Source organism: Leptinotarsa decemlineata, unplaced genomic scaffold, assembly GCF_025532065.1.
Source record: "Leptinotarsa decemlineata unplaced genomic scaffold, Ldec_3_MD MMD2_tig00000576_RagTag_RagTag, whole genome shotgun sequence".
Classification (NCBI taxonomy): domain Eukaryota; kingdom Metazoa; phylum Arthropoda; class Insecta; order Coleoptera; family Chrysomelidae; genus Leptinotarsa; species Leptinotarsa decemlineata.
In genome coordinates this window covers 12,019,315-12,091,403 of record NW_027412551.1, presented here as the reverse complement: position 1 = coordinate 12,091,403, position 72,089 = coordinate 12,019,315, and the positions used below count along the sequence as shown (strand labels likewise).

Here is a 72,089-nt window from a genome sequence, read left to right as displayed (position 1 = left end):
GTTCATCAGATTAAATATCATCGGCCATGTTCACGAAGAATTGAAGATTAAATCAGATTGGAGCATGTTTTTGTCTTTTTTTCTTTGTGATGTGCTTTCCTCAGTTATGAATTCTACTTTCATTTGATTTTTCTAACTCTGACTTGTATACTTCATCAACATCTCATAGATATATCGTTTTCTTTATATTTTTTTCACAATCTTCTCTTATAGATATTCCACTATCATTCTGAATGATCTGATAAACTGGTTTGTTGCAACCACTTTGCATTGTTCTGTCAGTTTTCCATTTTTCGATGCAAAATGTTTTTCCAATGGAGCGGGGTTAAATTTCCAAGGTTTATTTGTAGTTGCTGAAAATTAACTGAAACTAAACATTGTAAAAGGCTTTTCACTTCCAAAAACAAATGAATATCCTTTAAGTATTTTCTATCGAAGTTTTCTGATTAGGAAAACAGAACGACTGAAGTTGTGGTGATATTCGGGATTTTTCTAGGAAACGCAGGTATATTGAGAAACTGAAAGGGAACTTTAGAAACGTTTTTGATAATGCGAGTACTTTATTACTCCTTCAAAGATAACAAAATTTCACAATTTCAGATACAAGGTAATTTTGGGGGAATATGATACCAGAAATGAAACAGACTGTATTTACCTACCATTTGGGAAAAAATGTGCTGACCCATCAAAAGTTTATGGAATTGGATCTGTAGTAGAACACAAGGAATTTGATGGAGTTAATGGCACAGATGACATAGCACTGATAGTGTTGGATAGAGAAGTTGAATTCACAGGTATTGAAAAATTTAAATATTATTCACATATTACAAAACGTGAAATCGAATTTTTTAATATATTCAGTATTTCAGTAATATTCTTTTCATTTTTGGGTCTCAATTTTCAAATCGCATACTTTCTAAGGAATCTTCCGTTATATCTTCGGCTAATCATGACTAAACTTTTCTTCGAATTTCTGTAAACATAGAAACCGGCAGTTGTGATACACATTATTGAAAGGTTACAAAATAAGTTAATTAGGATGATTGTGAATGCTCCTTGGTTCGTGCGGAACGGAGCCATCCGCAGAGATTTGCAGCTGCCTTCCATTCGGCAGTCCATCCAGGCGAGGAATCAGAGAGTTTTTGAAAGTACGGAAACTCATAAAAATCCGTTAGTTAGGGAAGCCACAGATTATGCTGTAGGCGACCCCTCCCGATATAGAAGGCCCCGACACTCTGTCGAATGAGGCCCTCATGTCCCCCGTTAATGGATGAACAACTTTCTCATCCATCCCACCCTAGCCAGGTAGGGATATCCCGTGAAGGGCGGCACTGATGTCTAAGGACTTCATGCCGCCATACCATCAGTCATGAAACCATTGGTCCTTCTCGAGACCAAAAATCAGCCGAAAGGGTAGGGGAGCTGGACTCCATCCAGATTGACACGAAGATGACTTTCCACCTGACGTTCCACATTATTGAACTCTCACGCAGAAAAATTGTAAATTACGTACTCATTACTCCATAATTTGCATTGTCATTGACGGTTTTATATAAAATATCTACTTATGAAAAGTAGTAGGTTATCTTATGGATGAAACTTCCAAATATAATTATCATTCAGACACATCTATATTCGAATGAATATACAGTGTCATCCACAAAGTACGCACCATATGGAAAACTTTTTTACTAAGGGTTTTTCGACAAGAAGTTATTCCTGATAAAAGAAGAAGAAGAAGAAGTTATCCCTGAAACTGAACATGCACCAACAAGAGTAAAGTACTCTTATTTTGAAAAATTTTGGGAAATATTATTCAAAAAAGGTGTTGAGCATTGAAAAATACATCCGGATTCGAAGTCATGGCCATCTAAATGGAGTTTTATTTTTTTACCCGTTTTTTTTTTAAATGGGGACTACGAAAAACAAATTTTTGCCAAAGTGATAAATAGACAGCATCCTGTGAACGATAGTTCATTTTGAAAGCCTGTAATATTACAAATTACACAACTATAGTTTTAACCACGGTCAATGTTTTGAAAAGTAAATCAATTTTCAAAGTTTTTGGTGCAAAGTTATTTTTATTTTTTGTTGTCACCGAAAATTACTCAAAATCATACAGTATTGTAACAAAAACTCAATATTCAGTGATATCAAATCACAAAAAGTCAAAATAAAATAGGTATTTCTGAACAGTCATTGATTTCCTGAAGATTTTTTTGTCCAAAGTAAGTATTTTAAGTTGAAGAACGGCGTTTATATGAAATAAACTTCCAATTGCATTTGACACCAGCGATTCAAATCCAATGGGAATCACTACTTTCACACAGGACCGGCTCTAAGAGCGCCTTAAGAATTTTCCTGTAGTGCTTTTGTTACGCCATAAAAAAATCTTTGACTTTTTCAGATTACGTCAAACCAATCTGCTTTCCTTTTGACACTATCACAATGAAGACCAATGAATCTTTAACAGTAGCTGGATGGGGAAGAACAACAAGTACAGGTGAGATGTTTATTACTACACATAATACACATTCTACAGATACTACACTCAAAAGGTGAAAAATATCCACTTTCAGCAATACATTTTTCTCTGTGATAACACATTTCTCACGATCGTATGTAGCGAACCACATTTCACTTGCCACTTTCATGTTTTCCCAAATAAAACGTTACCTACCTTCATCAGGTAGGTGAGGAACATAAATGCGTGGCTTAGGAAGTGAGTCTCCTGTGCCGTATTAAGGTATGTGCTGCAGGTTCCTAGCTACTTCCAAGTCACGCTTTCCTGATACTCTCTGGTAATCCGTAGCCATCTAGGCCTGAATGTGCAGCACTGGATCATTCTTCTTCAATATCTTTCGCAGCAGCCATGATAGCTTACTGAAGTGATTCCAGATGATCAATCGATATTGAGTTTGTCGGATTTTCAAGGTGCAAGATTCCCACCTCAATAACCTGTTCATATAATGTATAAGTTAGCCAAAAATTGGGATATGATTGATTCTACTCAGCAAGGCTTTTTGCCTTGGGTTTTGGTAAAACATTGTTAGAGCTTGAGCGTTTTCTGACTTTTTCAGAGAAAGTTCGTTTCCTTTCCTGCTGCAAGGATTCGGTGGAAGGCAGACTGAAGGAATATCTTGCTCTTGATTCGATGTTGGAGTAATTACATCGACGCTCATATTCTCAGTATTTTCAGAGATGAATCATTCAGTTATTGATTATTCGATGAAAAGTCCACGAGTTGCTAGGATCATGAGACTCTGAAATAGACAATTTTTTGATAATTATAACTTCGAGAAGGCTGTATATCCGAAAGGAACTGTAGCGCCAGATTTTGACTTTTCCGGTGACTGTTACAGTCATTTTATGCGATTCCACCACAGGATGCTTCCTATGCCGGCTCACGTCGCAAACGCCTCCATGAGGCTCATAGACGAGGGGCTGCTAACTTCGCCTCACTCATTCACTGAGTCCATCATTGACTATTCCTACGGTTACCACTATGTAAGCAAATCAGAAGCACCCTCTTGTTTCCCAATTCACCGTATCGAAAACCTTCTTGTCTGACCATCGTGTTTCTCCGATATTGATCAAAGCAAGGTCGTAGTGTACCTTAATACACCCATACCTTAACTTTGGTCCTGCAAACAGTTTCATCAGACCAGAACCTATCGTTGGCATTGCTTTAGGCTTTGCCACACAAAGATTGAACACCTGGATGGCAGGAAGATTCATGGACTTCTGGCAGAATCTTTCAGGTTCGGCCCACTCCAAGGCGTTTATTCACCCTTCGAAGCTTGATACCAAATCAAACAATTGTTGAACTATAGTAGGGATGAACTACGATGTCTAACAGGACTTCTTACAGGTCACTGTCATCAGAATCATCTTGTGCAGAGAGAGTGTGTATTGCCTCTGTTTAGAAAATGATGAAACAGCAGAGCACAAACTCTGTGACTGCCCCGCTGGGCAGTCACAGACTTAGAGTTCGGCAGAGCCGTACTCTTAACATCTGACCTGAAAGACCACTCATCAGACAAACTAATAGGCTTCGTTAAAGAGCTGAGTTCATTTGTCGAGTGTGAATAGGTGTGAGTCACAATAAACCCTTGAGGGTTGCGGTGAGGAGTCGAATGGACCCACTCACTTTGGACCTAACATAATCTTACCTAACTTTAACTTTGACCCGCTGATGTTCTAGCGGTCATTACTCTCTTACCTCTCGACAGCTTTTACAGAGCCTAAACTTCTATTCTCAACTTGTGTAGTGGCTGAAGGATGGTTTATATTTCTATATTTTGCCTGATATTTTGGAGAAATGATCAATACATCTTCTGAATCAAATCCCATATCGTCCTGGATTCAACAAATTCGAAACTTTTCTGCTAATTTGATTTTCACAATTTTTGTTCGAATATATTTCTAGTACATAGTTTCTCTGTTGTGGAGGAACTAAAAAACTAGAAGCAACGAACGACGTTAATAATCATTTGTCTGCCTGGAATCAAAATAATTCAACAATATTTGTTGAGGGTTCGAGTCGATGGAGTATTCCATCATCAGAACAGTATGTGATAAAAATAAAAATAATGATCTGAACTTTAGTTCCATTTTCATTCGTCTTTTCAATATCTTCTCATCTATTAATTTTTGTATAGATTCCTCGAGTCCAATTCTGAAGAAAGCCACACTCCCCAATGTGGATAAAGAAGATTGCAACCAATATGGTAAATTCCTGACACAAGGTCAAATATGTGCAGGTTTTGGCAATGGTGTTGATACCTGCACAGGAGATTCAGGAGGTCCTCTGATGCTGCTGAGGGCACAGAACTTCGAATTTATCACCTATCAAATAGGGATAGTTTCTTACGGATTTGTTGCCGAGGAATGTGGAAGTGCTCCGTCCGTTAATACATTCGTTCCCTACTATATGGATTGGATCAGGAGGAATATTCGTTGAAGAAGAACTACATGAGTGTTTGTTCTGAACTCCCGAAGATGTCGGACTGTTTTTGGTATAAAATTCCAAGATATGTAGCGGATCTTGCTTGTATCATCCATGTGATACAATAAGGAACAATCATGAATGAAATCAAAAGATAAATATTTATATATTTGAAATTGTTAGTTCATATAAAAATAAACAATAATTAAACTTGCTCAAAAAAACAGTTTTGTTGAATTTTTTTTCTATTCTGTCCTTAGTTTTTTTCATTATTATTATTCTCAGTTGGTTAGGTAGCAAGTAATGAAGCTGAACCCCTATTCCGTTTTTTTTATACATATGACTAGATTTGATTGACAGAAGGATGTATGTTATAATGTGTATTATATGATTTTATATTTTTGTGTACACATACAGATATTTTTAACAAATAAAGACTTGTGGTAGTCGAAATCTTTTTTTTTTTTGATATTCCTCTACATGGCTCAACAAACTCAAGATCAAATATCATTCTAATTATTCACATGGGCATCATTATACACAATTTATCTATTCATCCACATCAACATAACGTAGCACCGAAAGTATTATTCACAGACTATTGAATATTCCACTTTCAGAAAGCAATTTCCTAAGAGAACTGATTTTCTTGAAACATATTGCTGCAAAATTGTCATTGTCAATGTATATTGTTTACGCCGGTATCCAGGCCGGGTGGTTTGGATAGTCAAGTAAAGGGGGCCACGTATGTGAACTTAAAAATCCAAAGGTCTTCCGAAAAGGAGTCGACTAGTGAAAAATGATGTGTTTTTATGAAAATATGATTAAAAAAACTCAGGGTAGCAGCATTGCGTTGAGCAAGATCGCTACGCCCCTGACGGAGTTCTTGTCAATTTTTGACAATGACCTAGCCGAATAAGCAAGTGAAACAAACTGTTTTCACTTGAAAATGGTGTAACAACCATTACGACTGGTGTCGGTTTGTTACACCATCTTCAAGTAAAGACATTTTTTTTCTTCAAAAGGGTATAACAAATAAAAAACTACGTATAAATCAGACAAAAGTTATTTTCTTTAACCTATATTTAACAGTAGCACTTGTGCTAACTAAGTTGAACTTCGCCTTTTGTTATGTCAGCAACTAGCTCTCTAATTTATTTAAATATTTGTATGTAACTACAGCTGGGTAACAATAAAGACGATTATTATCATTATTATTATTATTATTATTATTATTATTAATAATAAAACTGTTCAATGACATTTCTAGCTTTCGACGCTGTTAAATTCAGTTTAACAGAAATATCAGTCATATTGTCTTTGGTATGAATGTTATATTAAACACATACTATAACTTTTACTTCTCAGCATATGCAAACCAAATAAATCAAAGAACTTGACAATGGTCATTAGAAATGCCATATAGAAAAATTGGCAGGATAATATTAATAGTGAACGAAAGTGAGTATTTCCTCACGGATCTTTCACAATTCAAACCACCTTCGGCTTACCTTGGGTAAGTTTAAAATTCAATCAAACTAAAGAAAAACTAGAATTCATAGTTGATTTTTTCATATCTCATTTGTCGGAAATCAATTCTTCAAACGCATCATTATCATAAATCGAACCCAACACGAAAATTATTATCGACATTGAATTTTGAAAACTGAAAAAAATTTAAAATAAAAAAAGTATCCTTCGAGCCGGATTTGAACCAGCGACCTATGGATGTCTACATTTTATATTCCACTACAGTCCACCGCTCTACCAACTGAGCTATCGAAGGTTATATGTTGTTATAGAAATTATAATATATATCGTACAATTCAATAATATAACATTCTTTGGTTACGTATTATATTGTCTAATGGCATAGAAAATAGTTTGTTCCAATGAAATATTGAGCTTGAAAGATTTTCATTGGAATAGATGGATACCGAATTATGAAAAAGTATAATAATCAAGGTAGCTTCTCATTTAGTTCAAGCATTTGAAAGTATTTAAAACAAATCATTCCTAATAGGTACCTAATGAAACTGGGTATATTCGTCTCCAACAACATTGTAGGTAAGCCGGTTAAAATTGAAAAATTGTAAGTTATAAAATGAGAATTCGATCAAACCGATTCTTTACAAAATACGCTCAGACTGGTATTAGGTACAACAAAATTGAAAGCAACAATTGTTTTCTTTCATTGTTGAACTGAAAGGATTTTTATTCTTCGCAGATGGTTAACTGATATAGTTTTTTGTCATTTACACAATATTCCCTCTTTGAAGACGCAGATGATTATTCTGGAAAGCTCGCTAGTCACTATAGTGTACCTAGTAGGAAACCTCGAATAATATTACATAAACATGTTTGACGAACGTACAACGAAAAGTAATATTGTCCAAATCTTTTGGTAATAACTAAAGAAATGAAAATACTGTTCTTTCATTGGCCTGAACTGAAATTTGGAATGAATATAAAAAAATCGTCACAACTCCCGCATTACACAAAATGATTCGAACTGAGGTGGGACAAGAAATATGAAGAACACTAGACTATTTTCCATTTTGAATTCATTCATATTGCACTGACCATTTCAAACTGACACTTTTATTTTCTGAAACGAACTTACATCGTGACAAAATCTAAAGAGAAGTAAACCCACAAACTACACAGATTTTATTAACAATAATAACGGTGAAAAATCCATCACACTTTACCAACATGATTTTTCGGCTTATGCCATGGATATATCTCCCTCTTGAGTGAAGTCATCGTCCCCTCCATCCCCTTTCCGTGGATCTCCTCCAGCATATCGGAAATTTCCGGCCCATTACTCACGTTCTTGTTAATAGTCTCGCTAGCTTGTCGAATTTTGTCAAATATCGCATATTTTCTCTCATCGTGTGGCCTCAGAACGTTGTTCTTCTTCATTGAGAAGTAAATGAGCTCCAAAATGCCTTGACTCCTCACCAGGTAGTCCCTCTGAGCCAACCGTTGTAGCCGCTCCTTCTCTTCATACTCCACAATCGATTGAGCTTCGAAGGAGTTGCTGTAGTCACTTCTGACGCTGAGCGGTGTAGAAGAAGCTCGAGAGACTGCCCTACTAGGTGCTGGTTCGGCCAGTATAGGCTTGGCTCTTGCTGAAATCCTCTTGGAAGCCTCCAACTTAGCTTTCAGCTGCATTTCGTCTCTGAGAGCATTCTGGGCTGCTTCTCTAGCTCTGCTGGAGGCGGTATCACAGTACAGCGAGTTTTGTCCCTGTTCGAAGTACTTCATGTAATTGTGTTCTGTGTTGGCACATGGGTACACGATTCTGAACCCTCCCCTATTGGCCATTTCTTGTTTGAAGTACTCGGTGAAGTACTTGGAGTCACTGTTGGACTGATTCTCCCTAGGGTTAGACCCACTCAGCAACCTTTCCCTAACACGCTTTCTGTCCTCACGAATGAGCTTTCTTTTGTCGCAGATCTCTAGGTTCATCATCGCGAACATATCGTAAAGTAGGGCTTCTTTGACTTCGCAATCCAGTTCTGTGTCCGTATGGAAGCTTGGAGAGTGGTTAACTTCAAGAACTTGGGGGTTCATCCTTTTGTCAAGCAAGATGTCGATTCCTAGTAGCTCACAGCAAGCAGGAATCACGTCGTGGTTTGGAAAACAGGCTGCGTAGCTATGCTTCAGTACCGGGTAAGCGCTGATTATAGTTTTGATGATGACGTCATCGATCCTGTACCAAATTGCTTCTACGTCATGCTTCAAACTCTTCAGGTAATTGTTGAACCAAGACAGCTTTCTCTTGCTTCCCCCTTCGGTGTCCTGGTTGTAGGTCCTGCTGTGTTTGTTCACGGCGTAGTTGGTGAGATGCATGAAAACGTTTGTTATGTTGATGCCGTTTGGCTCTTTGTACCTACTAGTGGCGAACCTGACTAGGCCTTCATTGTAGATGAAGATTCTCAAAGGATCACAGGATGTGATCAGAGTGTATACCCTCAGATCGAACTTGTACCCATCGATTAGAAACGGTTTGGTGATGTAAACTTGGCAGATTCCTCTGTCACAAGGTCGGATTTCCTTCAGTGTCTTAGTGATCACGATGCCTCTACCTTGACTACCGGCCTCAGGTTTGAGGATGAAGGTTTTGTTCTTGCGTAATCTACTGTAGGTTAGAGCTTCTCCTAGGTCGGCGGGAAAACACCAAGTTTTAGGGAAGAAGTTGTAGTCTCTTGGGAACATGCGTAGCATTCTGTTCAGGTTTCGAGCTAGTAGGTCTTTCCTGCAGATTTCCAGCATTCCTGTAAATAACGAAAGTAATGGATCATGGAGTCTAGCTGGTGCCTCAATATACGTGATCGTTGGAGTTCAATCACAAGTGGGTGATGAGAGGAACAGAATGGTAGTGGTTTTAGAGCGAGGAAATAATCATTTGAAAAGTTATTTGAAATATATAATTTGATATTTCAACTTATCCTTATGAAACCCTTGCCTAACCTAACATAACCCTAACCTAATCCTCGCCTAACCTAACCCAACCCTAACCTAACCTAAAACAAAATTCGAACAACAGACCGTTGCTTACATCCAGACCATCAAAAGTAGTTAGAAGTGGCTTTATCACGCACATGTGCGAGTACCTTCAATGATAATAATAATAATATGTCTTTATTCATCACAATAAGAATAACAAATTGAGTAAAATTCAAAGAAATGATGAATAGTCGGAGTTCAGCTATGAGAGCTGCTTTTGAACTCAATCTCGATTGGTATGTGTTCTTATTATTTTTTATAATATTCGGATATGTGAGAAATTGTCGAAATATGTTTGTATATGTCGTGCCCAATCACTGTCGTGCGAGAAATATGTCGTTCAACCTTTACTTAAACTTTCTTTGAAGTCTGTGGGGATGGTGTTATACAACTTTGCCGCATTATAGGAGGAACTTCGAGTTAACATTGCTGTGGAATGCCTGGGAATGGGCAAAGATTGCCTATTACGAGAAGTGCTACTGTGTGATAGTGCAACCAGTCTTTCACGTAAGTAAGGAGGATATCCCGAAACAAGAATTCTATGCGTGGAACTAACCAAATGGATTGCTCTTAGATATTTGAGTGAAAGCCAGCCAGAATTTCGAAAGGACGGACTTATGTGATCATACTTTTGGATACCGTAAGAAAATCTGACACAACTATTTTGTATACGCTGGAGTCGCATTATACATCTAATTGTTATGAGGCGGGTCCGTAGATAGAATTGCAGTAAGCTGATTTTGAAAAAATAAGTTTTTCACAAAGACTCAGCTTCAGAGTTTGTCATGAAAGGTCTCTACTTGGATATAGTTGTCTCAATACATTGAATGACGTTTCACACAGATGACTTACATGCTTCGTGAATCTCAAGTATGTATCTAACCACAAGCCCAGATTTTTACATTCATTCACAAAAGGAATTATGTTATAAACAAATAACATGACCTGGGATTTCTTGGGATTGAAAATAAGATTATGTGCACAGAATACATCGTATAGAGTTTTGAGGTTTCTGTTAATATTTTCATTAGTGAATGTAATATCTTTGAAGTTGATTGATGAATAATATAAATGACTAATATAAATTGCAAAAAGGAGCGGTCCCAGCACTGAACCTTGCAGTACACCAAATTTTTTTTGATTTCATGGTTGAATGGTTATCATCAAGGTGAGTTGGTTGGGTCTTTTTGGAGAGATATCTATTCATAAGTGGCATTGCATTATGGGTGAAAGCAAAGCACTTAAGTTTTATGCACAATGAAGAAGAATGCAAGGTATCGAATGCTTTACTATAATCAAACATTAAGAGACATGTGGAATTTCCTTCATCGAGTGATTTGAATATGTCGTCAGTGACGAGACTCAGAGCCGTAGTAGTGCTATATTGAGGGCGAAATCCATGCTGAACGTATGGATTTTGTTTAACATAATCTGTGATCTGTTCTTTTAATGATCATTTCAAAGGCTTTTGAGATAGCAGGAAGAATATTTATATCGTCGAGAATTCCGCCACAATGAGTTGGATCCATTATCAGAGCTAATTAAATATTTCAATAGTCTATTCTAACCAAAGTATATGTGAATTTTGACAATAATAATTCATTTTTTCATTTTCCTCGCCCTAAAACCCTAAAACGCCCAGTGTGAGTGTGTTCCCAATAACTGAAGTCCTGCCATATACCTACATCAACTCCAGTTGATACGTCAAACACAGTACTTCGACCTCGCCACTGAAGATGACTGCCGCAGTTGCGGTTGAAACGTTTGGAGAATATAACCAAAGAAGACCACGGTCAAACCCGGAAACCAACAAAAACTGAATTTCATTTGTTGAACGCTACAATTCACTTTTAAGGAATGTTTTGTTATGGTTTCTTGTCACTTCATACTCGCTCAATCCTGATAACGATTTTAGATGTTGAAACATATTTTCTACTTCTCACTGATGATGAACAAAAAGGTGCTGACGTCATCAATAATAAGATTCGCCAGAATGGAATGATTCAGTTTATGTCAGAGGTCAAATTCAATAATATAAACGAACTTTTCAATTTTCTCTAACCTTAATTCGAATCGGAATTGTGCATACAATTTTTTGAATAAATATAACGAATGAAGATGTATTTTCAAAACCAGTGTAGCAGATTTTTTTTTCTATTCAAAATATGGACCAACAAGTAGCTATTTTTCTTCATCTACTCAACCAATAATATGACGAAACCCAAGAAATTATATGGTAGTATAAATGATAATACTCATGTAGATACTATTGCAATAATTGTAGTTAATACATTCATCAATTATGACTTACACTCCCTGTTTCGAAAGACTCGAGATTCATTGGTTAAGGTGAATCATCGGTGAATCATCAAGATGATTAAACCTCTGAAGAAGCCAGCCACTTGTGCTGGCGAAACGATAGGATGCAGTTCCAACGACGGCCTTCAAACCCGAATGAAGATAGTTACACTGACTCGAGATTCGTAGAAAGAAATCAACGAATTTCCTCTGGAAAATTGCTCCTCATGACTCTCTGGTGGTTTGGAAAAGGGGACGTTTCATGAACTATAACGATTGAAACGAAGCAGAAACTGACAACTGACGTAACGTAATGCCAAACTCCTTTCCAAAACCAACCTCGCGCTAGTTTTGAATCATGAATACCTTTTAGCGTCGGAATGAATATATTTGAATCACGTTTGGAATGCATGGACTCCAGAAAACGCTTCTAGATCCTGCTGAATATTTGACATAACTAACCTGGAAAATGGTTGATTTTCTGAAACCTCCTCATCTCCTTGCACCTATCCACCGTGATGGACAGATCCGTCCAGTACATATTCCAGTTTTCTCCTTCACTAACCTCCCTGTAATTGAATTTCTGAGCAACCCTTCTGATGACATCGTACCTGCAGTGCGTTAAACAGACAGTGACGACCCGTTTCCTCTTTTTTGGGGACTTGATCTTGGTGGCGCTATCGGATTTCTTGGAAATTTTCGCCTGCGGGACCTTTTTGGGGGGCTTCTGTTTCTCATCGCTTGAAGACCAGTCCGATGAATCGCTGATGTCGTTCAGGGGTATACTAGTGTTCGATTCGCTAGCCATTGAATGGGGGGATTTTGTTAAACGTATACCCTTGGGGGCATGCTATAAAAATTTAATGTGACACGTGGTTCACATCAGTTGACGTTACGAAAAATTTTGCAAGTGTCATTTGTGGGGTTGTTTCTGTGGGCGATGGTGTCGACCAATCAGATTTTGGAACATACAGAGGGTTTGAGCGACAAGTCTGGAAAGAACAAATAACAGTTCTGGTTGATATTCGGAATGTTGTCGGCAGAAGATGGAAAAAAAAGTTGTTTTTACTTACGTGAGTGATGGCGCAGGACACAATCCTGAAGTAATTCCAGGACATTCCAGGACATCGGCTGCAGATGCACATCTTCATTGGCAGCAGAAAGTTGCGCATCTTAATGAGGATCTGAAGGTGATTTCCATTTGGGGTGGAAGTACCCAGGTTCAATTCAATGCCACAAAAACCTAAGCATCGGTTTTTTCTGAAAAGATAAAGGTTTGCGAAGCGGATACAATAATGTCAGGACAAACAATTCCGTTTCCTGCTTCGATGAGTTTGTTGGGGGTTGGAATGGACACCAATATGTCTTGGCACGACCATGTCACTGAAATTGCTGAGGCTGCTTCTCAAAAGCTTGGAACATTGTTCCGTACCAGCAATTTTTGATGCTTTATAAAGCTCAGGTCAGACATCCTTTTGAGTATTGTTCTGATGTATGGAGCTCCGCCCCTAAGCATATCCTCAATAGTTTGAAACACCGAAGAAAGGTTGGAGATTTGTTTCTCTTCTATAGATGATTTCACGGAAAGAGTTCAAGTGAATCCACCACGAGCGGTACATATCAGAAATACGCGGTGGACTGCGGCTGCTCATCTTTTTGAGGTTCAACTCAGTACACCTCGAACTTCACTGTTTAAGAACTCTTTCATTTGGAGAACTACGTGTATGTGAAATGTAGTGTGTTATTCAAGTCACAAATAAGAGGTTACAAATTCACTTTGATATGACTGCTCCTTCCGAATATTACGAATTCAAATGAAGCTCAAATTTTGTGAAAGTTATTTTCCGGGTTTTTTGGCTATGGCCTCTAGGTTCTTATGACTGACGTTTCGTCCACTACTGCTGTAGACATTAAAAAAGGCGATATGGTAACGGTTGCAGTGCCCGAGCACGGGCACTGGTAACAGTATTCCTAGCTTTTGAGGAGCGGCTTTTGCAATTGCAGCGCATGTATAGATATTCACTATATATTTTTTTTTTCAATATTCAAACTTTTATTCATAACCTAAGCAAACTTCGACGTTAGTTTCTAATCCAGTCATTTAAGCTCAAATGGTTATATAAATTTTATTTACAAAAATGAGGAGTTGAAAAAAATTACAAAATTGAAGAAACTAAAAGTTAAACTTTCCCTCGGTTATCTTAAAGGCGCGATTTTGTTCCATCCTTTACATAAAAGAGGACATTCTAGCACGCGCTAGTATACGGGTGTCTGCAGTATGCTGTATAATGTCCTCTGTTAGTAGTCCCACTGTGATTTAAAAGTGCATATAGATTATAACAAGTAGCCACATTTTCTCCTGCAAAATTGTCCATATCCAATCCTTCTAGAGGAAATTCGATGACATCATTCAATTTGCCTCTACTTTCCGTTGGAGAGAATCTTTTTAAATGTTTTACTAAAATATGGGGAAACTTGTGGATTGATAGGGACTTTATGCATTTTCTCCTTTCCTTGCATTTCGAACACGTCGGTTTTTCAATTCCATCCAAAGTTTCTTCTCTTGTAAAATAATCTAAGCATTGCCACAAACTCAATTGGTCGGTTCTTTGTGGTATGGAGAGAGACAAATGCCAGAAAAGATCAAATGTTACTGAAGAGTATCCACAGTGTGTGCATTTCATCGTGGATTTCAATTGGCCAACGAAATTATCTACAATCTTAGAGTTATGCATCCTCAAATATGTGAGCCATGACTCTTGTGCGTTTCCGCTGTCGCTCAATTTTTCGTCAATCTCCGTTAAGATTGGTTTAGGTTTCTCATTAATTATATCAACCTCTTCATGTAATCCTTCTAAAAGATAACGGAGAAACTCCTGGGCGTCTTGATGGGAATTACCGATGAATCGAGGAGCAAAACTTTGAATCTGATTTTTTAAGGAGGCTGTATTTACTACTTTATCAAATGAATCTTCTGACCACAACTCCTTGATGACTTCTGCAAACGATTTTATTAAAGCACCCTTCATACTAGAAATACTAGTATTGATATCTTTCATGAATTCATCCTTTTTCAAATATTCCAATAACCATCTCGTATTTGATAAACATTGAATTACGCTGTTCATGAAACAGATGTTACCAATATTTTTTAAACCATTTAACCCAAAGGTTTTGACTGAAGAATTTATCACTGAACAATCCGAAATATCTTTGAAACCCATTTGAGAATTTTGCTGAGATAAAGTATTTTTTTCATTTGCTTTCATTTTAATTTCATTAAGTGGTTTCTTATTACCTCTCTTTTCTTTATAAAATTGGTTTTCAGCAAACAAGTAAATTTCATCAAGTTTTTTGGAATCAGGGAGAGTACCGAAACACGAAGCTGCATTTCCTCTTTGGATGGCAATACTAATTTTCTGAATGAGAAAAGATGTGGCTCTTGATTCGTGAGTTTCATCGGTTACCTTTTTTCCAATTTCATTGATGAAAGATAAGGGCCAAAAACACCAAACGTTTCAATAGCTATTGGGCGAAAGATATAATTATTTCCCAAATTCTGATATTTCCGTAGTTTGGAACTTTCTCCTAAAGAAGCAGCAGCATCGGCTTTCGCAGAAGTAGCAAGAAGATGGCAAGTTGCTAATGTATCTACACAAGTAAAGTCCCAAACAATAGATTTACCATTTTTCCATGGAACAAGTGTCATACCATCCGGCCATTTTCCGTCGTCTCGACTTGTGCCTATGGGTTCTAAAATCGCAGGAATTTTTGCTGAAGTTAAAGCCCTTTTGATTAGATCATTAATTGCATAGTGGCGAGATAATTATGAGATAATTATGCACTATATTCTATTAAATTAGATTCCAATAATCGCTTTGCAAAGAAACCATGCTGTTCTGATATGATGATGGATTTCACGAGCAAATGCATATATTTGTAAACCAATTTTTTGAACAATTTTGGAATTGCAGATAGTTAATGAGAGAGCTATAATTTCGTATTATATTTTTCTTTTCTTTTTTGAAAATTGGTAACACATCTGCGTTTTGTAGCGTTTTTTGATAGAGACATATTTCCAGAATTGCTTCAATACTAGGTAAACATTTTTGCAAAACAAATCTGTCTTATTCAAAGAAGTATCCAACTGTGTGAAAACAATGAAATTATGTTCTGCTCCAAAACCTGAAGACTCAGCTTAAATATCAAATTATAAACCAATAGCTATATTAGGCAAATATGGTGAGTTGTTTTAGATTAGTTTGTACAGTGTCATTCATTTTCAAGGTGAGTAATACTATCAAATTCAACTAAAATGGCTTCATGGTCAAAAAATAAACTGAAACTAATTTAGCATGCAGAACTCAAATAATTTCTGAAAGTCTCAACACTCGTGGACAGTTATATATTGGAAATATTGACATTCAGAAGGCATTGGTCCAATTGATCATTACCTGCCATTAGCTGAACTCAAAGCAATCAGATTATTTGATTCATTGGATTCATTAGTGCGGTTATCAACATGATCATCCGCACATAGGTAATCTAAACTATTTTCAACACTGCTTAATTCATTTTGGAAATGATTTGAAATCAACCTTGAACTGAACCATCAGGAGATTTCAATAGCAAATACCTACATCCTTTCTTATTATAACTAGTAGCCAGGTTTGAACCGTTAATCATTTCATATCAATCATTTCACACAACGAGGTTAACGGGTATTCTTCAGCCAATTTACTATCGTAATCGATGACCTACCTGTATTACAGTAGACCAAGTCGAAGAGCAGTGTGGAGACGAATTTGCACACTTTGTGGTAAACATGTTTTGGACTGTGTTGTTTTTGAGTGATTTACTCATTATTTGCAATGCTTTGATCATGAAAGGTGCGTAAAAACTCTTACACAATAATTTATTTGTTTCTTTGATGGTTGGATATTAACGGCAGTAAAAAAGCCAGTGAATGATAATATTACTGAAACGTAACTTTGATATCAGACTGACTAAAAAAGAATATGTTCATTGCAGAAAGTACTATCGAGTAAAATTATATGAACAAGTATTTTTATGCTGAAAGCCTATATAATTTCAAAATCAGTTCCTGTTTTATACATATTATACAGGGTGTCCCTGGACTTCCTCTTTTCCCCTCGAGAATGTATAGACGGGGTCAAAATATCACCAGTACTTCATATAACTTTTTTTCCTAAAATCCTTCGTTTCCAAGTAACGGGCCCTCGAAGTTACAAAATGAAAAATGTTTTTCTTTGATAATTTTTCAAGTGAATATTCAAAATCATCCAAATTTTGGTAATTGACTAAACAAATGAATTCCTTCGATGAGCTTTCATGCAGGAGTCAGTTGTTTTGCTACAAAGTCAGGAACGGACTACCCCCTATGGTCCACACCCCAAAACTTTGAAATGACAGATATTTTTCAATATTTTTCAACAAATTAAGGTTACTTGGACAATTTTATGAATAAAAGTACTCGTGTGGAAAGTCGATCGGAGCAACGAGTCTTGATAAAAATGTAGTTTCACTCGACGACATCAAACCCGCTCGTCCACCATTATTTGAAATGAATAATTATCAAAGCAGAAATAATAATGATAACGTTAATTCAACAACATTTATCCTGAGATGTCTACCATTATTCGAAAATATTAGTTTTTAAGGAAAATGGAAATGATAGGTAAAATGTTCATAACGAATTTTTATAATGCAAACACGTTTAACTAACGAAACTCAAGAGCCTCAAGAGCAAACAGAAATGAAAAATCCGCTACAGAAACTGCTCGATATGACCACCTTCTCTCTCTATACATTTTCTTAGTCTGCGAAGACACCCTCTCTGTACTTGAAATAGCATTCCAGGGTCGTTTCGTATGGCTTCACAATGTAATGTTATTCTATTCAACAATGCATCTCTTGTGTGAATAGGTGTAGCGTAAACAAGGCTTTTTAGATGCCCTCACAGAAAGAAATCCAATGGATTTAAATCCGGAGACCGCGATGGCCATGAATATGGCCCACCTCTACCAATCCATCTATTGTGGAAAATATGGTTCAAATGGTCACGCACAATCAAACTAAAATGAGGAGGAGCGCCATCATGCATAAACCACATATCTCTTCGGGTTTGCAATGGAACATGTTCCAAAAGTCCATTCAAATCGTTCTGAATGAACTCCAAATAACGTTCTCCATTCAATCGGTCCTGTAGAACGAATGGTCCTATAAGATGGTTTCCTATGATACCAGCCCAAACATTCACGTTGAATTTCCGTTGGTGTTTGGTTTGCAATATCCCATGGGGATTTTCTTCGGCCCATATATGGAGATTATGAGAGTTGATAACTCCATCTCTACTGAAACCTGCTTCATCAGTGAATAAAACTCGATTAATGAAAGTCATATCCTCTCTTTGCCTATCCATGAACCAATTGGCATATTCCAGTCGTGCTGGAAAATCTTGAGGTGTCATGGCATGTACCTTCTGTATGTGAAATGGGTGGAGCAGTTGTTCCCTAATTATTCTATGAATAGTGGACTTGGATGTATGGAACTGTTCTGATAGATTTCTGATGCTCATTGAAGGATCATCAGCGACGGCTTCCAAAATATTTTCCTCCAATACAACGGTACGTACAGTCCTAGGAGCGCCCTCACCACCTCGTTTTGGCAAAACTGTACCTACAATAATATCGAAATAAAACAACGTGCTCAAATTAATTATCAATTATTACATACCTGTCTCCCTCAAGCTGCGATCGACACGCTCGAATGTTTCTCTTGACGGTAACGTTCGATTGGGAAAATGGTCGGAATACAGACGACGAGCTTCTGCAGCATTACAAAATGCTCGTCCATAAAATACATGCATATCTGCATATTCATTGAATGTAAACTGTTCGGCCATATCAAAAAAATTCAAAATATCCTATAGAATATTGACAATACAATGATAGTCATATGATAACGCACCACTCAACAAAACAAAATCGCATTCCAGTTTCTCATTTTTTATCAAAACTTTCTAAAAGGTTTTTTTGTCAACATCTGTGAAAGAAATGAAACATAATTATTCCCTGGATATTTTTCATCTGATCATGTGCAGCCGTTTTTGTAGTTCATTCGTTTGCTTTTTATTAGTATAGTAAATATTTTTTCCGATGTGCGTTTTTTCAGCTAAATTCAGATTCGTGTTAAAGAATTTCTCCCATAAAATTATAATTATCAGTGAAACTCCTCAACAGTTTAGCTGTGAAGAAGAATTTGAAACATTCGAATGTTGAGTTTCATGAGATTCAGATAACTGATCAACACGAAACGAGATTATTCCACACGTATTATGTACATACAAAATATGGAATGAATTCGATATTTCATAGTAGAGTAGCTTGTTAGTTTAAAAACACCACGAATCTACAGAACTTGATATTTCTTTTGAAAAAATATCTGCTATCACAATTGTGACTTAAACTTCCATATAGGTACTGTACTTTTTGTTTACGACTTCATTTTAGCATACTTTGTATTATTCCTGTTATAAATGTTGTTGAATTAACGTTATCATTATTATTTCTGCTTTGATAATTATTCATTTCAAATAATGGTGGACGACCGGGTTTGATGTCGTCGAGTAGAACTACATTTTTATCAAGACTCGTTGCTCCGATCGACTTTCCACACGAGTACTTTTATTTATAAAATTGTCCAAGTAACCTTATTTTGTTGAAAAATATTGAAAAATATCTGTTATTTCAAAGTTTTGGGGTGTGGACCATCGGGGGTAGTCCGTTCCTGACTTTGTAGCAAAACAACTGACTCCTGCATGAAAGCTCATCGACGGAATTCATTTGTTTAGTCAATTACCAAAATCTGGATGATTTTGAATATTCACTTGAAAAGTTATGAAAGAAAAACATTTTTCATTTTGTAACTTCGAGGGCCCGTAACTTGGTTACGAAGACTTTTGGGAAAAAAAGTTATATGAAGTACTGGTGATATTTTGACCCTATCTATACATTCCCGAGAGGAAAAGAGGAAGTTCAGGGACACCCTGTATATCATCACTCTGCAGAATTATATTCCGCTGGAATTATCGTCACCCAAACTATAATTACAAATAGGAAACTGAATTCTCAAAAATGACTGACGTTTTTGCCTTAATATGTCTCTTGCAGTGGCGTACGGAAATTATAGTGAACAGATGAGGAAAAATGATGATAAAATATATAATCAAAACTTTGACAACAATGTTTTCGTTTCGATGCAATGATATTTCTGAGAATTTAGTGTCTACTCTTATGTACATTGAACATGACACGAAATGACATGATGACATGACATGACATAATAAAAAGACGAAATTACATGACATATGACATGTCATGACGACATGACTTGTTATAACATGACATAAGTACATGACAGCATTATTGTATAATATGCATGACATTACATGACAACATAACTTGATATGACATGACAAATAACATGACGACATGATGACATGCCATGGCATGACGACATGACGACATTATATGACATGACGGCATAACTTAATATGACATGACTTATGACATAAAGATAAAGCGAAATATCCGGCATAACGACATGATGATATGACATGTCATGACAACATCTCATGAAATGGCGTCATATCAAATAATATCACATGAAATGACATGACGAATTGACATGTCATGAAGACATGATGACATGACATGCCACAACAACATGACGACATCACATGGCATGATGACATGACACGACGACATGACTCAATATGAAATGAGGACACAATTATCTGAATAGGCATGACGTGATGACATAGCATATGACATGACATAACATGAAATGTCTACATTATGACATGACATGACGACATCACATGTCATAGCGACATAATTTGATATGACAATGTGACTTGATATGACATGACATGACATGACGACACCATGACATGATATAATAACATGATGACATGACAGTATTATATGACGACATATGACATGATATGATATATAATATGATATGATATTAAGCGACATGACATGACATGATGACATGACTTGACATGACATCATGATTGGCGACGGTTCCACCAGTGAGAAAGTTATCGAAGTGCTTGGAAAGATGATAGTCGGTTGGCGAGAGTTCTGGGGAGTATGGTGGATAAGTCAGAACTTCGGCACTCAATTTGTCCATTTGTCGGACAATGATTTGTGGAACGTGCAGACAGGCGTTGTCCTGGAGCAGAGTCTGTTGACCAGTACCGGCTGCCGCTGACACAATTTTTGGTACATTTCATCGATTTCCCCACAATAGGACTCTGTCATGATGGTTTCGTCCAGTCGCAGAAAGTTATAGTGAATCCTACCAGTCGCTGACCACCATACAGTAACCATGTTTTATTTGGTGGGTTTTAGCATTCGGAATGTGCCTACGTGGCTCATCGGTGTCTAAGCACTGTCCTGGACATCTCGTTTTGTCGTGAAGGATCCAATTTTCATCACACTTGACGATCCGATCCAAAAAAAAGATCGTTTTGGTTGCGCAAAAGCAAAAAAGAACAGACTTCGAAACATGCCAATTTCTGTCGGTCGTTCAAATCGTGCAGTATCTACTTTTTGCGCCTTTTTAACTTTCCAATACGTTTAAAACCATCAAAACCCGCATGGGAGCTGACGCCCAGTTCTTCCGCCATCCCAAGCACTGTTTGTGATGGGTCAGTATCCACCAGTGTCCCCAGATCCACGTCCTGTATAACTGTCCTGTAAAACGTGACATTCAAACGGATGAAACGTTTGAAACAACCTGAAAAGTGAAAAGAACAGTGTTTTGGGAGGAGCAGATGGAGCAAAGGAAGGATGGAGCAAATTGTTGACTTTTAGCTTAACCGAGATGAGTTTTCAATCGTTTCATTATCTGAAATGATGGTTTCGATTTACTATTTCCCTCATTTCGAATCAAATAACATTTCTCATGAACAAATGGATGGCGCCACGTTCAGTGTCACTCGGTATGTAATAATGATTATTCAATTGATAAGTACGAAGATGACATTATGAGTTTGTAGTTATATCATCTGGAAATCTGTAATTACTGAATCTGGCACTACACTTTCAATTTAATTCAACCAGTCGTGAAAATGAACCTGATTTCACACATATTTTCATGTAACGCCACTGAATCTCCAAGCTCAACCACCCGTGCTTATTTCAGATTCAAAACCTATCAAATTTCGACATTTGAATCACTCTCTCTCTTTGCAGATATATGTACGAACCCAGACGGAAAGGAAGGCCTTTGTATAAATCTGCAGGATTGCCCTTCGATATACGCGATGTCCACGGACTTTGATAACCCCCTAACAATCGACAGACTGAATTTTCTAATCGAATCGCAGTGCGGATACCTTGGCAACAATCCAAAAGTTTGCTGTCCCGTTGCAGAAGTTTCACAATAGATTGGGAGTAAGTTTTCGTTTCAAAAGCGGAGGACAAGTTTTTTCATTGAAGAGTTGATGTTCACAGTTAGATGAGCCGGAATTATTTCTTTCTCAAGGTGAATCAAGATTCCTAGAACGATTATTGCAAGATCCTTCGCTTATTGAATGGTAGCATTAGTGTTTAGTCTGTAGTTTGTCTTTATCAGTATGTTTGTAGATATCCAGTATAAAAAAGCACTGATTTTCATTCTTCATGAAAGTATATATGTAATTAAAGAATTGAAGTGAAAATTTCATATTATTCAAATCGAACTGTTGCCAAAAAACCCTCCCCAAACCATAACTTCATTCACACATATTTATTAGTGATACCTCTTTAAATGTATGATAAAATTGACCGATACTTGATGAAAAAAACACTCCAATGTCATATTTTCACTCGACAATTTACAAAACTATGACACGTGTTTTGCTGTGTGATAGGTATACGAAATGATATAATGACATGACATGACAAAATTATGATATTACAATACATGGCAACATGATGACATGACCTGACATGATATGATGACATCACCACATGACATGACATGAAGATATGACATGGCATATGACATGACATGATGACATAACTTGATATGAAATATCAATATGTCGACAAGATGAAATGTCATGGTATGACAACATGACGACATGACGACATCACATAACATGGCGGTATGCATTACCGTCCTGAATATGCATTACCGTCCTGAATAACTTTTGATATACGAAATGATATAATGGCATGACATGAGAAAATGATGATAATTCAATACATGGCGACATGATGACATGACCTGACATGATATGATGACATCAGCACACGACATGACATGATGACATGACATGATATATGACATGACATATGACATGACATGATGACATAACTAGATATGACATATCGACATGTTGACAAGATGAAATGCCGTGGAATGACGACATGACGACATCACATTACATGACTGCATGACTCAGTATGACATGACATATGACATGACGATACGGTGAATCGCCGCGACATGACGACATGATGACATAACCTGGCATGACTATAATGCATGAAATGACGACATGTCAAATAACATCACATTAAATGACAAGACGACATGACGTCACATGAATTGATATGACATGACCGATAATTGATGAAAATCCATTACAACGTATTCAAAAAACACTTCAATGTCAGATTTCCACTCGACAGTTTACAAAACCATAACACGTGTTTTGTTATGCAATAGCATGTTCAGACGTCACAATACACAACACGTGTCGCAATATACAGTGTATTTCATTCAAAACGAACCGTCCTGAATAACTTTTGATATACGAAATGATATAATGACATGACATGAGGAAATGATGATAAATCTATACATGGCGACATGATGACATGACCTGACATGATATGTTGTTCATAAAAGCAACCTTCTACCTGGAACCGATTTTGTTTCATAGACAAATTAGTAAGAGAAACGAATTCATCGATTTCGTTATTATTGAAATTATTTTTCTCTAGTAATTCCCTGAGGTATTGCAAGGTCTGTGGGATTGGGACGCTAGGAAATAAGGAACTAACACAAAAAAAACCGAAATCTCACCTTCTAGCAAAACCACGTTTTTTGTATATTGTATGAACTCTAAAGAGTTTTTCATACTAAAACTTGGTGCTGCAATAGACAAGGTTTCAAATTCCTCAGTGAGCCACTATTTGGTAGGTAGGAGCTCCAATAGCTGACACGATGCGGCGCATTGATTTTCCCGGTTTGTGGATTTTTGGGAGGCAATATAGTTTCGACGCCGTTGGGTTGGAAACTTGTAACATTCGTTTCAGTTGAGGGGTAAGTATGTTGTCGCATTTTTTGAGGACGTCTTTTAATTCGGTCCGTTAGTATTTTCCTAGGATTTAGCTAAGGTATGTGGATGTTATTTTCGCGATATTCGATACCGAAAAATCGAATATTGACGACTTTGTTTCCATTTCAAATAATAGATGTCCATCAATAAAGTTCACGTATGAGTTAGAAAATAAGGGACAACTACCATTTCTTGACGTTTTGGTAATGAGGAGGCAATATGGAGAGTGAGAATACGATATTTTTAGGAAAAAAACAAGCACGTACAGGTATATTCCTGACAGTTCAGATCACTCTGGACAGCAAAAACGTGCTGGGTTGAATTTTTTAGTGCATCGTCTTTTGACTTTTCCTCTGACACATGATAGGTTCACAAAAGAAAGACGTACAATACAGCAAATAGCAGCCACTAACGGTTTCTCGAGGGGTATTGTAGATGACATAATAAGGAAAAGGAAGTTTAGGTTAAGAATGAATGAAATCTCGACTTTCAGAAAGTTCCATACCACCAATATAAGAGGAACTTTGGAAAGATTTTCAAGGAATTAGGTATGAAGGTGGTTTTTAAAACAAGTCATACACTACAGAGCCTTTTGGGAAGTCCAAAAGACAAAGTCGAGAATTCGGAAAAGTCTGGACATTATGAAATTGAATGTAAGGACTGCGATGCAAAAGATCTATTGAAGTAAGATATAACACATAACACATAGCACACTTGAAATATGGAAGACCTGAAAAATCAGCAGTCGCCCATCATATTTTGCAACAAAACCATTTCATAGATTTCAGTTCTTTAAGATTAGTTAGACAAGTTATCAACAACAGGCAACTAGATGCCTATGAGAGTGTGGAAATAAGTAAACACAATAATATTATGAATAACGATGACGGACCTATACCAAAGAGCATACTGTATAGCTTGTTGAAATAAAATAATGTTGTTGGGTTTACTGATTACTACATAAGAACACATTACCAAAATAAATTTGAATAGTCAATATTGTGAAATTAATTTCTATATATCTGAAAAGTGTTTTATATAAACATATATTGTTAAATAATAGATAAGGCAAAATTGTAAAATTAATTTAGGTTGGTATACCTATATGGGTGGTTCACCTGGATGGTTTACCTGTATGGGTTACCTATATAGCATAAATAGGGTTAGCTCGCATTAGTTTCTAGTTTTAATCTTCCTCTTTGAAGATGATCACTTGGTGATCGGAAGACGTGTCGAGGTGTTAAAAATAACGATTTGGTGTTGGGAAAAAACTCCAGTAATATGTATATTTGATATAACTGATAGCGAAGCGGCTGGTCTAAAATCACTTGGAATATTTTTCTTGCCCTTGAAGAGATGGTTTTTTGTCGCTGACTATTTTTGACTATCTGTGAAATATTGTTGTTTTTGTTATGTTGGGAACTGTTCCGTTTTCCAATTACTTATTTGCGCTGAAATCCTCAAAGAGGACAGATTTGTTTCAGAAATGAGGGGAGGAAGAATAATTCAAGAAAACAAATTACTACCAAAATCTATCATGTGAATTGTTTGTATCTCCGTCACGACGTAAGCGGAACGAAAATGGTGATTTCTAAAAAAAGAGTCAAAAATGGATCGTCTTTGTTTCCGATAATATTTTTCACCCCTTCGCTTCCACATCGCTCGTCAAAAAAACCTCTCAGAAATACGCATTTTTCTCAATCCCGGCTGCCGCATCACAAACATCTTCATATATCAAATATGAATCCGGGCTTTTTGCTCGCGTCCAGCATTTCACCAACGGGGCATATCGCGATGATTAGAAAAAGCATTAGGGAACGTCATTGGCCGTATTTATGAAGGCCTAACCCCATATTTTTGAAAGCTTATAAATCAAAACACATGCTTCTCGTGCGATAGAGTGGACGATCGCACCCGAATTAACTTGCCATTATTCAAAGTGGAGGATGTGGAAGCTTTTGTAAAATTAAAAGCTTTCATTAAGCTTATGAAAAATTATGAATTAGGTGTTGTGTCGAGGATTTATGGAGAGTACTGGACGTTTGAGTTGTGGCGATTTGCTTTGTTCGTCCTGCGAAACACGATAAATTTTTGCATGTTTCGAAAAATGATCCTTCAATTTGCAACCATCACTCAGTTTATGTGGGATTTATTCATCAAGTACGTTGATCACTTTGTTAGTAAACAAGAGAAGTAAAGAGGTACTTAGAACATAGCACAAGAACTTGAAAAAATATTGAGTTAGTGTAAAACTGTAAAATAACATCCATCCCAATAAGTACCTATTGGAATGTTTGAACTATTCACTTTCAGTAATAACCTCTTCATCCGAGCAGAATTCCTCACCGGTGAGTATATTTTTGAGGTCTGGGAACAGCCAGTAGTCACTGGGAGCTAAATCTGGCGAATACTGTGGATGTGGTAGTGATTCGAAGCTCAATTCATGTAGTTTTGACATTGTTTCGATTGACTTGTGACGCGGAGTGTTGTCTTGATGTCTTTGCCATATGCGGTCGTTTCTTCGCAATGTCAGGCTTTGAACGGTCCAATAATGATTTATTTGAATTCAAATGCAAATTCATTTATTTGTAACAAAATGATAAAAATTATAATATACAGTGTGTCCAAAATAAGGATCCTAAGCATGGGAATCTCAGTACCTGTTGGAGATACAGCTTAGGTTAAATTAGGAAAAAGTTGTGTTAGGAATCACACGTTAAAAGGTAAGACCTCGTTAATCCTTAGCTCGCACAAGTTTCGACTTCTGAGGGTTGTCGTTCGTAGGGGTGCGACAGCTGGTTAACGGAAAAACAGATTTTAAACAGATTTTTTTTAAAGCTTATTTACATGCCGTTTAGAAACTTGAAGAATTTTCATGGCCTGCTGAGATATTTGGGAAAAACGAGAATTTGATAATATCAATTTTATTTTTTTCTGACTTTATTTGAAAAGATATCAAAAAACGAATAACACTTTTTCATTGGCACTTTCAAGGTACTACACGATGGTATTCTTAGTTTTCATATCCGACGTTTCGTTTTCAAAAAACCATCATCAACTTTATTTTTTTAAATACCCCGAAAAAAAAGTACACCCTGTATCTGATTCCATTTTTATTATTTTATTATTTTATTACAAATTCAACGATGTAACACATGCCATTGTTTTCTTTTTAGTTTAGGGGAAAATTGCATTTTTTCTATTTTTAAAATGTATTTTTAAGTAGGTTAATAATGATTTTTTTTAAAGTAATGAAAACAACAAAGAAATTAACGCATTTTTCATTTGATTCAAAGGAGGTGTTCAAACAGGTTTCCGTTATTTTCCAAACATAAGTATGATCTTCTAACTGTAGAACTTAAAACATCACGTAACATCTCTGGTGTAATACTGTTAAATGCGACAGTTACACATTTTCGTAACTGCTGTTCAGTTTCAAAAGAATGTTGGTAAACCCGGTTTTTAACAAAACCCCATATGAAGAAGTCCAGAGGAGTTAAGTCAGGGGATCGCGCTGGCCAAGACACTTCACTAAAGGTTCCAATCCACCTTCCAGGAAATCGCTGCGAAAGATACTCTCGAACTTGTCTAGAATTATGTGCAGGAGCACTGTCTTGTTGAAACCAACAGTTATTGACCTGTGCCAGAGGTAAATTATCTAAACAGTCTCCTACATAGTTTTGCAATAAATGATGGTATCGTTCGGCGGTCAAAGAATTATAGTAAAAAAAACGGACCTAGTATTTTAGTTCCTAAAATTGCACACCACATATTGAACCCAAAACGTTCTTGATGTCTTGATATTTTCTTAACACGCGGATTTTGCTGAGCCCAGTAATGCGAATTGCGGCGGTTGAAGATACCATTATTAGTGACCATACTTTCGTAGGACCATATTATTTTTGAAGGGAAATTATAATCTTCTTCACACGCGCGTGTATACCATTCGCAAAAATTTCGGCGCCGTTCGAAATCCCCTGGTTTAAGTCCTTGGCAAATCCTAAATTTATAGGGGTGATATCTATTTTTACGCAAAATAAATTGAGCTGTGGATTTGGCTACTCCTACATTATTTTCGATTTGCCTAGTTGATATTTCAGGGTTCTCAACAACTGCTTGTAAAACATTATTTTGGACTTCTTCTGAAGATTCCTTTTTTCGAGATAAAACAGGCTTTTTAAATGAACCATATTCTTTTAAATTTCGAGCCAGCTCTAAGAAAATGGACTTACATGGCTGCTTTCTTTCTGGATATGTATTAAGATACATTGTTGCTGTATTTACAGTATTTTTGTGGCACAAAATGTAGCACGTTAGCATGTCAAACTTTTCTTCATGGCTATAATGCTCACCCGGCATATTCGACGATAATAACACAATATTATCTATTCAACAATAAACAATAATAACGACAACAGTAACAATAACTCTAAAAACAACAACTCGACAAACAGGCTAACAACAACGACAATTACTATTTTATCGTGTAATTAAATAATATTTGACAGGCTCGGTGACAGGTATTTACGTCAAAGCATTTGTTTGCAACGCCTACTTAAAGATTTTTTTAAAAATAAAAAAAAATGTAATTTTCCTTTAAACTAAAAAGAAAACAATGGCATGTGATACATCGTTGAATTCGTAATGAAAAATGGAATAAGATACAGGGTGTACTTTTGTTCCGGATCATATAAAAAAATAAAGTTGATGATGGTTTCTTGAAAACGAAACGTCGGATATAAAATCTAAAAATACCATCGTGTAGTACCTTAAAAGTGCCAATGAAAAAGTGTTATTCGTTTTTTGATATATTTTCAAATAAAGTCAGAAAAAAATAAAATTGATATTGTCAAATTCTCGTTTTTCCCAAATATCTCAGCAGGCTATGAAAATTCTTCAAGTTTCTAAAGGGCATGTAAATAAGCTTTAAAGAACACAACTTTTTTCTAATTTAACCTAAGCTGTATCTCTAACAGGTACTAAGATTCTCATGCTTAGGATCCTTATCTTGGACACACTGTATAATGGTAAATGTGAATGGTCGTTGTGACTGATTCATTCTAAAGAGTCATTGAGGAATTCTCTAACTGAATAATATGCTTTTCCCAACATCATTTTTTCAATAGTTTGTTTGTACTTTCTGAAACTCATGTTCTGTATGCTGCTCGGTAGTTTGTTAAAAAACTTAGCTCCGATATATCCTGGACTTTTTTTAAATTTTGTTAATTTATGTTGAGTTACGCTCAATTCATTTACAGTTCTTGTTGAATAATTAGGAAGGATGGGTTTCTCTTGAATAAATGTATGTTTCTTTTTACATAACTTAATGTTTTATAGACATATATGCAAGGAAAAGTCAATATTTTGTTGTCAATAAATATAGTCTTGCCAGCTATCTTCGGATTTCATACTGAACATAAGCCTCAGGATGCGTTTTTGGCAGACAAAAATTCTTTCAGCATTAGTGCAATCTCCCTATAGAATGACTTTGTATGTCAGGTGGCAGTATACTAGTGAATAGTACATGTCCAATAGAACGGTTTTGTTCATTGTTTTTTTTTTAGATTCAGTGAAGCAAAGAATCCGGAATTGATTTTTTTTGTATGTGTTGAAGATGGTTGTCCCATAATATATATTGATCTAGGTGGAGTCCTAAGAATTTTGTCGATTCTGATTTCTGAATTGCGGCAAGAGAAGAACTGGAACTGTTTCTTCTGCACTTAAATTGAATATATACAGTTTTTTAAATGTTCACTATCAAATCATTAGCATTTGCACCAATTTCTGTTTATGAAGTTTATGACTTCATTTACAGTATTTTCCAGTTCCTTCAGGGTCTGTGCAGAGACCACCACCGAAGAATCGTCTGCAAACATTGTGACTTGTATTCGTGATATGATCGGGCATATCATTGACGTATATTAAGAATAATACTGGTCCCAACACTGACCCCTGCGGAACCTTGATATCCACGAAATAGGTTTCAGAACATTCATTTTTCATTTGTACATAGGCCTTTTTTTCATTGAGGTATGACTTCATCACATCAAGAATGTTTCCTCTTATTCCATCTCTTCCTAGTTTATTCAGAAAAAAATTATTTGTAGGCTATCAAATGCACACGAGAGATCAAAGAAAATGCCAGCAACGAAATTGCCTGCATCAATATTATAATAGACACATTCCATGAATTCAGTTGTTGCACTTTCCGTTGTATTATAATATTCATTGTTGATGGTATCTCCAGGCACATCCCAAAATACCGAGGCCATAACCTTTCCAGGTGATTGTTGTGCTTCCGAGTGCTTAGGAAGTGGTTCACCAGTTGCTCTCTGCTCAGATGACGATAGTTTTGAATCCGGAGTGACGTGAAGGATCCATGTTTCATCCATTATCACATATCGACGCAAAAATTCCGGAGAATTATCAAGACATTTTCGTTTTTGGTTGATTGTGAACTCGTGCGGCACCCACTTTGAACAGGGCTTTCTTATAGTCAAATACTCATGCATTATATAATAATGATATTTTAATATTGATATATGTTACATGAAGGATTTGAAGCTTTATAACCTCAATTTATTATATGCGAGCGCTTTCGACAGCTGGTCGTGCTATCATCACCTAAGCTCTACTCATACGTGATGATGATAGCACGACCAGTTGTCGAAAGCGCTCACATATAATAAATAGGAGTTAAAATACTTCAAATTTTTTTTTTAACATATATTGATAATAAAATACTGAAAATAGAGGAAATTCAGTAATAATAATAATAATTTATTGATTTCTTTAGGACATCGTAGTATACAAACATTATTTCAAAAATATATGAATAAATAACATATACATAACAGAAATTATAGAAAAAAACGCGTTTTTCAGTGATTCCAGAATGGTTTCAACATGAGGATATACACAACAAATTTATTACAAAACAGATAAAAGGAAATCAGGAATGAGATTTTTATATAGTTAATGATTTTTTATTTATTGGAAAACATTTATTGAATTCTTCAACGAAAGTGGGAGTTTTTTGTACTCATTCAAACCTTTTTAAAATAAAGATTTCATCGTACTGGTCAAATTAGTTCGAGGAAGGTGGAATTTTTGACAGCTACTCGCTCTTGTTGAGTGATTTTGGATTTGAGATTTATAAAATATTGATTAACAAATGTCCATCATATTTGTATAACAAAATAAGATTTTGTAGCGATGTACACATTCTAAATTTGAGGTTTAAAGGGTTAATTTCTCCGCCGCCCCATCGAACCACTATATATCGACGATCCTTCAGTTATAATATAAATAGCTTGTACAATAATATTCCACAAAAATATAAAGTTAGTGAAGTTTCTTCATTTAAGTGCTGTTACAAAAAATATCTCATCGCTGCTCAATCATAAAGCTATTGATTTCATAGATTTTATACTTCTGAAAAATTTTCAGCAATAAATTTGACATGTTTTCTCTCTCTCTCTCTTTCCTCTCTCATCCCTCTTTTTTTCTCTCTTCCTTTTTCATTGTTTTTTCTCTCGTTTAGTTTTCTTTTCTTCAAGGCTAGAACTAAGATCAACAGTACCCTTCCGGTACATGTTGTTTCTAGCCTTATTTGTAATTTTTTTTATAGATTGTATATTTATTATATTTATATGGGACTACAAATAAATATTATTATTATTATTATATACAAGGCTATTCAAATTTGTACATGGGGATCTGGTGAACGATAAGAGATAGAGTGCCGGTTATATCATGGCAAAGTTGCGTATTTTAGAGACCTATTCAATGATGTGAAAAATTCGAATATAGCTCTTTTGGTTCTGGAGATATACAGGAAAAACCAAAAAATCCCAAATTATTTTTTTTGTCTATATATTCTTTATACGCAGACATATTGAAAATCTGTCCACATTTTGCTATTGGCACTTGATGTAGGCTATCAGAATATGTCCATGATTTTTTTATACAGGGTATCATCTGGCTCGGGCCACCCCCATCTTTGAGTTTTTAAATACGGACCTGTATTTTTTGTGTCGTAGACGTTCACTTCATAGTGAGAAATTGAAGTGAATTTTATATTTCGGGATGTTTGGGTAATATTCGAATATAATTGTGTGAATTATTCCCTTTTTGAATTACGGACCTGTAAATTGGTCGACTGAGTTGAATAAAAACAGAATATGTACCGTAGAGTTTTCCGAGAGTTTTTTTTTTGTCATTTTTAGGCACCTATTCATATTTTTTATTGCTCTGAGCGTTTTTTACAATGTACTTCGAATAGGAAAACCTTCTATGATTATCTGAAACATATCTACATCAAAAATATATAATGTGTTGTAATGATCAGAAAGAGAAATGATAGCAATAATTACTTCCGAAACGAACACTATAATTGTAATGAAAATTGAAATGAAGTAATTTATATACACAAAAAATTAATGGCGCAATAAATGTTCAACTTCGAGATATTTTTGAACTCGGTTTTTCAAATTATTTATTGCCCTTAACACACTTATGTGCTGCATTGTTGCGAAATCATTCAAAATCCTCAATCTCGAGTCTTCCACATTTTGTGTCTCTCTGTCAGCGTGAATCCTATTTTTCAATGTCCCCCATAGAAAATAGTCCAAAATAGTAAGATCTGGTGATCTTTCAGGCCATTATATTTGCCCAGTATTTGTCTCGAAATGGAAGAACTCCAATTCGAACATTTATTGGGCCATTAATTTTTTGTGTGAATAAATTACTTCATTTAAATTTTCATTACAATTAAGTGTTGATTTTGGATGTTAGTATTGCTATCATGTTTTTTTCTGCCAATCATAACACATATAAAATATTTAAGTTGTAGATATGTTTCAGATAATCAAAAAAGGTTTTTATATTCGAAGTTCATGGTGGAAAACGCTCAGAGCAATGGAAACATGAATAAATATGAATAGTTACTTAAAAATGAAAAACAACTCTCTAAAAACTTTATGGTACATAGGGTGACGTAAGAGTTGCTAATGTGTTCTTATTTAACTCAGTCAAGCAATTTTCAGGACCGTAATTTAAAAGGGAATAATCCACCCAATTATAAAAAATACAGGTCCGTATTTATAAATTCAAAGATGGGGGTGGCCCAAGTCAGATGACACCCTATATAAAAGAATCATGGACATATTCTGATAGCCCACATCAAGTGCCAATAGCAAAATGTGGACAGATTTTCAATATGTCTGCGAATAAAGAAGAATAAAGAAGATAATTTGGGATTTTTTGGTTTTTCCTGAATATCTACAGAACCAAAAGAGTTATATTCGGTTTTCCTACATCATTGTTGGTGGAGCGGAGTCCTTATAATAACTATTCGAGTCATCGCTTCGCTTGAAGGTATTTTTCCCATCAAGAAGCAGTATAGAATTGAAACACAACATCATTTTTGGTCCATTGTTTTGAATATAATAAAAGTAGTCACACTTTTGTACAATAACTCACAAACTTAGAGGTAGAATATCATGAAATTTCAACAGCTTTCCTTGGTAGGTAAGTACTAACTGAAAAAGCGTTGAATATAATAAGACTAACGCCATCTATATCTAAGGAGACTTTTCAACCCATGTAGTATATTCTCAGAGCAAGTGTTGCAAGTGTTGACTTGGGAATTTTTATTCGGATAGCGGTGTATATCAACGCTAGTAAAGTTGTCAGCAGGTATAATTGAAACTTAACTGTCTGAAAAAACTTCAATCTGGACAATGATGTTAAAAATTGATATAAATTGAAGCAACTTCATTGTTTTTCATGCATGCATCCAACTGAAATCGTGTCGAATATTCTCAGTGGGTATTTTATGTGGAAATGACAGACTAGGTACCTCTGTTGCCTTTGAGAAAATGAAATATTGATTTCAGTAACTTGTTGCTAACAACTAAAGACCGACATTGGAAGTGTATGCTTCTTGAATAACTCGGTATACGAGTAAAATATTGCCGATTCCTACATCGAATCGGCATTTTCAATTACCCAGCTCCGGTTTAACCACATCTCGGAATAAATGAAACAGCCTGCAAAAATCCGCTGACGCGAGTCTTTATTTTTAAAATAATATCCCGGAGATTATTCTGCTAGCGACTTGTTTTTATCCTCGAAGAAATGTTCGTAGATATTTCGTCGTGGATATAAACGTGAGTTTGTAGACAGTTTGGATCTGAATTATTAACTCTGACATTTCTTATAACATCTGGAAATGAACTCATCCAGAGAAAAATCCTGATGGATAAGTCTCGGAAAATCGGGTTTATATCGGGTAATTTGCGAAATCGTTAAGGTACAGTTATTTCATCAGGTTCGTTCAGCTCCAGTTAGCATATTCAAGAAACACGTCATTGGGAGATTTTCTATCAGTTCTATTCTATCTCTCTAGATGAATTTACCACTTTCAAAACTTTGGAATATATGGAGAATTCAAAAAAAAGTTAGTCGGTTTCACCGACATGCCAGTTGTTCATCTGAAATATGATATGTATATCAGATTTGATTTCTATTCCTTCGGCACACCTTATTAAGTTTCGTTCTGGAACAGAAGACTTTTGTTTTGATTCGTAGACTTTATTCTTTATTCAAGATGCTTTTACAATTTGAAGTACCTAAATTTCGAGTACCTGAGTAATTACCTAGCCGATTGCTATTAAATGTGTGCCTGAGTTTGGAAATAAATCAATAAACATCATCATAATTCTTTTCTCTTTTGAATGTAACACATCATAGTCATAATTGAACTCAATTTCGGTAGTTTCGAAAAATGCTTGAAAAATAGACTTATTCATTACCTAAACAAGAATGATGTCTTAAATGAATGTCAGGTTGGATTCAGAGAACGTAAATCAATAGAAAATGCTGTCTTTCAATTGGTACATTGTATATGGAATAATTTCAATATAGGCAAAACTGTCAAAACTGAAAGAATTTGTGAATCAAAACTGTGACATATTGAAATCTGTCTATGAACTGGATTCCTAATCGACGTTCTCTCTAGGCCATCGATATAAAGTACATCCTATTGTAGGTAATATCTTGAATTAGTTGAACAATCCAACGTCAATTTCTCTTCGACTATTACGCTCTCTTTCCATCAGGTTTCCTTCCTTCCAACTATTTGTATCATTTGTATTTACATTGAGTGTTTGCTTTGTTATGCAACAATGAAACCTCATATTATATGTATGTGTATACATATGTATATGTATATATATCAACGTTTAAGTTGTTTATATATTGATACTAAAACTCAAGCTCTTCATAGGTAGCTCAGCCTTCAAAATTGTTTATTTGTTATTCAATGTTATATCATCATCAAAATATGTAATTACCTTAATAAATAAGTTTAATTTATCTATCTATCCATCTATAGGTTCAAATCAAATCAGTTTATTTCCAGAGATTCTACAGCATGGAAACCTATCCGTGAAACCATATTCCTATCCGTGAAAACTTCAGATTTCATATTCGATACCTTAACGGGGAGATGAGGCCAACTAAGAAGAAGAAGAACTCAGGTAAAACTCAACAACATTTAAGTAGTAGGTAGTAGAGAGTTTATGGACACTCTATAACTGAACACGTAACGAATACAGTTTTACCAGTATAGTAAGAAGTGACTTGAGCAAGGTCAACAAAACTTCTGAACCCGAAATAGCACACCTAGATAATGACAAATGAGATTTTGTCGAAACGTCGGTGAAATTAAAGATAATATCACATACACGGATCAAATACCCGAAAAACCAGTTCAGCATATATATATATATATATATATATATATATATATATATATATATATATATATATATATATATATATATATATATATATATATAGTTTTTTAACATTTTTTTTGAACTTATGATGCACTGTTTGGAACCTTTGGTGTAGTAATTATTATTACTGGAGTTTTTTCCCAACACCAAAACGTTATTTTTAACACCTCGACACGTGTTTTTCTATCACCAAGTGATCATCTTCAAAGAGGAAGATTAAAAGTAGAAATTAATGCGAGCTAACACTATTTATGCTATATAGATATCCCATACAGGTAAACCGTCCAGGCGCACCACCCATACATGTATACCAACCTAAATTAATTTTACAATTTTGCCTTATCTATTATTTAACAATATATGTTTATATAAAACATTTTTCAGCTATATAAAAATTTATTTCACAATATTGCCATTGCAAAAAAACCTATATAGCATAAATAGGGTTAGCTCGCATTAGTTTCAATCTTCCTCTTTGAAGATGATCATTCAGTGATCGAAACACGTGTCGAGGTGTTAGAAATAACGATTTTGTGTTGGAAAAAACTCCAGTAATATTCTTTTTTTTTGAAGGAATGCAGGTTTGATAGCTGTTTAAGAGAGATAGGTAGTTTGTTGTATAACTTGATGGGCATAATTAGAGGGCCGTTTGCTGCTTTCGTCAATTTATGGTGGGGAACAATAAAATTATAGTTAGATTTTAACGCGTATATCCTGTGGCGAGCCGAAGATTCTCTTGATTGAAATTTGTCGAAATGAGTTTTGATATAAACAACACAGTTGAATATATATAGTGAAATAATAGTTAGAATATTCAAATCGGTAAACAGCTCCCTACATGAGTCATCATATTTTTTCAAACACATTGTGCTCACTATCTTTTTTTGAGCTATTAGTAATTCGTTTATTCTTGTACAGTTACCAAAGTTGATCAGACAATAACTGAATGAAGATTGAATATAAGCATACCTAGTAATAGCTCTTCAATATATTCAATAGAACAAAATAACGTAGATTACGAATTACAAAACAATGTTTCGACATTTTACTCAAAATATGATCAATGTGCTTGTTCCAAGAGAGTTGAGCATCAATGTTCAAACCTAAAAATTTTACAGATGAGGTTTGTTGTATTGACTTGCTATTTATTTTGTCCAGAACACTGCGATCATTCTCATGTAGTAAAAAGACGATTGTATTAGTTTTTAAGCTGTTCAGAATGAGACCATTTTGAGAACAATATTTTTGCATATTAGCAACTGCTTGATTGGCCGGACTCGATAATCCCTCATAATCTGAACACTTCAGAGTGAAAAAAGAATCGTCGGCAAATTGCACTGTACAATGTTGACGATTACTGTTGTTGAGGTCATGTACGAATAAAAGAAAGAGAATAGGTCCTAGGACGCTACCCTGTGGAACACCGGTGGGAACGACACAGGTTCTAGAGTGGAAGGTCCTAGCCTGCAGTTTAACCGTCACAGTTTGCGTTCTGCAATTCAGATAAGATCTCAACCAATCCAGAGATGAGAATTAACTATCGTGGAAGATAAATATCCTAACTCTGGAAAGCACCTTCAACAGACTAAACTTTTCTCCATATGATAACTCTCCTGTGTAAAAATAAAAAGTCACAAGTTACTTTTTACGAACGCAAATGATTGTGGATCAGCTGCGTCTTGAAAATTCATAGTAATTCTGGAAAAGCACCCGAGTTTTCCTCACGTCCTCCCATTCCATCAGGATCCTATTTTATGGGTTGTAAAAGTATTGAAGCATTACACAATTTAATATGCACAGTGAAAGCAGGCAGGCATCGCTTTATAGTTGTGGTTTATGCTCGTTTTATGTCGGCGTAAAATATTAGAATATCATAAATAAACGTCCTGGCAGTTTTCTGAGTTATGTGTGGAATCTAAATACAGACTGGAATGACAATACCAGAGAGATTACGTTTATCCGGAGATACACGGTGAGAGAAACCAAATTCATTGGAACAAATCATTGAAGATGGAAATTCAATGTCATATAAATCAGGAATATGGGCCAAACGGAGGGAATATTTTCCTGAAGAATGAAAGGAAATATGAGTAGTTTCTTGAGTGTGAAAACCATGTTAGGTCTAAGGTGAGTATGTCTTTTCGAACCTCCACCGCAACCCGCAACCCCAAATAAACCCAGCTTCTTAACCAATTAAGACGTTGCTCGATAGGAGCCAAGAGCTTCCAACGCCGCATGACTGTACGAGACTATTTTTATTGAATTGTATATGAAGTTGGATTCTTTCAATCTCTCCGCACCCAATTCAATAGCGTGAATTACCTCTTGAAATACAGTCGTATATGTTCCTAGGCAGGTTGATATCTCTGTCCTGGATCTGCGACTGAAAACACCTGCACTAGAACCGGAAGGTGTTTTTGATCCATTAGTGAACCACCAAGTATCTGCTCTTAATATTTCATTCTCTGGGAGGATCCCGTCCTTTCCACTCGGGAATAGTACTTTATAGAGGTTCGTGAAGTTTGAGTTTGGTTCAGAGAGAAAAAAGAGGTCAATATTCCTTGTTTGGCTCATATCATGGATAAATTATTCAATAATAATAATACTAATAATGTTTATTTCTATGCATAAAATACCCGCACATGTGGAAATTTGAAAAACAAATCAATGAAGCTGGAACCGCAAAATTGTTGGCGGCCCGAAATAGATCATTTTCCTCACGCTTGAAAGCTATCGATTGTCACTCGCATACATGAAGAGGAAAGAAAAACATTGAAGAAGAGACTGAAGGTATTTCAAAAAAATTTCATCTCTTGTCTGCTTCACAGTATGGCTTCAGGGAACATAGGTTCATCCAGGTTATTTGTCACGTTTTATCTACGTATATCTGGATCGAGGGACACCATCGTTATGTGTCTTTCTGAAATTATCAAAGGCATTCAATATACCGTTGACTATAGAATATTCTTGATTACCCTGTATGATATTGGTATCAGAGGTGGAGCCTACAATTCATCCAAGAATTATTCAACCAATAGGAAACAGAAAAGTATGAATCGACAATGTGAGAGGTCCAAAAAACCAACAACGTGCGGAGTCCTTCATAAGATGATTCCAGGGCCCGTGTTATCCACAACATAATATGGATAAACTTTTCCCACAGAAAAAAATGGACAAATACACTGTTGCAGGATATTGGTATGAATTGAATGTCAACTCAGAAGATGAGTTGCAAGAAATGGTCTTTTGTAGGTATGATCTTATGTAGGTAGTTAGAAGAAGACACATAACAAAACACATCAGTCAGATGATCAACCACGCTGGACCTATTACTAACCATTAAGTTATCGAGAAACTCTTTTCGACTTCGATCTGATCATTCAACTAGATCAAAAAATGAAACCTGTGAAAAAATAACTTACATGAGTGTACTTCTGGATTTACCAGATTTATAAAATTATTGAAGAACTGTCAGAAATTCCTGCAACAGTTCATGTTCATGTTTTTCCCAAATGCGTATAAGAGAAATCTGCGAAGTGGAACCCGAATATATCTCTCCAGATCAAGATAGACCCCATGGTAGATGTTTCTTTTGCGGCAAGAATAGTCACAAAACAAAATATGAATGTACCCAGTGTAGCAGATTTTTGTATCTAGAATATATTATCGCTCTGCGTCGGACTTGGTTTTGGCAACTCTGAAGAAATTACACTAGTTGTTCATGGTTTCCATCATATTATTATAAATTATGATAAAATAATAGATTCACCACTAACATTATGTATTTTCATAAAAGAAATCAGTTCCTGAGTACGACAAGACAAATAAAAATAGACCGATATTAGTACTGATGTTATTAAATCATGTTAGTAGCGGAAGGTTGAAAAAATGAGTTGAAAGAATAAGCAACATCTATCATTGCTACGGATAGCAATGATATATTATGGTTTTCAATTATTACTAGCTTTTTTCCAGGTTCTAGGAAATATTTGTTTTTTTCTGAAAAATAAGAAGGGTATTTATTGCTATATGAAGAAGAATGATGAAAATGTCAAGTGAAGTGAACTTCATGAGAATTCACGATATGAATACTACAACAAATCGACAACAGTTTGACTATATTTCCATAGAATATTTTGAGGTGCTCATCAACAAATTGGAAACAAGCATACGTCATATCGAACAGTGGAAAGCAATTTCCTTTAAAACCCTTTCGTGTAATATCTGACACTTTCATATTTATTTTCACCCTTGTATGGTGCCACCAAACCCCCTAAGAGAGTATTCTGACATTCGAAACTTATATAGCATTATTAAAATGTGCGTGTTCATCGGATTCTCTTAGGAATAGCACGATCTGAATTTCGCGTCTGAATTCTCTGGATGTTTCGTGCACACGTGGACTTTTAATTGAGAATGATATATAAAATATTCATTGAGTTCGTATCGCCAAAGGCTACAAAAGTCATAGACTGTCTGAGTATTGGAAACGAATGCGTTGTTGAAATTCAATTTACAGTTTGGCTGGAAAGTTTGTAGGCTAAAATAGAAAAAAGTTTTTGATGAAACTTTATTTTATTAATCAATATAGTTACCTTCGATCAACCTCTTTGCGGCTAGTGTTCCTTATCAGAATCATACACTTCTCAGTTTAAAAACACAGTATGTAGGATTACCGGGGTCTTACCTTTTAACGTTTGATTCCTAACACGTCCCCACATATTTAAGTTTGGATCTCACACGAGCACAGAATAGCTTGAGTATCACCTTTATATCTCTGAATTCTCTAGTAGCCCATATTATGAAGCCCAACACTCGACTAGCAGATGAAACAGCTTAGTCTATATGTGGAAGGAAAGTGAATTTTTGATAGAAATCAGCGCCAAAGTCTTTCATTTGATCAACTCGACTTTCGTAAGTGAATTGTATGACTTTTCTTTCTAAAGAAAAACAGTACATGACATTCGACGATGTTAAGATTCTTACGATAATGGGAACACCAATCAAACTTCAAATCTGATTCATACTTAGAGTTTGAGCAGTCTCCATGATTTTCTTTATCATTTTGAATATTTTGTGGTCATCAGCGTAGAGCAGTTTTGAATTGTTTATTATTCAACTCAAATCGTTAATAAAAAGTAAGAACAAACGAGGTCCTACATTTGAGCCGTGGGGAATTCCATAAGTGGGAGCAGATTCAAAGTCTTCATTCTCAGGAATGACTGACCTTTTTGCAGTGGCGTACGGAAATTATACTAAACAGATGAGGAAAAATGATGATAAAATATATAGAATCACAAACTTGACAAAACAATGTTTTTGTTTTAATGCAATGATGTTTCTGAGAATTCAGTGCCTACTATTATGGGATTGTAGTATAGTACCAACAATTAATCACAAACCAAACCACAAGTCAGAAGAACCAAGGTAAAACAAAATAATACATAATTTATTGAGACCGTTAGAAAATACAAAATTATAATTCAACCTATCCAAAAACTATATCAGTTCCTAATGGTCTTGTGTATCCATGGCAAATAATCCGCTACTCTTGTGTAAATTCCGGGCCAACCTTCAGAACCGCATTGAGCTCCAAATGATACAATTCCTTCCTGGTACCACTGAGAACGATCCTTGTTTGACGTCTTCATGAGAGGACCACCACTATCACCTAACAATAAAATATGTGTTATCATTTTCTACATAGAATAGTTAAGGCTGGAGTTTTTGGTTTCACTATTTTTCGGGTTTAAAGGTCGTCGATTTTGTATTTTCTTTGTGACGTTTAATGGCGCGAATGGCTAGCTTCTTCAAAAGTTCATACATCTTGAGTTCATCTCCGATTGCCAGGTATTACGACTGCGGAAAGCGTATTTATGTTGATTTAGGTGGATTTCGTAAAGCAGCGTATAAGGTATACGATATACTCCTGCTGCTGATAGTGGGTCTCTTTTGTCTTTAGCCGACCTGAGGCTTTGTTTTATCTCCTTGGTGAATTTGGAAACCGTTTTAATGTTATATTTCCACACCAAGAAAATACAACAAAGCCCCAGGTCGGCTAAAGACGAAAAAGACGCACTATCAGCAGCAAGGATATATCGTATACCGTGCATTTGTCCGTGCATCCATTGGAACAAGGCTGAAGGAGCCCTGCAGACTAGGCCAAACGAACAAATAGGCTGTGACTAAACACGCACTCAGTGAACCACATTGCTATAAACCAGGGGTACCATAGCCGACTGGTATGAGAGGCGAACACACGGATAATTTTAGCAGAAAATGGAAAGCTTTGAACCTCAATATGACATCTCATTTTAAGAATTTCAAGAATAGCAAACATCATGGTGGAAGGTAGACAAGGGTTAACGAATGTTATTGACAATTCACCCGATCCCAGGTTAGGTTAGGTGAGGTTCAGAGTGGGTGGGTCTATTTAACCCTTTGAACCCTATAAACCCGCGAGGGTTTATTGTGGCTCATACTTATTCACACTCAATCAAATAAACCCAGCTTCTTGACGAAGCCGATTAGTTTGTATGGTGAGTGGTCTTCCAGGCCAGATGATGAGATTACGGCTCTGCCGAACTCTAAAAACCTGATTCGGTCCCCAGCTGGGCAAGCACAAATTATGTGCTCCACGTGTTTCGCCATACAATGGCTTCATCTGGCGTGTCTTTCAACTAATTCTACACATTCAATACTAAATATATATAGTTTATGGAGTACCTGAAATCAAAGTACCTGTTAACGAAGTACATGAATTTTAAGTAGCTGATATTTTACCTGAGTTTCTAACGAATTAAATTACCTGCACTTATGTTCCATTTTCACATTTGAAAAAATATATTCAGTAACGGAGAGTTATTGAGTTCTAATTGATCATTCAGTAAATTACCCGAATTCCTGAATCTATTGATTTCTAAACATTCTAGATGATTAAGTTTCAAACTCTTCTCTTCTAAATGTAACATCTCGTACTCATGATTGAACTCATGTCAGATCAGGAGTATATAAGCTGACTGGTGGCTCTTGTCCAAATCTGTATATTGGCCAAACAAGAAGAACATTTTTCCAACGAATTAAAGAACATAGGAGTAGTTTTGTAAATAGAAAGACCAATTCCACATTTGCAAACCATCTTTTAGCAGAAGGACATGAGTTCAATCATGAGTACGAGATGTTACATTTAGAAGAGAAGAGTTTGAAACTTAATCATCTAGAATGTTTAGAAATCAATAGATTCAGGAATTCGGGTAATTTACTGAAAGATCAATTAGAACTCAATAACTCTCCGTTACTGAATATATTTTTTCAAATGTGAAAACGACCAGAGTTCCGAAGGAGCACTCCATGGATACAATGGAAGCTTATGATCATTTTGTTCAGATTCTTGACAAGAAGTACACGATTTAACAAAACTCACGATCCCATTGTCCACGTTCGGCCAGTAGACATGTAAACGTGCACTGGACTGCATGGCAATTATACCAGGATGTCCATCATGAGGCACCATCAATACCTCATGTCTAAGTGCTTCTGGAATACATATTCTTTCTTTCCGAAGGAGAATATTTTCCTCAAACGAAAGTTCCTCACGTTTCTCGAAGTATGGAAGAATCTCGTTAGGTAGTTGTCTTTTTCCACGTTCGATATCAGAGTGTTATTGTATTCATCTTGTTTGAATTTATTACTTCTGTCGTTACATTCAAGAAATTCTTGACTTGATTGTTTGAAGTCTGAATTTAATGCATTTGTATGCTTGACATTAATCTGTCCTAATAGATTCGAAAGTTGTTTCGACTGTAACGAAGCCTGTTTCAAAATAAGTGCTGTTGCTTCAGTTTCTTCCAGGGTGGCTGTATTATTTGGATGTAACCTAATTAATTCCTATTGGCAGGCCATGTTGTTGATACCAATAACTAGTTGATTTTGAAGACGTTCTTTCAAACTATGTTCATAAACTAGGTAATGGTTTCACTGTCCTTTCTGCTACCCTTTCAGACAGAATATATTTTGTTTTACCATGATATTTGTTTAGTACGTTCACGATATCGTCAAAAGATTTTGGTGTCACTTCATCTGGCTTGAAATGATCAACCAGAATCTTAAAATGTTCAGGTCCTACTTTGCTCAGAAGCAAATTACGTCGTTTCACTTTAGTAGGCTCATCGTTTGTGTTCAGACTATGAAGTTGTAATTCCATTTTGAAAAGTTGTATGAAATAGTACCAGCCCTCTTTTTCCGAAAAAAATCTTTCAAACTGGAAATATCTCAAGTATTCTGTATCAGTTGACATTGTTCCCTTAGACTTGAATGACACAGTTCAAATTATCTGGTTGGTTCAGCTTGTTGGCTGTTTGTGTTGAATGTTTTTGTCATGCTGTTTGATATGTTTATCTGTCTTCTAAACTCTCACTGGTTTATCCTCGTCGCCATAAAATGTGGTATGGTTGGGTTGATTGCAATAATTACTTTCATTACTGATAGTCGATGTGTTTTGTTTATTGTCATAATCAACATCACAGAACATTAGAACTGTCAGATGATAAACTAAAATTATAAATATGGAACATGATACTATAAAGTGTTTTTTGAATACGTTAATAACTACCTGAGTCAACATAAATACGCCTAACGCAGCCGCAATATCCACTCATCGCAGATAAAACTATTGAAGACACTAGCTACTAGCGCAAGCGATACATCAGGAAAAAAAATCGATGGCCTTCAAGTCCGAAAAATAGTGACACTGATTTTCTACATAGTCATAATCCTTAATGATGCCAATATGGATAGTGGACCAAGCGTCGGGAAAAGTCTCATAGTTCTGGTATGCGCGAAAGGTTTTCTTGAATACTTTTCATATTTTTCTTTTTCAATGATGGAAACTAGAAAATATCCTGAATTCTCCCATGTGTAGAATCCAAAAACGCACTTTTTCGATCGAAAGATATTTTCAGATTTTTTTTTGTTTTATGATGCCCCACATACAGGTAAAAAGTAATATGATACTGGAACGTAACACAAAGAAAAACATATAGTGTCAAATTTGAATACTGGGAATTTCACAAAGGAAAAAATCAAATTTGATTGTAAACTGGAGTGGAATTTCTATATTATCTACATTTGGTCAAAGAGAGTATATACAATGCAAGGAAAACCTACAGAAATAAAACGGTAGACAGAATATTAATATGAGCGAATGAAAACTAGGAAACTACATTTCTAGATTCAAGAAAAATATAGGCTGCTTACATTGGAATAGTCTTGCAAAAGGTCAATGGAAATGAAAGCAAAGAACTGAACGAACAACACAATCGAAAAAATGAGTAATAATATGAACGATTACGTATTTCCCCATTTTCAGATATTGCAAACGGGGCACCGCAGGGTTCTTCAATGGGTCTGGTGATTTTTATGTAAGAGTGGAATTATCAATGGATGATATTCAATCAACAATACATGTAAATTATGCATTAAAAATCTATCTTGGTAATGCTCTTGACAATATGATTGATTGAATGGTTGATACCTAATTTCTCTCTACCTCACTTAGGATAGAACTGATTTTATGGGATTTGTTTAAAGAAATATGAGAAATTTTCTTCACAAGTGGACAGTTCTTCATAATTGTTTCCATAAGTATAGACCATACCTGCAAACCATATATTGATTAACGTTTGAAACATTGCAAAAAATCAGAAGATTGTTGAATTAATAGCGGCTCCAAACATAATTTTGGATATGACAGAAAGTGTAACTTCTGGTCTATACCTAGTTGCTATACCTAGCTATAGCTAGGTTGAACTTGAGCAGTATTCAAAAACCAACCCATATGTGTATGGGAAGTTGGAAAGTTAACAAAACACCGAGTACAACATCAAGACCAGAATTTCTGTTGATGTTAAGCTGTTTGATTATTTTGGTAAGAATTATGTAACTTCTTTTCAAAGAAATGAACACTCATGAATCTGTAGAAAAAATTGCATCCTCTTTCAAATCCTTGCTGGGCATTTTTTTGTGGAATGAATATCAGAAACCCTAGATAGACGAAGTTATTGTTTGAAAATTTCTCGACAGAGTATTGACTTGGAGTGGAAACAGTTAAAAGGGATCCAAATTTATAAAGTATTCTTCCAGCTTGAATTTTATAAAGAAGAATATTGATCATAAAAGCATGTTTTCACCAGCGATAGGCAAAAACAGAAAGTAAATTTGATCTTCTCACGTTTTCGTTATCAGCAAGGTCACAAATTTTGATATATTATACTACCAGGTATTCCAATTAGTAAACCCTAGTTGGTTTTCATTTCTGGTTTTTATTACTGAGTTTTCATCTATGATAATTCTTCGACTTAACGGATGGTATCAGTAAAAATTCTCAAGACATCCATTCATAAATATTGAAGAGGCCTGAAAAGATTAGTGATGAAAGGAAATTACAATATAAAAACATGGGAGATTTCGAATATTTCATATGAAAATCAGTTTCTAATTGATAGGAAAAATCTGGATCTCTTTCAGAATATTCCATATTATGGAATGAAAAGTACCTCATAACTAACATTAAATCGATCCAAACTTTCTTAGCATTTGAGAAAGCAGGAACTTCCATTGGTTTCAAATGAGTTAAGACTTTCGATTGGGATCATTTTTGTAAGTGAGCCATTTTTGACTTGTTTTTTCGAACACGTACATAATTTTTATCCTTCCTTCGATAAATAAACTCAAATTTTAATCGTACCTGTGCATGAATCTCTTCCTCGCTGTCCACCTGCGCAAATTTGCGAATCCGTCAGAACAATGTTAGCTGAAGAGAATTGCTTTGTACACTGTTCCCTTTCGGCTATTGGAATCTCTACTTTCAGTTTTATTGGACTGCGGTTCAGAACCTCAGTTTTTCCCCATCCAGCTACGGAAACTGATTCGCCAATGTTTGCTCTTTCGTTGGGTTCTGGTAGACAGATCGGTCTGATATAGTCTGTGGAAACGAACGAATTGAATAATTAGAATGAAAATCCAAATGACATTGGGGAATGATGAAAAAATGAATTCCTCTCCTAAATTCAATAAAAATCATCATATGTCAAGTACCTCTACCCCGAAAACAATTTTGCAACTTTCATACACATTCCCTGCCAGCTATATTTTCATATTATATGCCTCTATGGGCCAATGTTATTATATCTTGGTTTTTTGTATAAGAAGCCTTTCCATTTGGTTATTTAGTCAAAATTATTTTATTTTTGACGCGGCGGGTAGAATCAATTCGATGGCTGTACACGCCGTTGGTCCCTTTACGTAGACAGCACACACGACATAACCTAAAATTTTTATATCAATCTGTGGCAACTGTGTGTAGTATAACAATTATAAGTCTTGTTTTTCTGCGTTTGTGTTCAGGATTGTAAAATAATGTAAGTGGCGAATATTATTTTGAAGTTATCATTTCTGAATTAGGTATATATATTATTATTTCAGAATGTCTCATCGTAAACGTAAACTGACAAACGAACATTTAGCAAAATATGCAGAAAATTTTGGAGAAATGTCAGACGAATATGACTGGGAACCGTTTGAGAGCAAAGATAGTGATGAATCATTTCAGTATGAGTCCGAATCAGAAACGTCATCAGATTCAGAAACTGCAGAATATATACAGACATTTATACAGCAAACAAAAAGAGTGAAATCAGGTATTCAGGGTGTTGAATCTCTCTTACCTTCAATAAGTCGTTTAGTAGATGATAAATCAACAAATCCAGTGTCGCCGTTTCAAGGAATGCCAAATAATGAGCGAGAATCGCAGAATTTGACATCATCAGCTGTAGAAGATTCACAATCGAACCAATATTCATTATGGGAGCCCACAATTGGAAACTATAAGTCAATAGATCCTTTCTCTTTTTTGGGAAAGAAAGTTTTTGTCTTTCTACTACTCCATCTTGATACAAACAAAAAAAAATCTACACATCCATGTATAGAGTTACTCATTTTCAAATTGATTACTTCCTTCCTTTCTTTGGAAGATTCCCTCATCCTTTTTTTTGTATCAAGATGGAGTAGTAGAAAGCCAAAAACTTTCTTTCCCAAAAATTAATCACTCCTAAAAATATAACCCCTTCAATTCAAAAAATAAGATTCCTCTTGGCTGGGATTAAATCAAATAGGTGAATGATTGTCATTACGATGTCATCGATGACATAAGCAGATCAAGCTTATTTCGTGACAATAAAAATCGTAATTCATGAATGAAGTGTGTGTATTTTCTATAATGTTATCCAATTTGGTACTGAAGAGCCTTGGGGCAAGTGTCTTAAGACGAAACATCGGTGTATACCAGTGAGGATGACAGTGTTCTATATAAGTGCAATTTGTTACCATTCATTTAAAGTAGAACTCATGTGAATGATATCTGATTTTTATTACACAACGAATGTTTGGAATACAAACTGAGTAGAAAAAAGTATCTTGTGTATAATTCAGTGTTCATATAGAAGTATTTGTTTCGAAAGAATTTTTTTCTTTCGTATAATTCAATGTTTATATGAAAGTAGCTGTTTCAGGAGAACTTTTTTTCAGTTTGTGTCTGAAAGTTACTTCTTTGCATGATCTACACATCCATGTATAGAGTTACTTATTTTCAAATTGATTACTTCCTTCCTTTCCTTTGAAGATTACCTCATCCATGTTTTTTTGTATCAAGATGGAGTAGTAGAAAGCCAAAAACTTTCTTTTCCAAAAATGAATCACTCCTAAAAATATAACCCCTTCAATTCATCCTTTCTCTGTTCCATCGAGAGTGAAACCAGAGGTAGCAGCATTGTTGGCGGATTCCACACCAGGTAACTTTTTTGATGCTGTAGTAGATGATGAAGTAATATCCCTTATTTGCAACGAGACAAACAACAATGCGACACAACTTGTTTTAGCCGAGGATGCTATACCAAACTCGCGTTTGCATGCTTGGATTCCCACCACAAAGTCTGAGATTAGACAGTTTCTCGGATTAGTGGCTTAAATGGGATTAGTAAAACTGCCATCACTGCATCACTACTGTAGTACAGATGAACTGTTCAATAATAATTTTGCTTCTAAGGTAATGTCGAGAAATCGATTTGAATTGTTATTACGGATGATTCATTTTGCTGACAATACCGAGGCAGATAAAAGTGACTAAATGTATAAAATAACGCCCCTACTGGATATTTCAAAAGGAAATTTTCAGTCGTTGCATGTTCCTGATGAATTGATTTGTGTTGACAAAACTCTCCTACCATTTAGATGAAGACTAGGGTTTCGTCAGTATACCAAAATAAAAAGACACAAGTATGGGGTAAATTTATTCAAACTTTTTTCTGGATTTGGATGCACATACATCAAAATATATGCAGGCAAAGAAGACACTACTGTCACTCCTGAAAAAGTTGTACTGCATCTAACTCAAGGTTTTGTAAATGAAGGACGAACACTAATTATTGATAACTGGTACACAAGTTTGTCTCTGGCCAAAAAAATGTTAGACGCCAATACACATGTAATTGGTACTATTCGAATAAACCGAAAAGATCTGCCCAAAGAAATTGTAAATGCCAAGTTAAAACGTGGCGAAATTTATTCCATGGAAAATCAATACGGCATTACGATTATTAATTGGAAAGATAAGAGAAACATTCTTGCCATGCAATCAGCAAACAAAAGTGAAACCTAAAGTTGTACTGAACTACAATAAAGGTGAGGCAGCTGTAGATTTATCAGATCAATTTGCGGCCTATTCAAATCCACTAAGGAAAATTATAAAGTGGTTTCGAAAAGTGGGATTTGAACTTATCCTTTCTACATCTTCAGTAAATGCCTATGAACGTGGCCCAATAATGCAATACCAGTGTTGGTCCCATGGGACCAAAGTGACAGCAGGGAAAGTGTTAACTAGCCCTCAGCCCTCATCTAATTTAACACTGCCGTTAGTTTCACAATCTGCAAATGAGCATTCGTTAAATCATCGTACTCATGATCTATGCTGTGTTTTACTCAATATTCGTTCAATATTATCATGCATTCAGTAACGAAATTATTCTCTACATATACAGATACAGAATCTTGCTTGCTAAAGGTGAGGCAAAGATTCATAGATTGTAAAATACAGACACACGACTATTGAGTAATATATCAAACAAGAAGGCAAGATATGTGCGGAGTTTGGAAACGTTTAGATCATCCCAAGTTTCGAATGAAGCAAATGAAAAAACCATTAATAATTTATAAAAAAAACTTATAGGTATATTAAAGAGCAAAGCGAGTTCACAGAAAAAAAAACAAATGAAAGCCATCAATATAACAAACTACTCAGTTTGTTCAAAACTATTTGAGATATAATATCTTACGCCACATTATTTGCGTGATACTTATCGTTATATTATGACCTTTGTGAATTGTAGCCTATATGTTATTTTGATGTATAAGCTGTATTCATGTTAAGTTGCATCTAAATCCCCAATTCCCAAATATATTAACCAGTAATGATCGAGATATCTAAAGAAAAAAATCAAAGTTTCTAATTCCTCAATATTAGTAAAAAATACAGGATGATTTTTTACCAAAATTTCTCTTAGATAATGATTTTGTTCTTGGTCATTAATATTAAAGAAGATTTGCCATAATTCAAAGTAAGGTTGTGATGATTCAACCAACAATACAATGTCCTTGCTTATGTTGTTATCAATCCTTTCAGTGTCGATGAGAAAATGGAGGAAGGTATCAGCGTATGACTTCTTGATTTTATATCAATAATTATTTTGAAACAGAGTTTATGTTTACCAAAACTATTCCTCTGGTAGATATTTCGAATCTTTCAGAATTGGCCGCCAAAAAAATAAAAGCAGACAGGGTTGGTCTCTTCATGCTTTCACGTGTACTCACTTGTATAAGTAACCCTTCTACTGAGCCTTATCAATGCAATATCGTCGTATCGGTTATTGTTGTTGTTATCATAATTTGGATGGGGGATAGCTTCATCAATACCAGCATCAACTGGTCGTTGGTTACAGTTTCTTGGTGATTTGCAGTCGATGACTGTTTCTGTGTTGTACTCTCCCAATCTGGCTAGACTCCTAAAATAATGAAAGGAATACAAACTACTAGACTGAAAATAGAAACAAAATGTACGATACGACAGTTGATTATCGGAATCACTCGTACCATGTTTTTGTTATTTGCTTTGATTCGAAATGATGAAATGATGTCGAAATTCAAAACACACTTCATCGTGTACTTCATTTATATCAGTAAAGCAAAAATACACTGATTTTTCTGTTTAACTGTTGAACAACCTAGATGGGCATTCTTTCTGGTTGTACAATAATAGGAGATATTTTATGAATTTTCAATTCAGTAATTCAGCAGTCGTGCATATTAATTCTAGCAAAACTAGCCTCACAAACAATATTTGATATTTCTTCATTCATGGGAACCTGTCCAGAATTCTGGAAGTAAAGTTTTCTAACTCCATCCCACGAATCCGGAGATAGGGAAAACATTAAAAACTATCGTTCAGTTAGCAAGCTATATAAAATTCCCAAGTTACTGAACTGTTTGATAACTGATAAACTCACATTCGATATGGAAAACATAGTAAATTAACATCAACATGACTTTATATCTGACAGATCTATCACTTCGAATTTTTTGCCTCATCAACATTTTCTTTTGAATAATCTAGAGGAAAAACAGCAGGTTGACTCTATTTATACTAATTTCTCTAAAGCCTTTGACCGGGTAGATCATGACCTTCTCACAGCTGAGCTTCTAAAGTTGGGCATCAATGGTAACGTGACAAAATGGATAAACAGCTATTTGGGGAATACGATTTAGTGTGTTAAATATGATGGTTCCATATCATCACAAATTTCTGTGAAGTCTGGTGTTCCTCAAGGACGGCATGTAAGCCCAATACGTTTTATTCTTTCTGTAAACGATGTGCCGGATGTCGTACACCATAGCTTTTACCCAATGTTTGCAGACGATCTCAAACTTTACAGGGTAGTAGATAGATTTTGTGATGCAGAATTGTTACAGTTAGGCTTGAATAACTTATCTCGTTGGTGTGATATGAACGTGCCTCATTCAAATACGAATGAATAACATTTTCAAGAACCTATTGTATAACCATACAAAATCAAAAACATTAGCCTAATGTAGATCAACAGCGTTCGGGAGTTGGGAGTGTTGTTTGATAACAAAGTAACCCATAAAGGTCATATTGATAACTTTGTATCTAAATCACTCAAATTATTAGGATTTGTTTCACAGACAAATTTTCCATAAATAAATTCAAAATATTGTATTGTTCTCTGGTACCATAAGGCAGATATATCTAAGATTCGGAAAGTACAAAAGATGAGATCATGTGCACTTAAGCTCATATATCAGAGGTCCGATTATGAATATCCCGTTATTCTGCTACTTTTGAATTCATCTAGTTTGGAGCACGGCTGAGCTGAAATTGATTTGAGACTTCTTCATAAAGTTATAAATGGTGATATCAACTGTCCATATTCAACACAACTGATTGACTCCAATGTAAATTCGAAAAGAACCAGAGTGTTTGAAAATCTTTACCATTCTACCAGCTATCGCTTGAATCAGTGATTCCTATAGTGGAGAGATTCAAAGAGAGTTTACGTTGGCGTGATCAAAAAATGGCGGTTCACAACTCCATTTTTTTAACATCCACATCAATTGACCGATTAATTCTCACTTTTTATTTAAAAACTGTTAATTTGTGGTCGGAACGCAGCCGCAATGCAAATTTCCATGTTTAGATCTGATCTTCACATTTTTTGTTGAGTTTTGGGAATATGCTAGAAATGTAGCTGCAGGGGATCCACCAGAACTAGTAAAATTTTGGAAGGATTCTATGATAAAAGAAAGTTTGGGAACCTCTGCCTTAAATTAATCCATTAATAAAATTCTTAGCAAATGAGATTAGCATCCGTATTGATTTATTTGATTCATCCGTGTTAGGAATCACACGTTAAAAGGTAAGACCTCGTTAGTCCTTAGCTCGCACAAGTTTCTTAACTTCTGAGAGTTGTTGTTCGTATGGGGGCGGCAGCTGATTAACGGAAAAACAGATTTTAAACAGATTTTTTTTAAACAGATCCTTGTATTCTTTCAAAAATCAGATTAAATGTATGGACATACTATGAAGAAACTGCTCATTATTATTATTAATAATCAATTGATATTCAGTATTCTCAGTATTCCACATTATTGTCCAATTGTTCATTTTTCTCTCACACTATTTATATGTTCAACGTAAAATGGTTGATGAATAGATGAATAAATAAATAAACAATTTTCCTTTCATCGAATTGTTTTTTCCCCATTAGGATAATGATAAGAAAGACCACTTCGAATGTACATGAATTTTCAGAAGGCTAGTATTTGGTAATCAACTTACAATGTTCCTACTTTCCGTAAGATTTCTCCAGTAACACAATGTGCTGCAGTAAGAACATATCTGTCAGAGATCAAAGTTCCTGCACAAGACCATCGAGGGTATCCTGAAGAATTTGTGTATTGAAGAAGAACCATCCATGGAAATTCATCTAAAGCGGTATCTACGCCATCAAAAATTTTATTAGTTTCCTGAAAAAAAAAAGTTTTATGTCAATGATGAATATTTACAGATAAAATCTCATGGTCGATTTTAACTTATATTCTGGAAATATTCCACAGAAGATAGTGAAAAACACAACATTGTGTTTCAGACTGGCCAAAAGCGATGAATTCCATGAGAAATTTAAGACATGACAACGTTGCCGATTATCGACACATTTCACGACGCATCCAACAACTTTCTTCTACGATTTGATCATGAGCTCTATGATTTATTACCAGAAAGTGGGGACAGTAGCACTACGAGGTCTTCTAGCATTCTACTGTAGTTCTACAATTTACATTTCCGTATATTAGTTGTTCTCTTACCTGGAAACCGCAGGAAGCTCTACTTGGAATGAGTGAATTCCTCGTGAACTGAGTATTTCTCTGTCCCCCACTCCCAATCAGTCTTCTTCCTTCGACAGTAGACTGTGTTTTAGCATAATTGGCGTGAGTTCCACAGCACACTAGAGGATCGCTATCGTATCCACATTGGGACTTTCTTAAAAATTTTAGTTGAACTTCGTCTCTTGTTTGGATGACGTTTAGGAGTATTTCGCAATTGTAAATAGACGTACAAGTCGCTGATTGGCCATTTGGGGTGCGGCATGATCTACCACGTTCTGGAAGAAAGGAAAATGAACTGTAATTTAGGAGGACTATTGATAATGGCTAGTAAATAAAAAATATATTCTGGTATTCCAAATTCTCTAGCGTCTCGATAGGAGTTAAATTCATATGAGTTAAAAAAACATTCAACTTCCGCTCAGAGACCCATATTCTGATTGAATATTTCCCAATCACCAAAAGAGGTCACTCATTTTAAACGGTTTTCGGTTCAAAAGTTCAAAAACCTGAACTCAACCCTTCATTTCCATTCCAGTTGCCATATCATATTCAAATATTTTGTTCAATATCATTGAACAGAAAGTGTAAAAAAATTGAGGGTCTATAAGTCATAGGGATACTTGCGACAAGTCATTTTTGTTAGGGTAGAAAAACCGAAAATAGTAATCATCTAAAAGAACAATTCGTTCAGGCCAGTCTCAACACCCTACACAGTAGGTTAATGGACTGACACCTATCAGAAAACAACTACTCTCCTGGCTAATACCACGAAGGGCGTTGAATTATATCCGACAGGTGTCAGTGCAGGATTCTTCACTGAAGTTATTCCTGCATATGCTGTTGGCGATACAACTGCCGCAACAGATTTTCAATTATTGGAACACACTTGCAGACCGGTTTCGGGCTGTTTGGCCACTCGTCAGTGCAAGGTAGTGTATATCATCAACATGAAGTCGATGATTTCCGATAATTGAAAATCGAATTCCGTCAGAGTATCATTCCTCGAACTAAGCTGAAGACTACAACAAACAACAGGTTTGTCGTCGCTCCATCTGACTGTGAACGAGGTAACCAACTGCATATCCAAATTTGCTCAATTCCTCGTAAATTTGGGCAAATTTGGATATGCAGTTGGTTACCTCGTTCACAGTCAGATGGAGCGACGACAAACTTGTTGTTTGTTGTAGTCTTCAGCTTAGTTCGAGGAATGATACTCTGACGGAATTCGATTTTCAATTATCGGAAATCATCGACTTCATGTTGATGATATACACTACCTTGCACTGACGAGTGGCCAAACAGCCCGAAACCGGTCTGCAAGTGTGTTCCAATAATTGAAAATCTGTTGCGGCAGTTGTATCGCCAACAGCATATGCAGGAATAACTTCAGTGAAGAATCCTGCACTGACACCTGTCGGATATAATTCAACGCCCTTCGTGGTATTAGCCAGGGGAGTAGTTGTTTTCTGATAGGTGTCAGTCCATTAACCTACTGTGTAGGGTGTTGAGACTGGCCTGAACGAATTGTTCTTTTAGATGATTTGATTTATAGCCAGTCTTCAAGTATGCCCACTGACTATACGCGAAAATAGTAATTTTGACAACAATGTAGGGCAGGGAGGGGGAATAGCGCTCACTGGGAAATGGCTCCCACCTCTGTAATTCTATTACAGAATTCTGTTACACGCGTTTCCTCGCGTGAAGCGCGAGGAAACGGGACCTCTAAAGGTGCGTATTCACCAAAAAAGCGAGCACCATCTAACAAGAGTGAACGAGCATTCTGCATCAATAATCGTCTGATGAGTACGAGCTAGCGAGCGAGCGAACGTATGCTTGTTCGCGTTCAGAAAAGATTGAGAAGAAGGCGGTATACCAAAAGGTGCTCGCACAAAGTAAATGGATCAACTACGACTACGAACTTGAAGATATTCGGCCTGGTGTGGACGAGACATCAATATGTCGAGCAAACACGAGCGAACATGAGCGAACACGAGAAAACATACACGAATGCTCGCCCATGCTCGCTCGTGCTCGCTTTTTCGGTGAATACGCACCTTAACAGACAGCGTTGCAAACAGACAGTCAGTTCCCGTCTTAGGATAGTGAAGTGTGTTTTTTCATTTGCCGTCGCACTGATCTAATTTTTGTTCAGGTGTTTTTTGTCGATAAGTCCAAAAATTATGCTTATTTAATCATCAATTTTACTATTCTGACAATAAAACTATTGTTTCCAATGATAATGCAATCAATTTTCAACAAATATGGGACACAAATGTGTTTTTTTTAATTTCAAATTCATTACAACACGACCGTATGGGGTTATATCGCTCATCTGAACGCCAATAAATCGTCACAGAACCACCGCTAAAGCGGCCTGGACCGAAGAAGACCTTCAAACTGCTAAAACTGCGATTGAAATCGAACCACCGGAATTTACCCATTGAACTCGAATGTTTTCACTGATCAAGATTTTTTGACAGCGTGGCTGATGGCACAAGAATCGGAACAAATCGCTGAAAACCTAGACCCAAATGTTCAGAATTCTGTAAATGCGCAGTCAAATGGTCTGGCTCTAATTCCAGGACATACATCTCTTTTGGCAGGTACATCCAATAAGGATCAATGCTCTGGATCTGTTTTGACAGTTGCTCCTAACCAAGAACTTGTTGATGTGCAAAGAACTCCGGTATCCTCTGCTGCTATAGCAACGACACCAACTATTGCACCATCTTCTGAGCCAGGTTGAAAAGAGCGAAAACAATATGCTACCATATTAACTGAGAGAAAAGAAAAAAACTGTGAAACTCAATGCGATTGAAAAGGATGATTAATAGAGAGCAAAAATAGTTGGCAAAGAAAAGAACAGACATTTGAAAGAAAAATCTTGCAAGAGAAAAATTTTACAAGAAAGTTCTTCAGAGAGTGAAGATGAAGAGCACCTTTGTGACGTTGACAGTGATGACGAAATGAAAGTGGATGATGAAATTCATAACAAATGTATTATTTGCGACGAATTTGGAAAATATAACGAGTAGTGGTATCGCTGCACCGTCTGCAGAGTGTGGGCTCATGCTATTTGTTCAGGATGAGATTCGCCAGATGGATACATCTGTGATTTATGTGCCCAAAAATTAAATATAAGGTTGATCTCATTACTCCGTACCTTGAGCGGTATTATCAAAAGTCAGGGACAATGCCGCTCAAACATGTATTTTTTTGAATGTTTTTTTTACTACTAGTAGGTCAAAGATATATGCTTTTGTTGTTGAATTGTTGATTACTTGATAACTGAAGACTTTGTTACTTTTCCTAATTTTGAAATATAACAAATAATTTGAGAAATATACCATGTTTTCCTTAAGTGACCGCCATTTCCCCTCCCTACCCTATCCCGTATCCAAAATAAGGAGGAGCAGCATGAGAAAATTGGAAATCGTGAGGAATACAAGGGAATAAAAGCTTTCTGGGATTTAGAAAATGTTTCCAAATGATCAAGCTTTGAATCTTCACTTTCTTTTTACAAAAGTTCGAAATCTTGGTTTGAGGTATGTTGAATAATTTGATTTCGATTATCTAACATATCAATAGAAAAAACTTCCTGAATCACTTTTGCGTAGGCTCCTTTGGAAAGTAATTTGTCTATCGTTTTCGCTTTGCTGCGATTTGCTTAATGATATTGAGTTCCTTAATAAAAGTATCTATTGAAAAAAGAACATGTACTGATCTATGTATCTGTATCTGTAGAGTAGGGAGGGTGAGTGTAGGCCCACATGTGACCCATTGTACAGCCTCCCAAGGAGTTGTCCTCCTAGGTCATCCTTTCCAGGAATCCTTTCCTTTCCAGGTCCTTTCCAGGAAGGTGGAGAGGTCTCTGAGAGATATCGGCCGGTATAGGCCAAGACTCGCCGATCACACACTCTCTTATTGACGATAACTCCGGACATTAGCATAGAACATGCATGACAGTTTCATCTTCCTGTTCACACATCCTGCATAGAGGTGTGTCCACTAACCCCATATTGTGGAGGTGTTTCCTTAGTTGACAATGACCAGTCAGAAATCGTACTGTTATTAAGCGTATAATTTTCCTGGTCATCACCAGATATTTCTTCGGCGCCAGCTTCCCAAGGTCGCCCAGGGTGATCCTGGCAAAACTGCATCCTTTGATTCCACTCCATCTCTTTAGGGATTGAGCATAGGTGTTTGGTTGTCTAGTTCCACAATAGTCGAAGTCATCAGGCCGTAGGTGCTACTGGGTCCTATGAATCATACTATCATAAGGTTCTATTTTGTGTTGATATGGATAGATAGGATCGCAATGAAGAGTAATATTCGTATTGGAAAGTTTGTGACAAATTGAAAAATAATGCTTGTTGTTCATCTCACTGATTGTGAAGTCCAAAAGATTGATTGAGTTTGAATTTTCTGCTTCTACTTCAACAGTAAATTTGATGTTTTCATGAATTTTGAAGAACATCTAATCTGTAAGAACCCGTGGAACATTCCATGACGGCATCGACATGTCTATGCCAATACTAGTAATCTAAGGGAAAAACATTTGTTTTTTCATTCGATTCCTAGTAATCATGGATACTCATCAAGTATCGGTCAAATCAATCAAGGTTTTTAAAAAAGAATACGAGAAATACTCGTATGCGTCCAAGGACGCATATGAATCGACATTTTTAGGTTATCCATGAAAATATTTGCATGTAAGGGGTTTGACGGATTCCCATTGATCAAACTTTTTGAAAAGGAATAAATATTATTGTTGAACTGAAAATAACCACATAAGGTGGATGATTTCTTGTTGTGAAACTGACTTCACTGGATTTTCATCTAATATATGACTGAAGTAACAGTATCATCAAGAGGTATGCTGGGAAATAGATTCTGCACATATTAATTTTGTTTTCGATTCCGTAGAGGCGGAGTCAATCAGAAAGATACTTTTACACTGCCACTTTTCAATCTGTTCAAGATGGCATTTACAGATTCCATTGAGACGTTTCGTCTTTGAGAAACCATCACCAATTTCACTCCTTTACGTGGACAGAAAAAATAATCAGCTTTTTTGACGACAATTTCACTGATGTATTATACTCAAACAAAATTTTTCGACTTTTGAAATATCACTCTAACAAACTCTGGACACACTGTATATTTTCCGCTCCCCTGATGATTTTAAAGAATAACATTGTCAATGTTAGTAATGTTTCCAGATGTAGCCAAGTTTATAGAAATTCGACAGTACGAATGGAATTCTTCATTTGTGTGGAATTTGGAGGTACAAAATTTCTGATTAGGCAAATTTAGTGAGTTGAAAGGAGATGGAAAATTTTGATACTATTGATTTTAAAACAAAATATTCTCCACAATGACTATAACCTGAAATAACAATAATCGCTCATGAATTTGTTTCAGTTGTATATGAGGCTTATCAAAAAATATGAGTTTGTCCATTAGCGAAGAAATGGAAACATCATCATGTATTTATTGAGTGCTGAAGATAAATGTTCATGAAATTACCAAAATGGAAATAGTTTTATGAAATAGAAACTTTGGTGAAAAAACAAAATCTGATATTTGGTGACATTTGGGTCCAATTTCACTGATATATCTGTTGACACTTTTCTGTGTAACCATTGAAAATTTCAATAAATAGTTGCTTCAAACACTGAACTTTTGAGAAAGATATTGACTAACTTGTAGACAATGAACTTGTGAATTTTCTTGTTCTCTAATTGATGATATTATTTTCATCTAGATTTGAAAATGAAGTAATTTCGAGGTGTTTCATATTGGATCAATCTAAGGTCCTTCACTTGATGAATTTCTCAAAAACCCTCAACCCAAGATATCAATTATTTTTTTTTGTTCCTTTCAGAGAATTTGTATCGCTGTAGAATCTAATATTGTTGTACCTGCCATGAAATGATATCAAAAATATATAATTTCGAATGTAACAAGGAGCCACTGCTGCATATCAAGTCAACTACTAATTTCGTCAAAACAATGTAACCTTTCACATATTGCCCCTCACAGTTGATTTCTTATCTTTCATTCAGTTGATACGCCACAGGAAAAACACTGTCAATGACGTTCAAATCATACACGTGATTATTTCTCAATAACCTAATATCAGTATATAATGGTGGAAAGAAATAAAATGCATATCTTCCGTTTCATTAGACTATCATAGACATGGTCATACCAAAAACGGTAACTAATCAGTTTTTTACAAACTGTAGGTTTTCGGATAAAATGAATAATCTGAAAGTGTCGTGTTTGTACATTCTATGCAGTTCTTGCTCAGCAATTAAACTGGAAATATTGTGCTTCAACATAGAACGCCATTACTTACCATTGGATGAGATGAATAGAGCTGTAGGGCTTCTTCAAGATGGCATGCGACAAAATGTTGTAGCTCTTCGTTTGGGGGTATCCCAGAGTGTTATCAGTCGATTGTGGCGGCGTTTCCGTGAAACTGGCAGTCCAGCCGAACAACATCCAGGGCGAGGACGCGCTACAACTGCAGTTCAAAACCGACTTTTGGTCTTAACCGCAAGAAGACAACCCACAATCACAGCACCTGAGTTGGTTAACGTGTTGCAGCAGACGCACCAGGTAACCATTGGTCGTGATACTGTCAGAAATCGACTGCATGAAGCAGATCTCCACAACAGAAGGCCACTTAGGTGTCCACCTTTGTCGAGAGGCAATCGCGGTAGAAAATTAGAGTGGTGTCAAGAACATCAAAACTGGGATGCAAATGATTGGACCACAGTTTTTTTTACAGACGAATCCAGATTTGGATTTCATCCAGATTCTCGTCGAGTAAGACTGTGGAGACGACCTGGAAATAATGAACGTTTGAGACACGTCCAGGAAGTCCACACATACAGAGGTGGTACAGTAATGCTATGGGGCGGAATCATGTTCGGCGGCAGAACCGATCTCGTTTTTCCAAATCGCTCCCTCACAGCTCGACAGTACCTCGACACCATTTTTCTACCTATCGTCCGTCCGTTTGCTGGTGCTGTTGGTGAAAACTTCTACCTAATGCACGATAATGCTCGTCCATATGTCGCGCGTCTAGTGACTGACTGGCTCACCAACGAAGGAGTTGATGTATTGCCATGGCCAGCACAACCACCGGACCTGAATCCCATCGAGCATGTGTGGGACATGCGTCAACGAAGAATTACTCCGCATATGGGAAAAATTCACACAACGTTTCAATTGAGAGAGCTTTTAATCGCTGAATGGGCAAATGTACCTCAACAAGACATTGACAATCTCATTTTGTCGATGCACAATAGATGTAGGGCCGTAATAAACCAGCGTGGAGGCCATGCTTTGTACTGATTCCTATTTTTTTTGTATTATGATTTTTTTTCGGGGTGCCAAAGAAGAGCCATATTTTTTTTTAGTTTTGCTTATATGCGCACTCAGTATTTTTGACCATTAAATAAATTTTGTTGTAAGTTACATTCGTTTAATAATCACCCGTCAACTTTCTTTTCCCTAAAGCGATCTAAAAAAAAATTATTGCCATTTTTAAAAATATCCCTAGACTTTTACGATGTGTGTATTTTATCATCTTCTATTAAAATCCACACGCAGCTAAATGGTCATAGAATAATGTCACAGTCATTTCTGAGAATTCAGAGCCTTCTATTTTGGAATTATTGAAAATGTTCAAACTGTGAGTAGGTATAGGTTTCATTATATTTCAAATGAACATTTTATTGAATTTGAAGGAATATGTTTTAGGAGAGATTAGTTCTTGGGAGTGAAAAGTTTTGTGATGTCTCCAAGGTATTTATCAATTTTTCTCTAACGATTCAATACGTTTCTGAATGAAGTTGGCCTTCAGCAACCCAAAGCAAATAATTCAACAATGACTAACATGATCGCGGAAACTGCAAATGAAGCAGATACCATGTTTATGATGGAGTTTTGAAATAAAAAAACATCAGGTATAATATTCCAAGTACTTACGTCCTTCAACTTTTGAAATTCCCACAACTATCACTAAAATCACAGCATATTTTTTGTACCACATTATATCCACTGAAACAACAACCAAGTCTGCCTTCGATCTAATAATACACGATCTTCACTGAGCGGTCAGATATGAGTTTACCAGTTCCGTTTTATATATATGTATATAAATTTTTATTTACCCGGCTAATCGATTGGTATTTCCAAACGTTCACGTAAAAGATCTTGCATGGGGGTTTTCTTCTGGAGGCGTGAATAATCATTCGAAATGCTGACATCCTCAGAAGAGAATCAATTAATTAGAATGGCGTTTTGTTGGAATTCATTGTGGTGATACATTTCAAATTCTGAAATACCTAGTAGTAACTGGAATAACAAGAAGAAGGAAATTCAGAGATTATGTACGAAAATACTGAAATTCTTATTTGATGACTAATGAAGAAATTGATTTAGATTTTGTTCTTTCTCTATGAAAGTAATGGTAATATCGTTTTTTTCACACAATTTAAAAATAAAGAACGAAGTCAATTGTTATATTTCATTTCTTGAATTTTTCTAACCGGAATAGTTTGAAAAATGATGAATAACCTTCTCAACAACGCTGGAGGTGATCGTTTTCAAGTTATTTATAATTTTTTATATCGATTCATATTACTTATCCTAGGGTGCTAGGTGTAGTTGCTGTGAACATACAAAAACTAAGTATGTGGTGGATCTCGTCAAAAATTAACCATGTTTTGAAAAATTTCAACAATGTGTACCTCAAAAACGAATGATTTGGGATTTTTCATGAAAAGTACCAAAAGTTTACTTTAAGTGCAATTTGAAATGAAAGAAGACAGTGTACGTAGCGCCCTCTAAACAAAACATTAATTAATTAATTAATTAATTGATTAATGTTCAATTGATTAATCAAATAATAATTATTATTCAATTAATCAATAATTCAATTGATAATACAAAACTAAGATTTTCTACGTCAAAAAATATCCGGGTACCAAATTTCGTGCGAACAACTAATTTTTTGCGAAAGTTATATTTAAAATACGAACAAAAAAAATTATTCAGGGTCCTCCATTTATTTCCAACAATATCTAGGGGCCAAATGGTTCAAATGGTCACTCATCTCACGGATCAGATAAAAGTTTTTTAGTTTAAATAGCCGATGCACTTAAAATTATATTTCTTCCTTTTACAGATCACTTTTCTTCATTAAATTCTAGAGAACAGAACCAGTTGTAGTTTTATACAGGTCGATATCAGTGTAACAAAATATCAAAAAAATCGAACAGGGAATACAGGAAACAGCAGCCACTAACGGTTTCTCGAGGAGTATTGTAGATGACATAATGAGAAGGAAGAAGTTTAGGTTGAGAATGAACGTAATCTCGACTTTTAGAAAGGACAAAAACCAAGATAAATATATCTCAGTTCCATACCACCAATACACAAAGAACTTTGGGAAGATTTTCAAGGAACTAGGTATGAAGATGGTTTTTGAAACAAGTCATACACTACAGACCCTCTTAGGAAGTCCTGAAAGACAGAGTCGAGAATTCGGAAAAGGCTGGAATTTACGAAATCAAATATGAGGACTGCGATGCAAAATATTATGGACAGACAAAGAAATCTATTAAGATAAGATATAAGGAATACTTGGCACACTTAAAATATGGAATACCTGAAAATTCAGCAGTCGCCCATCATATTTTGCAATGAAACAATTCCATAGACTTCAGTTCATTAAGATTAGTTAGACAGACATCTCATAGGAATCTAGATTTCTATGAGAGTGTAGAAATGAGTGAACATAATAATATTATGAATAACGATGGTGGACCAATACCTAATAGTATTCTATATAGCTCTTGGAAATCGAAAAGTGTGGAACGAGTTCTATGAATAGCAGACAAAGGTCCTATTTCGAATGGCCCTTTGTTTGGTTTCGAACGTGACATTCCTAAAATAAATACAAAAAGATATTAGAGAAAAAATGTAGGGAAAAGTCACTAACATGGAAAAAATTCATAGCAAATTGAAGGTATAGAAAAAGTTTGGTACTACTAACAGGTAGTAGCTAGGCCACTGGCATATAGAGAAAGATAACTTTATTAGAAAAAAGCGCGTCGAGAGACCTTAATTTTGTTCTGGTGTTGAAAAAGTGTTTTCAATAGAGTTAGATTGAATAGAGACTTTAGTAACTGATATCAATGAAGATATGTTTGAGATATGGTAATTTGAAGATATATAGGCATAGTACACATAGATGGTGGTTTGAGATTCATTAGTCAACAAAGATATTTTTCAATTGATTATACTGGTTTTTAATGAATAGTTCTGAGTATTTCGTGGCTATTCATATGTTTTAAGTATGTAGATAGATGATTGAGGGACAAAGTATGTGAAAAACTTTCGATTTTGAGTCAGTCTGCATCGTTGTATAACTGTCGCTTGGTTTCTTATCATTCTTGTATTATGCGTGTGATTGATTGGGTTTACGCAATGTCCATAGTGAATATTCAAAGGCGTATATTTTCCTCACTTTCCTCACATATAAGGACTCAGTTGGACATCTTCGATTTTTTTAAAATCATTATTTTAATTATTAAAGTGTTTTGAATCGTATCTAAATTATGTAAGGATGTCTTGTATAACCCAAAATGACAGTGATACAATAGCTTATGACTGACTCAGTCAAGGCGTTATAAATCAGCAGCTTGACGTCTCTTCTGAGAACATTTCGGAGTTGACAAATTTATTATTTAGTTCTCGAAGTCTTTTCACCGTATATTCTACGTGGTCGTTCCACCGTAGTGATCGATCAATTATGATAGCAAAGTCGATTCTATTTGTCTCAGGGCAAGTACAACTTGCATTTCCTGGGCATGTGACTTCGTGGATCGAAAGTGATATTATTTTTTATTTTTTTGAATGAAAAAAATAATGAATTTTGTTTTGTCCAGATTTAGGCTCAGTAGGTTGATACTTAGCCAGGAGTGGATTTATTTCATGCCAGTTTCGGCTTTTCCATAACCTTCATTCCACGTATTACCTACGAATGTTACAGACGTATTATCAGCGTAAGATCTCGAACTGCCTTCGGAATTTTCAATATTGGAAATATCATTGACATACAGTAAAACTAGCATGAGACCCATGATAGTTCCCTGCGGCACACCTATGGCAATCTGTAGTGGATCACTATAGTAGTTATTTATTCTTATTCTCTGAATTCTGTTTAGTGAGTAATTTTTGAATATATGTAATGCTACACCTCTCACTTCTACGTCCTCCAATCGCTGAAAGAGTATATCATGATTGACAGTATCTAACGCCTTGGCTAGGTCTGAAAATACAGTTGAACATTTTTCTGATTTCGAAAGCAACTGAATACCGCATTTGTTGATTCAAAAACAACTTGATCTGTCGATACATTTTCTCTAAATCTATACTGGTAGGTGTAAATGATATTTTTGTTGTTGAGAAAATTTGGTGAACTGTTTTTCAAACATTTTTCGAATATTTGCGAAAATATGTATTACTGTGGAACACCATTCAACGATTCAAAGACTTTTTTTGAGATCTCAATATAGCAGTGTCTTTCAGATAATTGAATAGGTGCTGTTTGTATTACATATATCCAACTGACTGTTGATCATTATTTATTATCAATTTCCCTAATTTGGACTTCCACTGTCTGATATGATTCTAATATGATTTGAAATATTTGAAAAAACAAATAAAAGTCAAATGAATAGCTAAAGAATATCAATTATATTAAGTAATGAACCGTGAAATGAATTTATAATAAATGGAATCAGCAAAAAATTGAGAATTTATTAATTAAAATGAAATTAATAAAGAATTGAAAAAGATTTCAAACTAAGTTACTTCGCAACGTTTCAATTATTAGTATCCATTATCGTCTTCGAGTTATAACTGAACTGTTCCTCCAAGAGATGACTATTCATAGGTCATCTGAACTCTGTGCATATAATGATAGTAATAATGATGATATGTATTTATTCACTTTCTTAAGATTGTTTACAGTAAATATACATGTACACATAGAAATGAACAGTGAACAAATAAAATACATCTTACGAGGCAAAATGATCTGCCTGTGTGTAAGGCATGAGAATACTGAATCTGACATTGAATGAGATTCATGCTTTAAATTAAGTACTAAGATATAAATTCAAAATAGCTACATTTTAAAAGAATATGAATAAATAAAATCAATAAATCTATTGAAATAAGTACTAAATACAGATAAAAATATAAGTTTAAACTGGAAATATTCAAACAGAAGAATAAAAATACACTTATGTTTCAAATGGGTACTAAGTATGGATTAAAACATAACTTTGAACTGGACACATTTGGACATAATATAAATAAATCTAACAATCAATGGATATAGAGATTTTAATCATGAGGATTCCAGACTACAAACAAATCAATACACAATATATATCCACAATCGTGGAAGTAAGTACATATTTAAATTTATATTTGTCTATGTATCTCTGCTCGTGGAATATTCTTGACGAATAATTTAATCTTTGTCATTAATTTTTTGAGATTTGTTTCGCATCTTAAATTTTCAGGAAGAAAACTATAGAGTTTTGGTCCTAAATACCGGAAGGATTTCTGCCCAACTGATTTGGGCATTAATGGTATGACGATACTATTATTTCGACGTGTAGCATATTTATGGTGATAAATAGTTAATTCTGTCTGGGATCAAATATTCCAGATTTTGAATAAAGTAGATCACTAGGGTAGTCCTAACCTTTCCGTAGGATACATCTGATAAATCTCTTCTGCATAACCTCAAGGGAATGTAGATGAGTTTTCGACACTCCACCCCAACCAATTATATCATATCATATTCAATTCTGTAAAGTATGCAACGTAATTTTTCAACTATGTGTCTATGTGTTGGTTCCATCTGAGATTTCTGTCTTAAATTATTCCAAGATATTTTATTTTCCTTGTGGGTTTGATGACTTCCGTATTGGAGATTTTGATGTCATATTCTGGTAGAGAATTGTCATAATTACTGGTACGTAATAGGTTTTCTCAACGTTAATAGATAAGAGCCTGTGGTCGAACCACAGTTTGATTTGGAAAAGGTCATGTTCTAATTTCTGTTTCAAATTAAACCAGTTTTCGTCTTCGCAAAACAGCACAGTATCATCGGCGAAACTCAGAATGTTGGAGTTGATGTCTTGTAGGAGAAGGTTGTTCAAGTAAATATTGAATAGGATTGGTCCTAACACCATCCCCTGGGGTATACCAAATGTACTAATTTTCTCTTCAGTTATATGATTGCCCACTTTAACCCTTTGCTTTCTGTTGTAAAGATAACTTTTGAAAAGATTATTTGCTATACCTCTGATTCCCATATCTTTCAGAAGATTCAGTAAGCTAGAGTGGTCGACGTCGTCGAAAGATTTCCTAAGGTCTACGAAAACAGCAATAGAAGGTTTTGATTCATCCAAACATGAATACATTTGCTGGGTCAGTTTTTTTATTGGGACTTGGGTGTACATATTCTCTCTGAAGCCGTGTTGTGATTCTGACAACTGGTGTTTTTCAAGAAACATATTCAATCTCTTTTGAATAACCTTCTCAAAAACTTTAGCAAGGCTAGTTATGAGTGAGATTGGTCTATAGTTTGCTACATCAGTTTTTTCTCCATTTTTACATATAGGCGTTATAACAGCCATTTTGAGAGCTGAGGAAAAACATCCCTCCTCTAATGACATATTCATTAGACGTGTTAGTGGTTTCGATATATAATCAGACACCAGTTTCAGATATTCTGCTTTGATATCATTATAGCAAGGAGATCTTTTATTCTTGAGTTGCGATATAATATATTTTATCTCGTTTTCAGTTGTAGGTTGCAGAAAAATGGAATGGTTACATATACTCTTTCTTTCGGAATAGTCTGGATTCATATTTATATTCCGCGCCAAATCTCCACCAACAGAGAAGAAATAATTGTTGAATCTATTTGCTATTTCAAGCGGGTCCTTGATGAGTTCATTATTTTTTGGTTTTTATCAAGTAAATAGGTGTAGGATCTTGGTCGGTTACTATTTCATTAATAGTTTGCCACATTTTTTTTAATCTTTACCCCCATTTTCAATACAATTCTTATAGTATTCATTTTTTGCTTTCCTGATGAGCTTATCTAATATTTTCTTTCGAGCTGATATTCTTCATGTAAAATGATATCATTTGGATTTTTTCTAAGTTTTCGATACATGCTATTTTATTGTTTATAGAATTGATCAAGCTGCATATTTGCAGCTTCTTTGAGCTTCCACTTGAACCACTGTTTTTCCCTGTAGCTGATCTCAGTTTGGGACCACTTGATGTAATGTTGATTTGCTGGTTTCTTCTCGCTGTGTATTTCTCTTGTGTTCGGCAATGCGCACATTCAATGGCCTCTCATTTTCACCGATATAGGATTTGCCGCACTCACAGGGTATCCGGTAAATGCAATTCTCCTGTAGTGGATAGTGCTAGCGGCCTCACAAAAACCAGGTACAGGAAAAATATTTCCGAAGAACTTTTTTTTGAAATGGTCGAAATCAATATGTCTTCCCATTGTATAAATTGAATAAATGACATTGACAATAATAATGATAATATTTCGGTATCTCCAACGGAAAGCAAAGTATCGAGAATTTTCTCTTTTCGCAGAATAGCAGTAGGCTGGGTTTAAGACTGTCATTCGGGCTGGGTCTATGCCTGTATGCCTGTACCTGAAACCAAACATCACCTTTTAAAAATGACTGAAATAGAGAGATATTTTCATCTTGAGTGTGTCACACTGTATGTATTCCAAAACCTAATTCATTCTTGAAATATTCGCCTTTCAATTAAACAATTTGTTATATTCCATGAATGTTTGTGATTATTTTTTATAAGAACAGGTCGAACAAAACAATTATGGAGGAAAACCAGAACCCGCTTCTCGATCGGTAAATAAACGAAGAAATCATGTTATGAATATCTGGAATTACCAGTTCAACACCGGTTGATCGCACAAAACAACTAATTCATAAACAACTGTATTAGCGAAGTGAACATAGCCCATTAGTATATCCTCAGACATCAGACTGAAAATTGAAATGATGCGCTACTGCGGTTATTGGTTTGCAGCTCATTTAATATTAGTTAATGGGATTTTTGCAGGTGAGCAAATTCTATATATAATCAAATGAATCGGGAACTTTTACACACTTGATGAATACATATGAGCCGGGAATGCATTTGTTTGTCTTTAATATTCAAAAATATCCATCACTGGCTATACTTCATTTTTTATCAAGAGCACCAAAGTTCTTGATAGATTCCTTTTTTCTTATTATAATGATTTGAAAGAAAAAAAGTAAGAAATATCCCTGTGAAATAGATTATTATGAACATACTTTTTCCAAATTCGTGAATTATACTACATACATTCAGATGTCTACAGTTTGCAAACGTGTCAATTCCAGTATTTCGATATTTGTAATATTTTCATTGGGTTGACATTAAAAACTTCCATTCTTGGCTTGGAATATATGCTGTTTTCGATTTTTTCATTCTGAATAGACAACTTTTCAACCCTTTCTGATTTGAGAATCATTTTGAAATCAAGTAATATTTGCATTTGTTTTTATTCATTCGTAAATCGAAAAGTTGATTTTCATTTGACGACAATTATTCCAATAAATCTATTGAGGCTTCTATATATTTCCAATTTTATTTCTTTTAACAAATTAATGTCGGTTCTTTATATGATTTCAATTTTTGAAGAATGTTTGTTGAAAGATATTCTTTATTTATTTGTATAGAAAAAAATGGACAATTTTGAAGAAAATTGAAAGATTTGAATTTTGAAACATTGAGATCCAACATATTTTAAATGATATTGTTCGATATTTCTGCAATTTAATAACATTCTACTTAGTTGCACACATTTCGAAATGCGTTTTTAGTGACAATAAAATGTGATGTATCAGTTCGAATCGAATTGAGAAAATGGTAATTCTATAATAGAAGAAAAACCCCTCAGTGTCAAAAACTTTGCCAAAAATTACTGAAACATTTTCAAAATGTATGCTGTTACTATTCTTGAAAACGATGAACACACCTAAAAACAACCAATGAAGACACACCTACAGATATACTCCACCTCAACCTTGACCTCTCTCGTTCACTGGCAGCAATGTCAATCCACTGAAGTCGTTAGAGATTTATTTGAAGATCGTATAAATGAATTACTAATCACAGGAGTGCTGTTATTTCTATAATTTAAGCCACAGTAATGTCTAGCAAAAATTTTTTTATTTGAGTGTTTTTTATTGCTGAAATTTTGACTCATTTCTAGCTGTACAAAGATTCTCACAGTTAGCACTTTGGCAACTTCATCTAATACCATTGACGAATCTACAGTTTTGCATTGGATTATCCAGATGGATATTCGTTTCAGTATATCGATTCGAAGGGGGTCGTTCTCCTTTTTTTCTCTTGAAAATGGCCGCACAACTAGCCTTTTGGTTAAGCTTTCTGTTACAATACAATACAATACAACACAATACAATACAATACAATACAATACAATACAATACAATACAATACAATACAATACAATACAATACAATACAATACAATACAATACAATACAATACAATACAATACAATACAATACAATACAATACAATACAATACAATACAATACAATACAATACAATACTTTATTTTTCCTGAGACTTTTTTCCAAGCATGGAAATCGTCATATACACAGTTAAGATTGGAGTTGAAAAATATCAAGTGATAAAATATGGAACATACATAAAGAAAAAATTAAATCAATAATAGATGTAGGAGATAATTATATGAAACAATTAAAAAAATACATAGTATAAACAGTAGAATATTGAGAAGCAAACAATCGTGATGTCAAGCAGTCAGATCAGTTTGAAAATATTCATCAAGTGAATAAAAGGCATTTTTGTAGAGAATATTTCTAACGCTATTTTCGAAATTAATGGGATTTGAAATTTTCTTAATGAATTGGAAGTTTATTGAATATTTTTATAGACATTACATGAGGTCCGTTTAATACAGATGTTAATTTGTATACAGGAACTATCAGATTATAATTTTGCCTGAGAGTATAACCAGCAGCTATGCGGATAGTATCCCTTTGCTGAAACTCATGGTAATGATTCTTAATGTAAGTGACACAGTTCCAAATATACATGGATATTACAGTTAAAATTTGTAACTTAGTAAATAACTGCTTACAAAAATCACCATATTTTTTAAAACACATGGTTTTTAGTATCTTTTTATGAGTAATAACAGATCATCCAATCTGCTGCAGTTACCGTAGCAGACTAAGCAATAATTTAGACTTGAGTGAACATAGGCATAGTAGTAACTTAATAAAATATTTATAGGGACAGAATTTCTGAGATTCCAAATGACGAAACAATGTTTGGATAATTTTATAGAAATAGAGTCAATATGATCATTTCAGGATAATTGGGAGTCAATGTTCAAAACCCTAAGAATTTGACTGATTTTTTCTGCACAATAGAGTTAGTATCAGCTCTAACTAATATACTGCAGTCCATTTCTCTAAGCGAGAAAACAATTGTATTAGATTTATTGCTATTTAGTACGAGGCCGTTTCTGGCGCAGTAATTAAGCATATTAGCAACTGCAATATCAGCCTCGTCAGATAACCCTTCGCAAGAAGAAGAACTCAATAAGAAGGACGTATCATCAGCAAACTGTACAGTACAAATGTTGTTGATTGGTATTAGAGATGTCGTTGACGAATAAGAGAAAGAAAGTAGGACCCAGGACACCACCTTGGGGAACACCTGTTAATATGTTACGATTTTCAGAATGATATATTCCATATTTGAGCCTAACCTTAACAGATTGTGATCTGCCGGTCAGATAAGTCTTAATCCATTTTAGACTTTAGCCACGAATTCCAGTATCATAAAGTTTATCGAGGAGAAATTGATGCTTGATGGTATCAAATGCACGTGACAAATCAAATAGAATACTGAGCGATTTTCCGCCATTTTCAAATTTGGATAAAACATGATTGACCAGAGTA

General features: G+C 35.3%; 4 protein-coding genes and 1 non-coding gene across 6 annotated transcripts in view; 2 read left to right on the top strand and 3 right to left on the bottom strand.

Moving 5' to 3' along the window:
* Positions 1 to 5,303, top strand: part of LOC111509978 (uncharacterized) — a 9,244-nt gene extending 3,941 nt beyond the window's left edge. Inside the window, exons 4-6 of one of the 2 annotated variants that reach the window (XM_023165841.2) lie at positions 601 to 794; positions 2,408 to 2,503; positions 4,662 to 5,303. In XM_023165841.2, coding sequence (XP_023021609.2) covers positions 601 to 794; positions 2,408 to 2,503; positions 4,662 to 4,963 — 592 coding nt within the window. In that variant the 3' untranslated portion in view covers positions 4,964 to 5,303. The remainder of the gene's footprint in view (positions 1 to 600; positions 795 to 2,407; positions 2,504 to 4,661) is intronic. The other variant, XM_074174444.1, reaches the window with a different exon arrangement.
* A 1,339-nt stretch (positions 5,304 to 6,642) lies between these two features.
* On the bottom strand, positions 6,643 to 6,734 carry TRNAY-GUA (transfer RNA tyrosine (anticodon GUA)). The gene is given in 2 exon segments: positions 6,643 to 6,678; positions 6,698 to 6,734. It is a non-coding gene; the product is annotated as a tRNA-Tyr (tRNA).
* A 799-nt stretch (positions 6,735 to 7,533) lies between these two features.
* On the bottom strand, positions 7,534 to 12,693 carry LOC111509974 (tubulin polyglutamylase ttll6). Its single transcript, XM_023165839.2, has 2 exons — positions 12,224 to 12,693; positions 7,534 to 9,231 (listed from the first exon to the last, which is right to left on the bottom strand). Exons 1-2 carry the CDS (start codon positions 12,567 to 12,569, stop codon positions 7,649 to 7,651), a joined length of 1,929 nt encoding a protein of 642 aa, XP_023021607.1. The 5' UTR covers positions 12,570 to 12,693; the 3' UTR covers positions 7,534 to 7,648.
* A 28,664-nt stretch (positions 12,694 to 41,357) lies between these two features.
* LOC111510007 (phenoloxidase-activating factor 1) lies at positions 41,358 to 62,102 on the bottom strand. The gene is made up of 6 exons (XM_074174445.1): positions 61,943 to 62,102; positions 53,918 to 54,213; positions 53,391 to 53,578; positions 50,849 to 51,039; positions 46,674 to 46,910; positions 41,358 to 41,600 (listed from the first exon to the last, which is right to left on the bottom strand). Exons 1-6 carry the CDS (start codon positions 62,004 to 62,006, stop codon positions 41,434 to 41,436), a joined length of 1,143 nt encoding a protein of 380 aa, XP_074030546.1. The 5' UTR covers positions 62,007 to 62,102; the 3' UTR covers positions 41,358 to 41,433.
* Positions 62,103 to 68,999: 6,897 nt separating this feature from the next.
* LOC111510010 (phenoloxidase-activating factor 3) overlaps positions 69,000 to 72,089 on the top strand; it is a 16,244-nt gene continuing 13,154 nt past the window's right edge. Inside the window, exon 1 of the mRNA XM_023165867.2 lies at positions 69,000 to 69,160. Coding sequence (XP_023021635.2) covers positions 69,097 to 69,160 — 64 coding nt within the window. The 5' untranslated portion in view covers positions 69,000 to 69,096. The remainder of the gene's footprint in view (positions 69,161 to 72,089) is intronic.

Bases quoted from the DNA above. Each gene is read 5' to 3' on its own strand.
- LOC111509974 (XM_023165839.2), bottom strand. From the start codon at position 12,569: ATGGCTAGCGAATCGAACACTAGTATACCCCTGAACGACATCAGCGAT. The intron at 9,232-12,223 runs GTTAGTTATGTC...CGTTATTTACAG, and splicing joins GAAAATCAACCATTTTCCAG to GAATGCTGGAAATCTGCAGG.
- LOC111510007 (XM_074174445.1), bottom strand. From the start codon at position 62,006: ATGTGGTACAAAAAATATGCTGTGATTTTAGTGATAGTTGTGGGAATT. The intron at 54,214-61,942 runs GTAAGTACTTGG...CCTTTCTTCCAG, and splicing joins AATTTCAAAAGTTGAAGGAC to AACGTGGTAGATCATGCCGC. The intron at 41,601-46,673 runs GTACGATTAAAA...TTTTATTGTTAG, and splicing joins AGGAAGAGATTCATGCACAG to GTGATAGTGGTGGTCCTCTC.